Raw genomic sequence first — 70,753 nt, forward strand, 5'->3', positions numbered from 1 at the left:
TTTTTAGTTATGCTTTGTCTCAAGCATCAGTAACGAGATCCAGGACACGCAGGATGATTAAGGAGCGGCTAATTTGTCTCACACTGCTGGCAGAGGAAGAAGATTGGCTTAGCAAAGGAGTCTAATATCCCTCTATTCATGGAGGCCCAGCTTGTTAGGTGAGCAGTAAGGTTTCCATCCCGTAAATGCAGCTATTGAAGATCTGTGGCACGTGTTCAAGAATTAATGATGGCCGCAGCCAGAGAAAAATGGCCCCGTTTCCTGGCAGCCGACCAAAGATGCTGATACAATAGTGTTTTCCAGGCTGGTGATTACAGATCCTGGTTCAAACGACAATTACTATCAGGTTCTCTGGAGAGATTTTGCTCCACTAGTGCTTCGCCAGGTACCAAGGCTACAATTAGGCGGTATCTAACAGCAGGATCCGGGCAGGAAAAGAGCAGCTGATTTAATTAGAGCCGAGCAATCACGACAACCTGGGCTTTTAATTTCCAAGCATGTTCTCATGATAGGAACACATGTAGCACGCTGATATTCAAGATGGATGTAACAGACCGTTGCAGTACAGGTGCACTTTAACGGTTGGCGTCAGGATGTAGCTTGTGTCCCTCAGGTTTTGTTGGTTTTTGTTTTGTTGTTTTTGTTTTGTAGTTTATTTTTTCTCATCCAATTTATTCCTCGTACAAAAGACGGCCTTATTACATCTGAATCTGAATCCCCCCAGCTGTTTCTTTCTCACACACACACACACACACACACACACACACACACACACACTCTCATACAAACACTCACACACACACACACACCTATTTCAATTATCCTTTGATCCCCAATCTTCTGTTTGCTGTATCTATGCTAGCTTTTGCTGTCTGTTCATTTCATTATCACGCAGACAGAGAATTTATTCACACCTCCTGATTTTTCTCCTTCACACCCCCCCGCTGTCCCACTTGTTGCATGGTTTATAAAAAGAGGAAAGACGATGGGGGCTAATGCATGTGGTAATATAGGAAATGTGTTATCAAACAGCAAAATATACATTATAACAGCGTGTGCCACCAGTTAATCTGGCTCATTTCTGCTACTGGTTTACACTGGCAGAAATGCACAGGAACAAAAACTTTTAATCCATCGTCATGAAAATGGACTAAAGGGAGAATGATCTTGGATATAATTCGGGGGACTAACATCAAGCGTTTTCTTTCAAAAAAGACGGATTTAGCTCAAAAAGCAGCAGCCCGGTCGACCTTTTCACCAGTGTAAACCACAGCAGCGATAAGCCCGAAGCAAAATGCGACTGGTGCTAACTTTAAAGGGAGATTACTCTGTCCGGTCTGTCAGTAAATGTACAGTTACCCTTACATACATATTATGCAAACAGATTTTGTCAGCACTGTACAGTTTGTGTCCAAATCCATTGTGTACACATGGAAAAAGACTGATATTGAATAAAAGATTTATAGAAAGGAAAACACCACCGGCTGGTCTGACTGATTGATCCGAACTTTTATTATAATCGCACTCGTGAGTTCATTCATGCAGCGTCGGGTGAAGGGCAGGTCGGATTTGAGCGGCAGAGGAGGTGCAGTGGCTCAGGAGATTATTCAGGTGGATGTACAGTAACATTTAAACCCTATATGAAGTGCCTTTGTCATGGGCTGAATGGTGTCTTTGTTCGGTGTAAGCTGCCTTAAACTAGATGTGAACCGAACTGTTCGGTCCCAGACCAAATCTTTGCCTCTTTTTCTTTTCCCGCAGCTTTTTTCATTTTTGGTGGCTGATTTGCTGAACTACGTACGTCAGAACTTCAGCTTTAGGAGTCCTGGTTTTTCACGGCCGTGTGTGTTACACCCCTGCACACTGACGCGACGAGCGTGTCCAGTTACCGTTCATGCCTGCGCGATAATAGTTCCTTTGATTTCTTTGTCTTGTGTCGTGCAGGGAAAATATTCTTTCACTGTCGTATTAAAGCAATCCACCCAAAAAGAGTCTTATTTGCCTTTCAAGTACTCACAAATGACAAATGTTTTTCTTCTTTTAACTTCATTTGTTGGCGCCATCTATTACTTAGTCCTGTTGCACACCTACAACCGCCCACTCCTGCTGGATTTGCACAAGATTCCCTTTGCGGTCCTTTAGATTCGGGAAACGGGAAGTAACGATGACGTTAAGCAGATCTGCGTCACAGTCGAATGAGTTGTTCCTTGACATGTGCTATATTCCTACACCAAATTTGGTAAAATTCAGCCTTTTGATTTGAATGTAATCCTGCTAAAAGCATGGAAACCAGGGGGTGGCATGCTTTAGTAATCCCACCTAGGAGAGAGAGCAAAGTACAGGGATGAACACGGAAGATGATGGAGGCAGAAGTATATTCAGAGAGCAAGTCGACGCATTCAGACAGGCTGAAGGAAGCCCGTAAACCACAGACGAGCCAGCAAATACTGTAATTAGCTGGCTGTAATTAGCATTAGCATATGTAGATGTAATGTAAATGAAGCGTACTTTCAAGGGCAACATGGTGGTTAATTAGCGAGAAGGGGTTTCTAAGGAACTTTAATTACCCTCAGTGAAATGCGGAATGCTTCATCTCCCATTTTTCTATCACTTATTTTATCTTAAGATGAATTTCTCTTGTCGGTCCGTTACTTTAGTGGCACCGTTTGTTCTGCTGTCTTTTGTGTGTCATCTCTGATGGGTGAGATGCCTTCGGCGTGATTTACTTTGCCGTTGCCATGCCTTCGCGTGATTCATCACTGAGAATTCAATTAACATCATACGAGCGATGTTAGCCGCTCGTGTGTAGTTCTGCATGTAACCCCTGTTTTTCGGTGGTACGTGGCTTGATTATGGAGCCTGCAGGATATTTCTTTTGCACTTTGAAATCATCAATCATACACCAGTTCATACCCCGCAAACCATGCAATTGATCATGAATGAAAGAAACGGAGTGCAACCCCTGGGGGTGGTCAGCGTTAATTAAAACAAAGCCCTTGTGATGCGTCCTAACACATTTGGACGGCTTTGAAGGTAGAGAACTTGTCTGTTCCATCGTGTGTTTTAGTCTGTTTTCAATGTTCAAAAGTGTGATGTTCCCTGAGATTTTCAGACCACCTGTGTTCAGTGTTCCAGAGCTTTATCAAACACAGCAGTTGGAGTTGACCCGGTTGTCATAGCGATGGACCACCTGCTGGTCGCTTCATATTCAGAGTTAATTACAGGATCATTGAATTCAATTTTTGATGTCATCAATACAGGCAATAGCAAATAGACACCTTGAGGTCTATAAGATTTAAATGTCCGTATGATCACGGCGCGCATGAATCGGAAATCAGGAAACCAGAAAAAGCAAAGAAACGCCACGAGAAAACACAAGCCAGGACAGACAGGATGTGACGGAAAGAAACAGCAGGACTAAAACCGAACGGGACTAACGAGACCAAGAGCAACAGGAGACGGTAGAGACGAGGCTGTGTTGCCGGGGACTGGTCTAAAACACAGGCGAGGACTCGTAATGGCCCCCAACAAAACCGTCCACTGGACTGTGACAACTTGTCCCTTCCACCGAGGTGCCTGTGGATGCAGCACTCAGTGGGGTTTTGGCACTTCATTCCTCAGTTACATCTTTTTAATACTTCTGCATGGGTGAAAAGCCGTCAACTGGAATCATTATGTTTTCGAGTACCGCACGTCTCATTTTTCTGTTGAGTGCTGGAATCCTGAAAGGCATTTCTCCGCATCTGCTCCAAACGTCCGCTTGGAATCAAGGACGACCTGAAAAGAGTTCAGTGGTCAAAAGCAAAGGTCAACTCACGTCTCAGGAACAGGAACCTTAAATTCCACCGGGACTCCGGGATGCACCAAAAAAGATGTTGGTGGTCAAAGGTCAAGCTTGCTGCCACCTCACGTGATCGCTGTATCTCTTGAACGTCTTGAGGGAATTTTTCCGAATTTGAAACCGTCGTCCACTGGGAACTTAAGCTGATCAGAGAAGATTTTGATGGTCAAAAGTCAAGGTCACCTCATATGAGTGTGGTTTCTCTGGAGTGCCCCGAGGGGAAGTTGTTCAATCAAAGTCAAAATGACCACTGGGACTCCAGGGTGAACTGAAAAGCTGTCGGTGGTCAGAGGTCAAGGTCACTTGATAGGAACGTGATATCTCAGGAATAGTTTAGGAATGACCTGGTTGTCAAAGGTCAAGGTCATCGTGAAAGACACGTAGTGGAAGTATTCAACCGTGATGCTGTAGCTTTAACTTCAATTCTGATATTTTATAATTGATATCTCAAACCTGGCCAAAATTTCCTGTCCAAATCTGATGTGACAACTGTTGAAATGCTTCTGCCGAGTGGTTCATTTTTTTTTTCTTCTTCTAAATCCAGTGTCGCTCGCTACGACTCTCAACCTAATGTGATCTCGTTAGCCACCAGCTAAACTAAAACTCCATTATGCACAAAGCAGGGGAAAAAAATGACGGCGCGGTAATCTCTCTTATTTAAAAGCAGCCAATTATAACTGGAATGCAAAATGACATTTCGTTATCACATAACACAAAATGTTCCTTCGCTTTTTCTTTTTTTTTTTTTTAGGATTAATTTCATTAAAATGGTTTTCTGCTCTCTTATCTGCTACAAACGCACATGCTAACACAACACACACACACACACAAACACACACACACACACCCGTGCTGCAACAATGGGTTTCAGGTTACAGTGAGAGCTCACTTGAGAACTTGTGTCCGTCTGCTTCATTATCATCAAAGACAACAGGCACTGCACAGCGTGCGTGCTTAAATGCGCACACACACACACACACATCATGGCCACTTGATGAACTACAAGGGCAGCAGTGTGTGTGTGTGTGTGTGTGTGTGTGTGTTTTTGAACCGATATCTGCAGGTGTTTTTTTTAATGGCCTCTAGAAGCAGCATGGTAGGAGTTTCCTTCCCCTCAGAGGAGCGTGTGATCCCTGTACTGAAGTCAGAGCAGGAAGATCTCACACCGCAGCCATAGGATTATTTAAGGCCGTTTCATAAGCCTGGCAGCTGGTGAGCTGTCAATCAAAGCTTGAGATCTGCGTTTTGGTTTTTTTTCTTTGAATAATTCCAATGATAAAAAATGTAAATGCCTGCTACAATTTTTTTGTTGTTGTTCATCTAGATTACGATGCTCAGGATTTATTGATGTTTATTAGATAGAAATATCTCATCATCGATAATCTAAATCTCCTCTGGTTTGACAGTGTAGGGGGAAGGTCAAAGGTCACACATGTCACTGTTGCTGTCACTCATTCCTTTTTAATCTCACCGCCTCCCCTTTTCCTTCCCATTTCCTCGTTCTCTCTGGTCCCCTCCTCTGTCATCATCACCCTCCCCTCCATTCATCACCACCCCCCCCCCCCCCCCGTCTTTGCAACAACAGGAAGGGTTGATGAAGGAAGAGAAACACGGTGGCGAGAAAGGAATAATTTATCTCTCAGGTGATAAGTGACATTTGATGGACACACACACACACACATGCACGCACACACACGCATGCACGCACACACATGCATGCACGCACACAGACTAAGGCAGAGCAGCATCTAGCCCAGCAAACACGCAGTCTGAATACTGATTAACCAATCAGAGCTCGTTTCTGCCCGGCACCAGAGATACTCGTTGGGTGCCATGGCAACCTTAAAAGCATCAACCAAGTGCCTCATTGTGTGTCTGTGCGTGCCGGTGTTGGATTAAGAAGAAGAAAAAGTAATCTCTCCAGCTTTTAAAAAGAAAATAACAACTTGTTTCTGATTTTAGAAGACAGCTTTACATTTTGAAACATACCTGCAACTTAAAGCTGCACTAATTGTTTACATATACACGCACACACATATAGACACATATGTGTGTGTATATATGTGTATATATGTATGTGTATAGAGGATCAGACGGTTATGTGTAAAATGAAAATATAAACACTTTTTGACAAATGAGTTCATGCTCTTGATGCCATATTGTTTTGAATATAAGCCAGTATTTTGTTTCTTTGAAATACATTAAAAAAAAGGGGGGGGGGGGTTATATTCTTAACAATGGGGTACTTGATTCTCATAAGTGCGTCTCATTCTAGCCACGCGGTGATGAACTAAAAACGATAAGCATGCTTTAAAAGGGAAGTAGGACGTTTTCATGTGACGTGTTTTGGTGAGTGCGTTCGCTGTGAAACGTTACCTGGCGGACTGAAAGAGACATTTTATGAACACAGAGCTGCTTCATGGTTATATGTACCCATTCACATTTCTCACCCTGACCACACACACACACACACACACACACACACACACACACACACACACACACACACTGGCAAAAGCATGAGTCATGGTTTTCACAGTAATCGCGCCCACTTCAGACCTCTGCATCACTTTTCATCTCCGTGGAGCAGCTCTGTGTTTAGCTTGACCGATGCACAATTCCACGGCTTTTGTTCACGTTCAAAACATTTTTATTGTGAGTTTCATCTCATAAGGTGACCGGACTTGCCGGTTTGGCTCAGGACAGAAACCAGGTGAATACTGGATGAAAGCATTTCTACCAGTTGCACTTGCTGGTTTCAGGGGGAGGAAATTGATAATCCCTCAGGACATCCACATTTGTGGTCTAAGGCGGAGAGAAAGAGGAGAGAGAGGAGAAAGGAAGGTAATTACGAGATTTAGAAGGGCGCCTCAGCAGGTTTAATATTGGCGTTAGAAAGAAGCCTTAATATTAGAATTCATAAATATTGCATTTCGTATGAATATGATTTCCCCGGCTGGACCAATATCCTGTTTTAATTTGGGTTATTCGAACTTAATCGGCTCTTAACTTCAGCTCTCAAACTAAAAAGAAGCTTAAACTCGTCAGTCTGTTTAACACAGAACAAATAGGAGCCAGATTAAGTTTTGTCCTCCTCCTAACAGGGAGCTAAACCGGCCAAAAAAGAATAAGAAAAGCTGGGTGAAAGGAACATGCTATTTTTTGGTGGGCTTGCAGGTATCGATCCACTCTCAAAACAACCCCACTGGAGCAGTTTTTATCCCTCCATTTTTAAAAAGTGGTTTTGAAGATGCGGTCTGTGAGGAAGAGAGAAAACTTTTGGCGATTTCAAAGAAATAGACCGCTTAATTTCTCTCGATCCCCTTTTTTTTGTGGGAAAGGAAAAATGGACTTCAGCAGAGAGAGAGAGAGAGAGAGAGAGAGATATCAATGCCTGCCTGGAGGAAATTTTTTTTGGGGGGGGGGGGTGTTCTCCTTTGCTTTTAGGCAGCCATAGGAGTGCAGGTTTGGTGACCTTGGCAACTGGCAGTGGAGCGGAACATTTGATTGGCGTGCACGTGAGTGTGTATCACACACAGCGGAGGGTGGAGAATCCATACACCCCCCCCCCCCCCCCCTTTACAGGCGCACATTTAAAAAAAGCTGCTTTTGTTACTTGTTTAATTTTTTTTTTTTGAGCCGGTGAGTCAGACGCACCTTCAGCAAATTTTTTTTTTTTTTTTTTAACCCCTGGGTGCCGCCACCATTCAGCTGCCATTCAGCCAACTGGCAGGTACTGCAATAAGCCAAGTGTGCAGCGATTACAGCAATTACTCCAAATTGTTGTGCATAAAAAAGTTAACCTGCTCTGATTGACGTTTGGAACCTCAAGACCCCTCAGATAAGCGGCACGACGATTATCAGGTTTTACTTTATAAACTCCAGTTCCCAGCAGTCTTAGCGTATTGATTAGTGATTAGAGACAGTTAAGGCGCAACAATGCCGTCGCCTCACCAGGGAATACGATCTATCATTGATTCAATAATTTCTCCTCTTTTCGTGGTTACAAAACCTTTAACCTTCCCTGGATGGGACATTATTGACACCTTCCTCAGGACTATTTGCTCTGTTTTGCTGTTTTTCACCCAAATCATCTGCTCTTAGGGCTTTTACTTCTTCAACACTCCATGTTTTGTGGTAAGGTGCAGTGGTTGTAATCAAGGAAATTAAAGTAAATCTATGTAAAAACTTCAAAACAGGACCTAAGTAGCTGCCTGCGCGTGGAATTACAAACCAAATTAATACCCATCGCTAAAATCGACGGCACACGTACAAATTATTCAGAGTTGTCATTTAATCGACAGTCGACGCAGCCCTCCGCCAAATGGAGGAAAATGTAGTTGTTTTTGTCATGTTAAACACAAAATGTAATGGCTTCATTGTGCAACTCTACCTTGGGTAATCTCACTGAAAGACAACAGGTGACAACATTAGCCTCCCGAGGAGCGTAAACAAACAAAGCCGCCCCTCTCTGTCGACAGCGCTCTGTTTTCTCTGTCTGTCAATACAGAGGAAATGGTGGCATTTCCAGGCTGCAGACAGCTTCTCCCATCAGGCCTCCTGACTGACAGCAGAACTCTTGTGCATGTGTATGAATACAAGTGTGTTGATAAATTATTCTGTACCCGTTCCTTTAATGTGTCCATCAATCCATTTGGCCATCTAAGCGGAATAAATTCAGCGGCGACAGCTTGTAACGCACAAACACCACACTCAGATTCACCGGAAGGTGCCTTGACTACCAGTTTGGAGGATAATCTTATACGTGATGTCAGCCTCGCTCCGATATCAATCCATCCAGTTGTATCAGCGGTTGTATTTCATAATTCACAATTATCAGAATCCAGGTAAAGTGCTGTAGGTTTTAGCTGAGGTTAGTATTTAAGCCCGGCCTTATCTGTCCAAGAAGTCTCACATTAAAGCCAAACAGAAAAAAACAAACACAAGAATGGAAGCTTAGGCTGCACCATCAAGTTCAGACACTGCAGGGCTGTATCGCTTTAAAGAAGCGTAGATATTCATAAATAACACGGCATTTAGGTCTTTATGTTGATGTGCTGCACCTTCATGTTACTAAACCAGACTTGAGATCGTCTCCTAAATCCGTAGCTTAATGAGACGCCTCCACCTCGACTGTCCTGTCACGCAGGGTGTTGACGAGCAGCTCCGGACTCCCGCGGACTCTTTAGAGCTACAGCACCAGCCGTAACACTGCGGATCATTTGATCAGAGCCGTGGCAGCTCAGCTGGAACTGTCGACGTGTTGTCTGTCCCTGCCGCTGCGAACTCCTTCCACCTGCAGAGATGCCAGATCCTCTCTAAGGGCTGATTTCTCACAGAACACTTGAGAGGGCAGAGCATTAAAAATGAAGAAAGGGTATGAAAAAGAGGATTGTAGCGGTTAAAGTTTCAGATTTTGTACGACTGAGTGTCCAGTGTTTCTCTCTGGCAGTGACATGTAACTGCTACCGCACCAGTGAATCCTGTAGATGGTCCAAGGGCGAGACGAATCCAACTTTATTATTATTTTCTACTGAAACTGGCCTTGCATCCGCAGTTCCAGTAATTACTTGTGAACATCTGACCTGTGAAACCACTTGAAAGGTTTTTGAGGCTGGATGAGAGCAACATTTTTCACACCTTGTTCAGTATCTGGCCAGATGTAACCATCTTCTGGCCTAATGAGCCTCATTAAAATCCCACAAATGCAAATGTCCAATTAATGTGGCACATCTATCCTCAAGACTCTGCAAAATGTGAACAAAGGATGTGGAGGTCTCATGGAGAATGCAAGATTTTTTAGGGGGTTGAAATGTGTGTTATACTAAATACACAGGAACAGAGAGGATGGCAACATCCTTTTGATAAGATTCTCTAAATCAGAAATGCCATTAAATGTCAGCTGTCTGTTCCTGGTTTAATACACACACGCACACACATTCTTTTTTCACCGTCTCGCCTTAAAACACTGCTGAAAGGTCACAGCAGAGAAGATCAGGGGCTGGAGTTTGCAGGTTATTCTTCTATTGGCATTCTCAGAGCTCATGTGTTAGCAGCTAAGCTAATGCATGATGGGATGTCACGGTTGTTGCTTGCTCGAAAAACTGCATCTGCAAAAAAAAAACAAAAAAAACTGCAGGTGTAATCCATGTTGCCCCAAAAAAGAAAAAAAAAATCCCTCATTTTTCTCCAACTCTACGAGTCCTTACAGGAAGCTGTGACCCCGACGGGACATCACCAGGAGGCCTCGAGGCTGCTGGGAGTACAGATGTGGCCACGAGGAGGGCGCAGCTGGATCGGTTTTCTCAGGTAACAACGAAGGGTCACTGCACACTGCCGCTGACACTGAAACACAACATCATCAGGGGAGTCAGGGATTGAATCGACTTCAAGTAAGGAAATGAGAAGAATGGACATTGACTCTTAAAATAAAAAGATTATTTTTTATTACTTATCAAATCTCCTCCAGAATATGAAGAATCTAAATTGAAGGTTGGAGGTCCTGCATGTCAAGTAGGTGTGTAGCTTTAAAAGAGAAGCTGCTACTCCCTCTAGTGGTTCATTGGGGCTATTGCACGCTTAATTAGCTGAGGGGAAAAAATAATTTTTATTATAAATAATTGCAAGGCCAGTTGGTTCTATTCTGGAAACTGTTAGTTTCCGCTGTGCGTGGTTTGATGGAAAGACAGTTGTGATGCATTATGGGAAATGTAGGATCTATGCACCTTGTTTTGTTATTTTGACCTTTACAGTAGCAGGTTTGAAAGACAGAATATCCCAGCAACTTTATCAAAGAGTAATGCCCAAACTTTTCCTTTTTTTTTTTTACAACTCATGACACAAGTGATCGGTAGAACTGCACCTTTAAAAGCACACTTAGCCAGAAGGTGGCGATACATCCAAGCAAATTCAAATAGACCCCAAGATCAACAGCACACAAACAATACAAGGTCGTGTATCAATATAAAACATTTTATTCAAAGTAAAGAGGGACGGTTTGTCAATTATGTGCTATATGATAGGGAGGACAGAGAGATGGACAGTGCTGAGTTTCAGTGTTGCATCTGAACATTTCTATACACGTGTACGTGATGATACATCGTCAGGTATCAGGTCGCGGTGACCGTACGCAGCACCAGTTGCTTTCGTTAACAGTAGAAAGAGAAACCAAATCACTGCACGCACACAGTAGCCTGGAACAAAGATGAACCTGTGCCGTAGGTTTAAAAAAAAAAAAAAAAAAAAAAAGATCCAGCAAGTAAGACTTTGATGATTATCCATTTTTGAACTCAAGTAAATTTGTTCAGGTTTGGTTTGTGTCAAATCGTGGATGTCCGATAAACACATGAAGACAATCTCACTTAGTAACGCCACCAACAACTCTCTTTTTCTTTTTTTTCACAACATGGGAATAGATGTTTCCAAGAATAAAACTGTCCGTTTAACATTTCTAACCATTTAATTCTTTCACATATGTACAATATTTAAAAGGAACATCTGAAAATGTTTAGTTTTTGCAACGAGAGGAGGACGTGAGGTTATTGTGGTTGTTTTCTTTAACATGTTCCATCTCTCACACGGAGCACATACATTGTAAACAAAGCGGGGACGAAGAACACACTTAAGCACAAACGGGACCTTTAACGACATTCAAGTCGGGTCTTCTTCGCTTTCATTGTCTTAAATCTGATGATGCTGATGTACAGCAACGAGGGGAAAGACCGGTGTGAGTCCACATCCTGTGTGTGATTGTGATCAGACAGCAAAACTGACACGTTTAAAAAAACCCTGAAAGTTGAAGAGGAGCTTTGAGAACTAGGGTTAGACCGATACATTTCTATATGTACTGCCAATACTGACCGTAAATATTAATATCAGTTTCCAAACATCGGCTTGTCTCTTCTGAAACAATCAAATTTAACAATTTCTGCTACAAATGCAAATTTTTTTTTTTTTATAAAATGCCACACATATCGGTCGAACCCTCGAGCGGAGACACAAAGCCACAGATGCGTATCTACACATAATTACATTTTTGCACATTTCTATGTACATACATGGGACTAGATTTGGCAACCGCGCTGAGAAAAACAGCCTCTCTCATGAATAAGGCATGCCCTGTAATGAGGTGGCGACTCGGGAAGCAACTTGGGTTTATTTTTTCTTCTTCTTCTTCTTCTTCTATCCGCCTCATCGGCGTTCTGGGTGAAGAAAGTCATGAAAAGCGCTTTAAGATTGAATTTATCCTGCTCAGCTGACTTCGCCAGGAGCCGTCTGCCGTGATGTCATCACTCGGTGACCAGATTGTTCAGTGTGTGGCGCCTAGTCACTCCCCAAGGCATGACATCGTCTGGATATGAAGAGCTTTCGAGCCGTCCCCGTCTCTGTGATGTCATCATGCTCCAGTGACTGGCAGTCTCGTTTGTCCACACGGATGTTGATGTCAGATATTAGACAGGCGTCGCCCCCTGGTGGCGCTCAGCGAGGCTCTCAGCCTCGGCTCTCGAGCCCTGAAGGGATTCAGAAACAGTCCATTACACTTCAATGACATTGCGGATCGACCCTCTGAACGGCGTTCATATGTTCTTAATGCAGCATTATGTTGTTCTGCTAAAGCAGCAGCGCCCTCTGCTGCTACACGTGAGCAAACACAGGATGTCTTATGACTTGAACTGGTCGTGATAACTGGGGCAACTGGGAATGCTAACTGGTAGTCTTACACTGACTGAGGGAATAGCAGCAGTTCTCTTTTCTCCTCCATAAACTGCCTGTTCTGTTGTGGCTGAGAAACGAGAGAAGGCGATGACAAGTCAGTGCACCAACAAATGATGTTCATACTTTAAAGGGAGCTAACATGCTAACATCAGTCATTTTATGAATTTGGACAGGCCAAGTCATCAAAAACTTAGTCTGATTCAATCTGATGTCCTTCATCTGATCTGTAAACCACATGACAATTTTGGATTGTATATTTGGTTCAGGTTGGTTTATTTTTTAAAGGCCAGATGTGGATATTATGGGATGGAGTGCTATAGAAACTGACCGGTAGTGTTCGTTGAAGTCCAGTCTGAAGCTGAGGAAGCGAAGACTCTCGTCAGGACTGGTCATCAGTAACACCAGGAACTGCTGGACGATACTCTGGGGAGTGACATAAAAAAGCACATCAGCAACCGCTGGCTGCACTGCGGGTCTTTCCTTCTGTTTGTCTTCCTCCGTTATCTGTCTTTGTCTCTGCCCTGCTCTCCTGCTCTCTTTCCCCTCAACCGGTCAAAGCAGGAGGCCGTCTGGTTTTCGTGGCCGCTGTTGCAGGATGTGCTTGCTCATGGAGAATTGTTGGGTGTAGGTTCATTGAAGGAGTTTGGTACTAGACCTGCTCTACTTGTGAAGTGTCAGAAGATAACTTGTGATTTGGCGCCATACAACTAAAACTGACGACTTGCCTCCACTGAAGGATTTGTGTAGCACTGTTGTGAGTATCCGCTGGTACCTGGTAGAAATGTGTGACGATGCGAAGCTGCGAGCGCATTTTTGGTATCGTTTCCTGAAACTCTTCGATCCTCTTCTTCTCCTCCGCTTCCTGTTCAGCTGTTACTCCCCACTGACCCTGAATCGGAAGACCAACAAGTAATCACACCGGCAACTGAACAAATATAACAGATCCAAGGTTAAGCTCCCAGCATGCACCTCCTCCTCTCTCTGCTGCTTCCTCTCCTCAAACTGCAGTCGGAGGGCGAGTTCCTCGAGTGCGGAGCGGTAGAGCGAATCCTGAGCACTCTGGAACTCGATGATTTGGTCAAATATGGCCCTCAGCTGGTTCAGAAGAGCCTTGGAAAGTTACAAATAAAGAGTGAACATAAGGAGAGTTTTGTTTTGTTTGTTTGTTTTGCCCAGGGATTATTGTGCGTGCGTGTTTGTGTTACCCTGCTGTTATTGTCCAGCAGGCATCTTGAGATGATGGTATCCAGGAAGACTTCATGAGCTGCGATGATGTGGTCCAGGTCCTGAGCTTGCTGCACTTTCTTCCACAGCTCGTCCCAGGAACACTCAAGCACCTACACACACACACACACACACACACACAGTAAGAGTATTCAGACCAACATGCCTTGTGTAAGTTATGATGGTCTTGCGTGTCCTCAAGGGCACATTGAGTTGTTTTACTGAGGAAGTCAACAGCACCTGTTAACCTCTCTGATGCAACAAGCTCTGATGCTGCTGCTGACCCTGTAAATCAACCCCCCCCCCCACCCTTCCCCCACCCCCCCTCAACCCCTTACCCAGCTGTAATTACTACCTCTTACCGCCTATGATTGTAACTGCTTTGCTAATGGTCTGACCTCAAAGGTGATGTAGTACTGCATTTGGTGGATGAAGTGGACCATCTCGGACGCCAGGATGTGGCACTGATGCAGCACGCCCGCCAACTCTGGAGGGGTAAGCATCAATTTTTTTAAAAACTCAAATAATTAGTTACCCACAGACTTTCAAAATAAAAGAAAGTTTACTGTAAAGAAACAACATCAACATAAGGACAAACTAAAGAAGTTCCTTTAGATTCCCTAGAAAAATCATTAGTGGGCATTATGTACTTAGTGTATTATTGGGTTATTATTTGATTCATATAATGTGATAAATATGTCTTAAAATTGATTAGGTTAAGCTTTTTCTTTGCCAACAGCAAATTATTTGTTTTTTTCCTCATTCAAGATTTCAGCCTTTTTGGGGCTTTTTAAAAAAAAAAGTGTTTTAATTGCTTTTGGCTGATTGCTTGAACGTGTTTGGGTTTTTACTTTGTGAGTTTTCTTCACGTGGAGGATCGTGTGGGGTTAACTGTAACAGGTCCTGTACTAAATAAACTTATAGAACTTATCTAATATCATTGCAAACTCAAAAATCAGGTAAACAAGTGTGTGTTTGTACCAGGCATGGTTTTGAGCAGCTTGGCGTTACACATCTGTCCCTTCCAGATGTCAGTCAGTGTGTACTCCATCCTCTTGGCCCTCCACAGGAAATTGAACACTCGCAGGTAGTGGCCCATACACTCCCTTGTGAACACCTGAAGCACACACATATATACACACAAACTGATCCATTCATATACTATTCTAAATATTTAGAAAGTGTGACAGAGTGTGTGTGTTACCGTAGAAATGGGTCCATCAACATGATAGTCCAGACTGAAAACGTCCCAGCCAGTATCTCCAGGAGACACCTAGAGGCCACAAAGGTAATTACATGTTTCCTCTGAGCTTCAATTGAAAGACACGTGCACACACACACACACACACACACACACACACACACACACACACACACACACACACACACACACACACACACATTACCTCAAGCAGACGCACATCCAGCCTCTTGAGGATCTCGGCATTGTCGTACTGGGCATTGGTCGCTCGGACCGCCGTCTCCAGGATACCAGTCAGGTTGTGCTGGTATAAAGTGGTGGCAGGTCGCGCCAGCTCCGGTCTGGGGGATTACAGAAAAAAAACAACAACAAAAAAGACCCTCAAATATCACAAAAAAGGATCAACCTGTGTTATCATCTATAGTTATGTGTGTGAGAAGGTGCTAACTTGAGCAGGTCCATGAGATGCCTGATGAAGTCTCCCTGGCCCAGCAGCAGGTATCTCCTCATTGCCTGCAGATGCTCCAGCAGAAGGTAGTTGCGGTTGAGGACGTCCAGGAGGTATTTACTGGTGTCGAAGTAGGCGGCGTCGATCTTCTCCTGAAACGCCCTCTCCAGGTCGGACAGCAACTCTGCAGCTACAGCCAGGACAGATGGGAGGTCAATGACGTTTGACCTGGTTTTGTTTTCCCCCTGTATTAGCGGAGAGCAAGCTGACAAAACAGATGAGCGAAAAAGAGAAGCTGTCGGCACTAAATAAAATCCCCCAAGGTTCTAGAAGTGACGACCTTCACCAGAACCCGTAAAAGCTACAAATCAAAGCGGTCAGATGAAGCCCTGCAGAGCGGATCAATAGCTAAGTATAACTCCTCGTAGTCAAAAGAGAGGACAAGGCCGGCGAGAGGTAAAAGCATCGATAACTGCATCAATAGAACAATATGACGGAGGGGAGGAGCAAATATTGGTTGGTGATGTCAGGTGATGAGAGACTCCTACCATCTTTGGGTGTGTCTGCAGACTTGGATGCTGGCGTGATTTTGCCCGTCGGTGTTCTGTCATGACAAACCTGATGCAGGAAGTTGATAGATTTTCCGATCAGCAGCACCTGGAGGAGTAATAACCGTCAGTACTGCTCACGTAGGCGTGTTCTGCCCATAGATGACGGGATCCCCTTGAGTGTGCACTTACTTTGCGGGCCTGGTCCATGGTGATGAAGGAGGGGATCATAGACTTCCTGAGGGAGTACTTGTCGTGCCACAGGCGATCCGCCTTCACGTTGGGATCTGATGCTACAAAGAACTACACACACACACACACGGATACAATTAAGAAAAAACAAATTTTTAGTTTCCAAATTCTGTGTTGCAGGTAAAAGTATTTCAATACTGCGTCTCTTTCATAGTCATTCACTTGAGAACCCCCTCCACCACCGTTTTGAGTTAATCCCATAATTCCCCCAAAAAACAAACAAACAAAAAAACAATCTTTTTGTTTTTCTGAAATATTGAGACAACTCAATTGTTAATTCAGGCAAATAAAGCAGATTTTTTTTCTCCCAGTGAATGCAAAATTATGCAACAACAGTACATATGTACTGTTAGCAACCTGCCACAGTGTTTGTGTGTGGGGGGGATAATTGAAAAGTGATGCTGAACTCATAAATCGTGTGTATGCAGGGGAGGTAGGAGGAGACACATCCATCATGGTTTCCCTCCATTAAACTCCTCTCATCGGTTCTCATTTGAGGAGCTAGCGTACCTCTCTGTTCTCAAAGCGGGACCAGTTAGTGTCCCGACCTCTGGAAAGCCAGTATTGTGTGTATACCTCGTGGTATGTGTCTTCCAGCTCGCCGTCATAGATCCACCTGTAGAGGAAGTTGAGGATGGGGTGTGATGCCAAGCTGAGGATGTGCTGGACCAGCGCTCTCATCTGCGGGTCTCCTGTTTTCCCGTAGGCGTGGATCGCTGAGGCCAGCTCGCCTCCCTTACGACCTTAGGGTACAGAAGAGAACACACAATTAAAACTGTGCTTGGGAAACAGCCTCTCTCACACACACACACACACACACACACAGAACCTCAAGCTACCTTGGCAGAAGTCGACGAGGGCAGCCAACGTTTTCAGCCGGACTTTGGGGTCGTACATCCACACCTGAAGCCTTCTGAGAGTCAAGGAGCTCTCAGTGCACACATTCACACCCTGGTCGTCCTCCACCTGCAGCTACAACACACACACGTCACCGTGGTCTTCCTCTACTGCATCTATATCTGTCTGATCACTGTCACATCTTTGTACCTGTGAGTGGAGGACGGAGAGGAGTCTGTAGTACTCCTTCAGCTCCTGGTGCAGCGAGGCACAGAAGCTCTGCTCCAGATGAGACAGGAGAATTAGTGGAATGAAAATAAAACCCACTAGCAACATTTCACAGATGCAGCACACACCTGTCCCACCAGCCCGAAGGCCCGGTCCAGGCTCCTGGCATCGGTATACTTCCTGACTTTGTTGTGGAGCCAGCCGAGCTCGGCCAGCCTGCTACTGGTGTCTTTCAGGGACTTGCAGACCACCACCTGGAGAGGCAGCACACGTGTTACAGAACATACGTGCACCTGCCGTGTCACGACCCTTCAGAGAGGCTGAACTGGATGTGTGATGTGTTCAGTCGCTCCTCTCCAGAGCTTTAGAGCACAGAGAGGTTCAAAGGACTCCTAAATATCTTTGTCCTTGACTCATTTGTCTCTGTGGCTCCATCAGGACGGTGGCAGCAGATTGACCACAGGTCTATGTTTAGCACCACTGGGAGAATATGGGACAGGTTACATTTAAAGGACTCTTTACTGCTAATGTCAGGGTGGGGGAGGGGGTTGTCAATGTGGCTCCGAGCCAAAAAGCTTGATATTGATCTGTTAAATGTTTCCCATCAACGGGGATTATCTGGCTATCAAATCATCTTCTCTGGACTCAGGAATATAAAAACCTGATTGTTGACCTGTGGTGTGAGGAGGACGAGGCAATGAGTCGGACCTCCTGAACTTGTACCTTGCTGTCTATTTTGTAGCAGTTATCTTGGGCGCTCATCTTGATGAATTTGCCATCAATTCCCTGGAAGACGTAGACGATGTCCCGCACCAGCGCCGCCTCGCTCACCTCCCCTATGCCCCGGCAGAGGACGACCAAATAAAAACGACAAAAGACGAGAGGATTTACACTGGGGATGCAGTTAAGTCTGTCAGGTTGGAAAAGAAACACTAAAGTCAGGAGGGGAGTTTCGGCTGTAACACACAAGCGGAACACACACTCTGACACTCCATCTACTGCTGAAAGATGGGGCGGTAAAAAGGAAACACATATGCAGTGTAAATCCTTCACCAATAGCCTGTCACTCATGAACTCACCGGCTCCGTCGCCATCAAGGCGAGGACGCACCACTCTGGTGGAGGGAACCGGAGGTCCGAGAGGTGGCCGAGTGTTGGGCGGAGCCAGAGCAGAGGAAGGGGAGGAGCTGAGGGGAAGAGCCCAAGCGAGCCTAGAGCCCTGAGGCTGCCCGCTTACAGCAGCTGCGGATGGAGGAGGTTGTCTGCAACACACACACACACACACACACACACCACAAAAGTTTAAAATATAAAGCGCAGAGTTGATTTTAGCGAGAAATGCCGTCATCAGCACTTGAATTTTAGTTTATGTCCTTGTGAATTGTACAGAAAAATTATTTGTGTCAGATGTATTGAAAGATATGAACTTGATGACGAATTCAGCTCCATGTCTTATTAATACCATGAAACGATAAGGAAAGACCTGTCATGGCTCAGGTATTTTGGAGGAGTGTGTGATTCCTCCATAGACATCAATCCAGAGAGGTCAAGTATGTCACAACTCCTTGCAACTTAGTAGATTTCACACTCAAAACAGCAATTCACTCAGTCAAAAATCTGATTTTCCCAGCATATAAATAATACTTTTTTCTCTAAATGTAGATTTGCTCTTTCTACAAGGTGAGCCCAGGCAGCTCGGCGGTCATTTCTAACTGAGAGACCCCTGCATTATGAATGAAGATTAATGGAATTAAATGGTCTTCTGCTGCGTCATGAAAGCGATTTGTATGGAGGTCAGACTGAGGCGAGCTCGTTCCCTGCTACTAATTGATCCTTTCTTTATCGTAGTGTTTTTACTGGACTCTCCCTGGAGCGTTTCAGGCCAGTGCTTCCATTCTGATGCTGTTATATTGTGACATCTTATTTTAACCAGAAACGCAAAATGTTTCCGTTACATGAGCGTCCTCACCCTGCCAGCAGCGACTGTGGAGTTGGCGTGGGTCCGTTAAGCGTGTAAACTCCCAGACTGGAGATCCCGCTGGTCCCCACACTGGCTGAAAGACCCGCACTTCTCTCCCCGTAGCCCAGGGCCAGGCTCTGGGGTCGGGTGCAGTAGAACGGAGTGGAGTGAGCATCTCTGGGAAGAGCCTGAGCAAACAGTGCCCCATAATTTCCAACCTGGGAAGCACAGAGTGTTACTTTTGCTATTATAGTATTATTAAAATAAAGAGACTGCATGTGCTCCTCACCCTGCTGGAGGGTTTGCGGGGGTCGTCGGAGAGGCTGAGCAGCAGGTACAGAACAGACCAGCGATGCTTCAGAACACCCTTTCACACAGGAGGAGAAACATTAATAATATGTTGATGCCGAGCGAGGGGATGCTGCAGAGAGAACCCCACATACACACCTGCGTCTGAAGTTTTCTGTGCAGCTCGGAAAAGAGAGCAGCGTCTGTTTCTCTCCGCTGCTTCAGCACTGAAAGATTTGGGAAAAAAACTAACTTTTTTGTGTGTTTACATCAATTTACACATCTAAAACCTCATAAATACCTTCCCCCTGAAGATGTGGGATAAATGAGTGTTTTCTACAGTAAGTGCTTCCCGGTTTATTTTCAGTCCCAGACCTTGAATCGATCTTTTCCCACTAATGGTGCTACCTTGACGACTATCTACTTGCACCTGACAGCTTGGACAGACGGATCTGGTTTGGGAAAACACCTAGAAAATGAATGTTCTTTTTGTTGTTGTTGACCAATAGTTCTTACATTCTTTCTTGATCTTCTCCGACACCAGGAACTCATCCCGTTCAATCGTGGGGGCGTAGTTACTCCCAATGACTCGCACTGCATACTGGAACTGGTGGGCAACTTCAGCTGGAGGGATAAAGAACCAGTGAAGGTCATGTCAAGTGGATGTGGATATGAGGTGATGCTAATCTGAATTTTGCCAGTTACACACAAAAAAAAGTCGCAAAGGCACAGAATTTTGAATTTACAACAGAAAAGTTAGTGAATTAATGGGAAAATATCACAGGCTCTGTTGGGTTAGACAAATCTTGACACTTCTGATTTGCTATCTTTAATCATCCCGCTGAAAAGTAGATGATGAGGTTGTTATAATGCTGATCAAATGGCCAGCTCAGAACAGACGTGCCAATCTTTCTCTGGCATGCAGCAGTTGCAGTGGGGCCTGCAAGCTAGCAAATGCGTCCATTAACAAACAGCGCCGTGTTCGAGCCGGAGAGCTAACTAGCTCCCAAGCTAAAACACGACTGAAGCGAACTACTAACCGCTCGATTACGCCAAAACTGGCGGCGTAGCACAGTGCCAGCTTGAAGAGCCGTAAAACTCTGCAGCGCCTAGCTCAGCCCAGCGGCTGCCAGCTGCGCAGACCTACCGTTAGCCCGGCTAACTTGAGAGCCGCTGCCCCAAATGATGAAGCTCCCCATCGGGCTGACAACTATTGACGTGTTGGAGGACTCGAATATTTTGCTAATCCATGAGCACTTTCTGGAGCTCGGCATTAAGCCAAAAGTCCAAGCAGGACTCCATCCAGCATAACCAAGTTGACACCAGTGCAGGCGGTCTAAAAAGTTAAAATCTGTTTAGATCTCCACTTCCTGGTCCGGACACGATAACCCGAATTTTCCAGAACATGTCGGGGACACATTCGACCTCTTTCTATTACGTGTGAATGCGATAAATGGGTGACTCGGTGTTAAAGTGTCACATTTCTCAATGAGGTTCGTTTTGGTGTTCCATGAATGAACGTAGCGCACGCTAGCGCTGACGTTGAACGGTGTTCCGTTACCTTCGCTTTTCCCGGTGATTCGGCAGCAGAGGCTCTGGAGAAGCACGTTGGGGGATTTCTGATCCAGAGTTGCCATCCCGCCCGTCACTAAGGTTTTGTGGGCTAGAAAGCTGAGCAAATACCACGGTGTGATGTGAACTAACTCCGGTCTCCCACGGCAAGCGTCGCCATTTTGACAAGCAAAGTCAAGTTAGCGTGAGGCAGGAAGGAGACCGCCCAGAGCGCCTTTCATCCTTCAAAACAAAAGCATATCTGACCGTGGCGATTTTTTTTTTTCTGTTAGTGTTCTGTTAATAAGTCAAATTTTTTCCCCAATACTCTGTTTTAAGAGTTGACAATCCCTGTCCTGTTCTTTGACGTTCTCTGCACGTTTATTCAAAAAGTTTATTGGCCAAATTACAGCACTCCATGACAGGACTAAAAATGAATAAAGTAAATTAACAAAAACAAAGAGCATTAAAAAATAAAAAACCTCAACTGCTGATTAAAAATAAAAAAAAGTAAATCCATAAATATCTATGGTAACAATTATTTTTCCATGTCAGATAAAGTCTGTTTTAAAAGACAAAACATTTATAATTGAATGTCCTTTGCTTCATGCTGTAGTTTGTAATTCTTATGAATTCTTCTCCACAATTTTATCTATTTTAAATTCGTTTCATGAATGTTTTCTTGCTTTTTTTCCCCAAATAGCCAAGCAAACTCGCTGTTGAATATTATTCTGAAAGTAATAACCGGATGTAATTTAAGCTGTTGCATTTATCTTCATGATTGTTCTTCATCAGAACCCGCCGAAAAGCGTCTCCAGGAAACAGAGGACGGACAAATGAATGAAAACATTTCCCTCCGGAAACATAGACCCCTGATTCTGGTTCCGGCCTTTAGACCCTAACATGCGCAAAGGTGATCTTAGTGAAAGGCAGAACTAGAACCAGTAAAGATGTGGAGAAGTGCTTCCCTCTAGACGATGTGCTGCTAGAAATAATGAACTAAACCACAATTAGAAAAACAAGAAAGAGTGTTTTCCACTGAGATGAGCCCGGAATAGTGAAAGACAAACTATAAACTAAAACTCCATTTTCTTCTTCTTCTTCTTCTTGGATTTGTGTATATGTAAATATACATATACGTGTGTGTGTGTGTGTGTATATATATATATACACACACACACACACATATACATACATATGAAGTATAGTAGCTTCTCCTCTGCAGCACATTAGCATTGTTATCAGCATTGGCATGTTTCTGTTTTTTGTACCACTTTTTATTTTCTATTCCCTTACAATCTATTCATTATTATTATTATTGTTGTTGTTGTTGTTGTTGTCAGCAGTAGTAGTGCTTTATATAATAAACAATGTTTTTCACTTATTTAATTTCTCTATGCTCCCTCTGTTTTGCAAAGGTAGCATCGTTGTGATTGGGGGAATCAATGAAGCTTTTCTTTTCCTGTCTAATCAATATCGTCATTAACTAGAATCAATTAGGCCCCGACAACACCACCAGAGTGCGCATGCGCCCTCATCCAGGCAGCGCTAACACCTGGCGTCTCGTGACGTAGATGAAAGGAAAGCTCTTCTGGCCGCCGCGCGAGGCAAGGAGATTATAAGTACTCGCGGCGAAGAGGGGGAGGAGGAGGAGGAGGAGGAGGATATTAGTTTCTCAGGCTGGCTCTCGGAGGAGGAACCGACTTGTCTGTGCTTGTATGAAGTGTCCGAGAACTCGTCGGAGCCGCGCTCAGCCTGACAGCCTGTTGTTCCTCTCCTGGAGGTGAGCGGGGGTTTTCCCCCCCCTTTTCTTTTTCTTTTTCTTTTCTTTTTTTTTATTTTTCTTTAAATTTTAGAACCCCACGTCAAGGAGGAGCGCGAGGGGAGTCATGGCAGGAGAATTAAGAAGAAGCTCGCGCCTCCGCTGAAGTAACGTTTGTGGAAACCAGACAGAAATAAGAGGAAGAAGATGGGGATGGATTTCAGCACTCTTCGCACCCTCATCAGCAGATACGTAAGTTTTGTTTCTGTTTTTTTTTTTTTCCCCTTTGGTTTGTTTTGTTATCGCGGTAATAAATTTGTAATTTAAAGCCGCAGACGAAACTCTTGAAATGCACAGGAAACGTGCGAGATTTGATCACTTTGGGTTTTAAATTCGCTACGAGTGCGGATTAAGTTTCACTCAGTGGAGGGAGGAAGGAAGGAAGGAAGGAAGGAAGGAAGCTTGGCAATAATGGAGACTATTGATATCAAGTCATGCTTGTGAATATGTATTATTTCACGAACCCCATAAGTGATACAAACTTTATCTTTATTTTACAAAAACCAAAATTTGTTTACATTCACTATTGTGGGTTGTTAACCTCTTAAAAATTGTTTTTTATTGATTTTATTGAGAGAAAAAAAAGCTCTGCTCTGCTCTGCTCCTTCAATTTCAAGATTGGCCAATGGTAACTTAAATTCTACTTAAAAAAAAAAAACCACAAAAAATTCGATAGAAGCTGGCGTTATTATTTTTCCCTCACATCAGGATGAGTTCTAGAACACTCCCATGTACCACTGAATTCCATCAGCAGTCACCTGGTGTCAACAGATCAGATTATGGCCTTAGGAGTGAAAGGTGGAGTGACCTGTCACCTCATCATTCTGGACAGAAGGCCACATACCCTGACGTGGTGCGACTCGCTAAAAGATGCAGACAGACTGCGGGAATCGCCCACTTTATTGTCGTCAAGCCTCTGAATGAGTCGACTTTCACGGTTCCGAGATTTAAAGTTAAAGACATTTGAATAATCCCTTTCCATTTCAGGTAGAAATGAGTGGCGGGATCGTCGTCGTTGCCGTGCAAAAATGTTGAGCTCATTCATCTCCAATACTATTCAGTCTCATCTATTATTCTATGTCTCCCAGTTGAGCAGGACTACAAATGGAACAGCCAGTCACATGAATTATGTAATCCACTTGTTTTCCCTCCTGCTATTCGAATCGATGGGCAGCAGTGGAGCAGCCGGCCTGTATGGCTGTGGGTTGCATTAGGCTCCACGCTAATGTGTTTGACAATAATCCAGGCTGCAGCGCGAGCTCACATGAGAGGGAGAACCGGGGAGGTTCATACCCTGGCTCCACGCTCAGCTGAGGCTTAGATCCGGCCTCCCAACTGTTGCTAATGGTTGATAAAATACAATCCCTGCTGCGTGGAGGGTGAAATGGATCCGTAGCGTAGGAACCGTGCGGAGACGAGCCTTTGACAGATAGGATGTGGGATGCTGATGAGGTCTGCTGCTGTAATTGATCTGGATAACTGCTTAAGACAAATGGGCGGGGGCTAAATTGATTGTTTCGCCAGGGCAAGAACCTGGACGCAAAGAGTCTGCTGAATTCTTCAGATTAGAGTCGGGCACATTTATCTGTTTGTCAATACTGAGCTTTTATGAAATATCAGTCAATAGCAGGAGCCAGTAATACAACAGAGGCGGGTCAATGATTTACAGCACATACTTGAGTTTTTTCAGTATTTTGTCCACTATTATAAGACACTTGTCCTACAATTTTGGACCAGAACAAAACTAACCATTTTTGAAATCGAGAAATTGGTATCTATGTTAGCTTAAGTTGGCCTCTTATTTCAATACGTTTAAATGTTTTTTTTTGTTGTTATCTTGAGATAACGAAGCTTTTTATCCGGTGATATCGTGTAAATTTATCTGTGCGAGATCACGATAATAACCGCCCACAACGACTCAGTTAATTCAAATTTATCTCAAAATAAGAGGAAGCCTAACTCGTCATTGGGGCAATAATGTCCATTTTCGCTGTATCGTGATAACAAGCGCCATTATCTCAGGAATGATCCGGTGATAATGAAGCTCGCCTGCGGATAGTAACTCGTTGTGACAAGATAACAGCGTTTAAAACATTCCTCGGCCTCTGTAGAATTCAATTATTTGTCTGCAAACGTTGTATTCAATGCACACCAAAAAAAAACAGAGTTGCAACCTGGTCAAATAATCTGGAATTTGGTCTGCAACTTTTATACTTCTTGCTCTATTTCAACCACCAGCTGTGCTGGGTCACACCGTGCAGCTTCCCTAGCATTCGTCCCGTTGCAGGGATGCAGCCTCTCCACTCGCTGCCATCTCTGATGAGGTAAAAGGGCTGAGGATGTTATATAAGCCAGTATCTATCTTTTCAAGTGTAGAGTTGTAATCTTTGTGCTTGTCACTCGTGTCCGGGCCGAATGAGAACAAAATGTAATCACAGTGACACGCAGGAGCACTGAGACCTAGTGCCCTCACAGTCGGCTCTCTCTTTCATCGCTTCTCGGCTTCTGAGATTTACAAAAGTGCCATTTACTAAATTGCAGTGAAGACTTCATGGTGCAGTCTGGACGTCCAGTTTTCCCATTAGCCCTTCTGAAGAAGTACTTTGTTTTCTGTATTAATTCACAAGGTTGCCACTGAAGGTTTCCACTTTCATACGTGCATCAGTTGTTTCTTTTTTTCGGTCTGCTGAGATTCTAAATGCCACATGCGAAGTGTTTTAAGGTGGCAGAAAGGCCTCGCGGTCATGATTGAGGAAGCTTTTTGTTATTGTTGCCGTCATTATCGAGGATTTCACATGAGTGACTTTCACCTTTGCAAACTGCTCCTCTACCCACTGATGTAACAGATGATATTAAGTGATCTTCCTCGTGTTATCTGGTGAATTGGGAATCTATACAATCAGCACAACTGCAGTGTGTGTGTGTGAGAGAGTGTGTGTGTGTGTGTGTGTGTGAGAGAGAGTGTGTGTGTGTCGAAGCAGCCAGGCAGCATTCCTCTGCCGCTGACTAATATGGATTCCCGGGCAGGAAGTGTCTCTCCTCTCTCCCTGTCTGGCTTCCTGCCTTCACATAGAGGCTTTAAGGGTTACTGGTGTTCACTACCTTCACCTACTTAATCCAGTTTCTAAGCCAATCACTGATCCCCTGCTGCTTAAATTCCACTTGCTGAATATTGTAATTGGTTTAAGGCTTTCCTTTGCTCTCAATAGCAATAGCAGGCTGCTTACCGGCCGACGTATACAGCAAACGATGGTGATAGTGGTTGTTCAAGGAGGGGAGGTGGAATACGGTAGTAGCCGGGTGACGCAGAGGGCAGCAGATCATATAAACTCCTTGGCGCTGTCTGGGTTTCAATAATTCATAAGCAGACTAGCTGACAGTGTGGGATGACGTTTGAGTAGCTGATTATGGAGTCGTCCTCAGCTGCTGCAGGGTGTGGGAGGGCGTGCAGAAATCCCCGGGCGCTTTCATGAGAATCAGACGCGAAACTTTTACGACCTGAAGTTGTCCAATAGAAGTGCGGCGGTGTTTACGCTAGAGGATGCAGGTTTCCTCTTCAGCTAAGCATTTAACACCCACCCGTCCATACTGTCCACAATCCACAGAGTGCAGCAGGGTTAACCTCTTTACCTGATGGATTTACAGGCTCCCACTAAGCCGCGAGGTCTTGGGATTGTTTCACCGCTAGGCTGGCTTCACTTTTCTTGTCAAATCAAGCGCTCCCTTGCATTTGTTTACATTAAATCAATTTTGGAAAATTGGGAAATGAAGGTGGTGTTAAGTCCACACATGTAGCAAAAGATGAGCAACGGGATGTCTCGGTTGGTTAAATCACAACTTACAGAGCGATACAGACTCGACATGCTGCATCTCATTCCCAAGGGGAGGATAAAAACATTCTAAAATTTCTAGCCCAGTAACACCCCCTCAAAATGTTGCCTTCTTACTGACTATTTAACCTGATGGAAACATTATTTTAGTGGTAAACATCATTAAATCCTTACTAAAATGTTTCTGAATCTTTCAGGTCATGTTAGCCAGTGTTGAGGGAATGAGAATATCCATCTCTATCTGTTAATGGATGTTTAGGTGTTGTCAAAGCTCAACTGCTAGCGATGAACTATATATACAATCCTATAATTACAACGCCAAGTGTTACTAAATGGCTTGAGTGGCTATTAAGAAAACGAGGAGAAGACGTGATAAGGCTTCCTCTTTATTTTCTTACCCGCGGCTACAACATCAAATTAATGTATCGTCGCTTGTCGCAGCACCTGCTCCATTAAGGGCTTGTTGCGGTAACATTAACAGTCTATTACAGGCCGTCGGACAAGGAGACGGATGATGGATCGCCTCGGGTTAATGATGCGTACAGGCCTCTGTTCACAGAGGGAAGGAGAGATGTTTGAACTTGGGTCCTCCTCATAATAACATTGCTCCGGGTGGCCGGCGAAAGTGCTGAGGGGAGCAGGTACACCTTAATGTTCTCCCTGTCGGGGGGAATGATAGCTGGTCAACTCTGGATGCTGGAACACACCATTCCCACCGGTCCTCACGTCAGGTTGAGCGAACGAGAATAGCAAGAGTGTATACACACACACACGCACCCATCCTAAACGCTGACCGTGCATTCTCCAGGCTCTCTCGCTTCCATTTAGCCCTAAAATCTACTCCCTTGTTTTGTTTACTGGAGACATTGGCAGCAGATCATGAGAAAACTTTTGATTATTGACCAGAAGCTCTCACCTCCAACTATGGAGTCACACAGGAAGTTAAGCAGAATTGTGTCTGTGTCTTCCTGTTTGTCACGTTAATTAAAATAAATAAATAAACCGGAGCAGTAAACTAAATGCAAATAGAGCAGCTGCGAAAAGTGTAGATTTTTGCTGGCGTGAATCAAGCAAACTTGATTAACAATCAGAGTTGAAGAGTGCGCGTTCGCTCTCTGAAAATGAGTGTGACAGCGACACAAGCTTCTGGTACATCGCTTGATTCAGTGGGCACCTTCTCTCGCCATTTGTATATTTTACTTGCCTTAGAAGCACAAAAATTAATGCTTTTCGATTTGCAGACTTAACCAGAGCTGCAACAATACATCCTCTGTGTATCGGCATACCAGCCAATACTGGCCTTGTTGACTACAACCCGCAAAAAAGATTTGCAGGTGGCAGCAGCTCAAGTTTATGTGTAGATGTGAAAGTTTATAGTAAATTTTGTTTCAGGAATGGGCAGGGTTGGATTTGTCGATGTAGACTGAGTGATAAAGGGTTAAAAGACCGAGGAATAGTGCTTTTTATGAATTTTTTTTTTTTTTTTTTTTTTTTAGTGGGTTTGTACAAAAGAGAGAGGTAAGATCAGTTAAAACAAGTATATCAGTGTCAGCTGTCTGCCAGATTCTTATTTTGAACATCAGTATTGGCCCAGAATTTCACATGCTGTTCCCCGCTAGATTTTAGACCTGCTCTCAAACGCAGTAAAGGAAGTAAATCAGGGATCACGTTTGTTCATGGTGCCTCCATAGATTCCTGTCAGACCAGGTCCATGCGAATGAAAATGCTGCTTACTAGAGGTTTGTAGACAAAAGAACCTTTCGTGACAATTTTTCAAATCATAGTTTTGACTTTAGATTTTTAGATTTGTGTTGTAAGAGGGCACTTTGAGATCTCGAATCCGTCCCACAAGCACCTTCAGCAGCTGTTTTCTGAAGGTGCTTGTCAAGCGGTCGTCACTGCCAGGAAGTGGGGAAGATACACATGGCATTAGAAAGTTCGATATGCAGTTGAACCTACCGAGCGCTCAAGCGATTTCCACGGCTGGACAACTTGTGCACGTGAAACACCGTCGATTATTCTGTAACATTGTCAATGCACTTTGCAGCAGCCACCTTGTAGCGGATGACTGTGGTCCTCTCTGACCTGCCTCACTGGTTGCTGTGCCAGAGCCAAGTAGTGATATAATACTGAATACACACATCATTGCACATGCAAGCGCCTCCGTTTGAGTGGAGATGACATGTTGTCACATCAGAGCCAAAACAGGCTTCCTGGCTGTTCCTCTGCTCTTCTTCTCTTCTAGATGGAAAAGTTTGAGTCCAATTTTTTTCTTGAAAAATACCGTTCTGTTTCCTGATCAAACTCAATACTGAGGCTCCTGGACGATGTAAATAATGGAACTGAGTGCAGCATTACTGGGAACCAGAGTGACACTAAATCGTTTCAAGGTGCTACGTGTAGCATTTTAACATGAATAAATAATCATCACATTAATATTTGATTCTAATTGCCACAAACAAATAAGGCTAGTGCTAAATTTGCAACTCTTTTTTTTTTTTTTTTCTTTCCTTTCTTTTTTTAAAGCACGTGCCAATAATGGCACTAATCTGCTGAGACACAAACACATGCCAACAAACTCTGGGAACGCGGGCAGCGTTTTCCTTTAAAATAAAGAAACTAAAACTTACATAGAGGGAGCAAAATAATTGATAAAGAGACAAATGTAAGGTGATTCGGCTCTAGAGACTTTGGGAATTGCATTCTTCAAAATTTTGTGCTTGGATGAAAAACAGATCTCGTAGGTTTATGGTGGTTTTACATGATAGCCTGTTTTGGAATGCATTGTCAGCGTTGCAGCTCAAATCAGGGTGACACGGGGCTTGCAGAGGTGTTGCACGGTAACTGCTGGACCATACTAATGCTTCCCAGACCAGTGAGCGTTGCCCTTAAATAATTAACTTGTTGTTGCACCTTTTTTAAAGACATGTGAAAAGATATTCTTGATGCGTTTCTCAAATATGGAGATAAGTACCAAAATCCAAAATAAGATTGTTTTTTTTTTTGTATGCAGTGCAAGAACATTTGCATTCCTGTCTTTAATGCATTTGAATCAGAGAGTCCCCCTTTTCCAGTAGTGTGGGTTTCCTGTGTGGTGGTCTAGATCTACATTCAGTGAATACAGGTCAAACAGCATCTTAAAGCCTGTCGGGCTTGTGGGAGGGATGCAGCCGTCTTCCAGGAATTTGTGCATCAGATCAGCACGGTGTTCTGCCAACGCCTGGGGCAAAGAGCACTGGTGTACTTCTTAAAGACGTACCGTTCACTGAGTTGTTTCACTTTTCACTGTTTAATGGGCAGTTATTTTATTGCTCAGCTTTGTGGAATCCTCTGTTGCGGTAATTATCACTTTAAAAAAAAAAAAAAACTCAAAGAGTAACTGTGGTTGTGTGTGACAGCACTGTTGCAACATGTTTTGTTTTTTTTTCCTTCCTTTTAGTCGGAACTGCTGGAAAGTGTGAGGCTTTTACGTTGATCTCAACTTCCAGAAATTCATTTCCTTCCAGCTCCAGTCAGGTGACCGGTCTCAAGATGACCACATGATGCCATTAGGTTCCCCTCACCCTTTGCGTTAGACTTGAATCCAGTGCCTCCGCTATGCGGGAATTTCATGCAAAAAAAGTTACAGTCTGTGTGTTGTTCAGTTTATTATCCATAAATATCGTTCGGCTCTTGATCTGCCTCGTCCGTTTTGACAGGATGAACAATCACTGGTTGAATAATAAACCCAAGGATCGCTAGAAGACAATTCTGACAGTGAGATTACAGGGTGAGAGGGACATTGTCTTTTTGTAGTTGTCAAGGTGACCGTATATTAAATTTCTCTTAACTGTAGCAGCGTTTTGTGTGCGTTTGTTTTCTAATCTGGTGACATGGAACGGCAGCAGGACTCATAGGGAGATGCGAGGATGAAACACCGTGAGTAGGAGGAGAGTGGAATAAACGGAAAGAAAAATAAACCCAGTTTTTAAAAAAATTCAGATTTTAAGCATTAAAATCTAACTTCTGCTTCTTTACTCAAGCACTGTATTCATGTTTTAGTTCAAAGCAGGATTGAAGAGTCAGCTAAGGTCAAGCTGTTATTGTTGCAGACATTCCTTTAGTGGATCCCAGTAATAACACAGTCGTCTAAGAAGTCACGACAAACTGGAGGCTGAATGGAACATAAGAGAGAGGCTTTAGAGACTTGAATTAGGATTTGACTTTATCAGTTGATCATCATGTGATCAATTCAGAATCCCTGGAGCCAGGACCAGCTGGACCAACCGGGGGAAGCTGCCCGGCTACATTAGCCAGCCAGTACGAGTGGCACAAGCGACACAAAAGGAATGGAGATAAAGGGACAGAATCAGGTCTCATTGATGCTGTTTCTACTCCCAGCATTACCTTAGACTCCACCAGTCTGACAAGGCCAGTAAGAATGAGGACGCTGATCCAGGTAAAGCTCTAATTTCCCCAAATATTTCACTTCCTCATAACCTTCCTTATTTGTTTTCTTTGAACCATCACTTTGTTCTCATTCTATTTAACCTCCTTTTGTTCGTGTAATAGTTGTTTAGAACTAATATATGCTGTAAAAATACATTTTTTTTAAAGTACTACTACATCGTGGAGACCCAGCAGATATTTCCTAGTGTGTGTTTGCATCATGTGTGGGAGTGATTCCTGGCAGAGGAGTGTAATGAACACCATTACGCTGAACTGTCCCTGCAGGACAAACATTAGGGAAGACGGAGAAGTGCTCCCACTAATGTGTAGGACACTGAAAAAAACAAGACAAATGAAAGGAATGAACTAATTGGAGGAAGATGAAAAGTATTTAAAGCATTTCGGTACTTCTCTCTGAACTCCTTCGAGAGAAATAGAAGGCAGAAAGTGAGAATCCTGACAGTGACGTACAACACGTGTAGACGAACAGCTAATGGTGCTGCTAATATACACAGAGTGAAAACCCCTGGTGAACCAACCGTAATATCAGTATGAAACGATGGATATGTTATTTAACAGCAAAAATTATCACAGTTAGCGGAGCTGTACCTTTTTAAATATTTAATATCCTTTTAATTAACGGTCCAGGAGCGCGGCGCTGCCCCTGCCGAAGCTGTTACCCTTGTTCAAGAGCCCACCGCCGCTCAACGGTGGCGCTGGAGTTATTCAACGCCGGCTGAGTGTCCACAGATCAATGCAGGCACTTAGCATAACCTGGGTACTCACACACACTCCAGCACACACACCGACGTGTGTTTAATCGAAGGAGAACATTCACTGTTACAGATGCCGTGAAGTATTTCTCTACTGCTGTACCGGAACTTCCTGGATAGCCGTCTTTAGCTGTGTTTCCATCCAGATATCTACTGCAATTTCTATTGGAATTACTGCGTCTCTCCTCTGTCTTACAGAACTAGAAACACTGTCTCCTTTCTCTTTCTAAAGTCTATTCTAAAGCTGCTGTATTAATTAGAGGAGGTGAACTGTAGTAGTTAAAGTTACTGCTTTTATGCACGTCAGTCATTCAATTTTTAGCGTCTAGTTGCTCCCAGCTCAGAAGATGTCAGTCCTTTGCGTGGAAGTTTGTTTTATTTTATACCATGAGCTAAAAGAGTTTCCTTCTCCTAATAAGTACATTGTTTTTTTAAAAAAGGGGATGTGGGGGGGGGGGGACACCTCAAGTGAGCGTAAAAGCTTTTTTTTACCCCCCCCCCCCCCAAGAAGACGTTTATAAAAGTCTTTCAGTTGTCAACCTTTATTCCCACGTGTCAGGAATGCAACATTCGCCAACATGACTTTTCAATGGGAGGTGGGATCATGTGACTGTCAGCAGCCCCTCCCTCTGTCCTTAGGGTCAGGGAGCAGACACAATGAAGCGAGTATGAAGAACGTGTAAGTTTATTCCCTTGACATCTAGAGAGTGACGAGTGCTTATCCTCAGGAAATCTGCAACCATGCTCTTCTATTGAAACTCTGTTGTTGGCCTGTTAGCCGCCCGCCTGCTTTGCCTCTTTACTGCACACAAGCTGCGGTAGAGCATCCATTAGAATAACGGCATCGTCTTTCACTCTTGATGCCAAATGCATTTCTTGGGCTTTGTAATTTGGGTCATGAAACAATGAACTTTGAAGCTGGAGTCATGCGTTCAACCTCTTCTGAGAAATGGAAACCAGGCTAATGAATTTCTCTGTGGAGCTGACAGGAGGTCACACCATTCCTTTCCTTTTGTCCTATATTTCCTCCCCCTTGTCATTAGTTTAGCAAAGAGAGGAAACAGTGATTCAGCACAATCGGCTGGTTCTATGGAAGCGTGTTCATCGTTTACCACGCCAAAAAAAGAGCAGCTGAGATCCCGCTTGTTAACCATATATAAAATACCTTTTGTAAACCAAGCTAATATCCTCTTTAAAACCACAAAATGAATCTGCACACAGGCTCACCGCCTGCCAGTGGTGCACTGACCCACATTGGTAATGAAAGCAGGTGAACACTGCTTTTATTTCAGCTTATCTCCAGAGTTTTGGTAGCATAATAACTTGAAATGGCTATTTTGAGATGAGTAACCCACACCAGCAAGGCTTTAGGTGTCTTTTCAGCAGGAAGAATACACTTTTTGCATTTTCATTCATTTTTTGAGATCTTTTCTTTTCTTTTTCTGTCTTGTTTCTTCCCTTTCTACTGAATCTCAACTGTATACTTGTAAGGACGGGCAGGTGTGAACTCAAAACACACTGGTACTGTAGACACGCACAGCAGTACAAATGCTGAATCATGGTGCTTAATGGTGTGTGTGTGTGTGTGAGTCATTTAAACTCTTTTACCATGCTCTGACTGTTACATCTGCCAAAAAAGGATTGTTTCCTGTCAGCAGGATAACGCCAAAACCACCTGACTCCGGACATTTTCGCGATAAACACTTACTTATCTAAGTGGTGGTTCTTCCTGTAGAAAGGCAAGAATCATTCAGTGGAAACACGGTATTGAGTTGAAAGCCTCATTGACTGCGGGACACATCATGGCACATCCACTTTCTTCCCCTTGATGCTCAGCTGTCATGTCTAAGAGGTTCAGGAGGGATGCCTGGGTGGATGTATCATGATCTTGTTTGGCTGGCGACAAACGAGAAGGCCCGCTGGTGTTTAATCTGTGACTCAGGTTATAAACGCACCCAGACGACCACACACACACACTATCAGATTACCACACAGATGAACAATATAAACACATCATTTGCAGCCCTTTTGCCTGCGTGCATGTAAAAGACATGACAGCTTCACTTCTGTTTGGAGCAGCGATGAGTCTGTGTTGCCACTCTAGGTGGAAAGATTTCCTGTGTTATCCTTCTTCTTCATACCTCTGTAGCTCAATGGCAGGAGAAAGATAACACACACACATGTGGTGTGTGTTTGCACATGCAGCCCTGGTATAAGACATTCGGTTTGAAAGTGTGTTAAAGGCGTGTGTGTGTGTGTGTGTCACCCATATCGCAGAGAGCAGGTTGTCATCCGTGGCTTTTGTTCTGACTTATTCTCAGCTCTGCTTGTTGGAGCGGGAGATAAAACACTTCGGTCATCAGTCGAAACAAACGGCTCAGCCTTTAGAGCCACAGACAAACAATAGTAGCGTGTGTGTGTGTGTGTGTGTGTGTGTGTGTGTGTGTGTGTTGCAGTGATTCCTTGAATGTTATCTTTACATGCCAGGCGTCACTAACCACGGTATTACTGCAGAGACCGAATAGCATGTTTATAGCAGATTAGTTGTCATCCAGAGTCTCCAGCAAACTTTTAACTACTTGTTTGTGGCAACCAAAAAAAAAAGTGACCTTTTTTTTTTTGATTAAATATCTCATGACCTTGCTTACACTAAGCCAACACACATAACTTTGTTAGAAAACGGTGTCCAGAGTGGATAAATTTGATAAAACAAAGCATCTAGGAGCAAATTATGTGAATTTACTGCTGGGGTACAAACATAGACGGAAGACTAATCCAATAAAACCGGTAAATTTGAAAGATATCTTGAAACCTCTGAATCTGTTAGTCAGCATGTCTGTGGTGGTGATGGTGGGTTTTGGGGAGGTGGTGGTGGTGGAGGGACAGCTGGTTTAGGAAGTGTGCCTTCCTTGTGAGTGGGCGGGTCCACCTCTTCCTGTTTACAATATGTTCCTGATCACAGTGGGACCTCAGATGTGTTGGAATAACGTGTCCAATTTTTCCTGTCGACAATCACATTCAGATGATCTCATTAGTGAATACGGTATGGAAATAAATTAGTGAGTAAAAAAATCAAACTGGCGTGTTTAGTACACCACAGGTGTCCAGGCTGCAGCTAATAAGAAATGAAACTTTCATGAACTAATTGCAAATTAAAAAAAAAAAAGTAAAATATAAATATGTATTCATATAATCCTGTATTTCTAATCCATTTTTGACAAGTGATGCACTTTTTTTTTCATATCAATTTTCACACATTTTACTGGTAATTTGGACATTTTTGGGCCTGCACCTTCTGATCAGTGCTTCGACTCTCAGTTAAAAGGCAAAATGCACCCATGAATTTAGTTTCACTTCTTTAAAAAACAAAAATATGGACCAGAGCGTGCGGTCTAACACTTCCTTTTTAACACTCCCTTTGCAAAACTCTTAGATGTGCTCTATTACACAGGGCAACATCTCCAATATCCACAAATATTGCTTCTGTCAGAACGGTTGACATCCTGTGATTTGAGCTGGCATCTAACGAGGTGTGATTTTAATACGAATCATCAGGACAGATCAATGTTTGAATCATAAATAGTCCTGTAATCTGCATCTCTGTTGCAGGCGAGGAAAGTTTTGAGTCTTACTCTCTAATCCACTTGCCGCTGCATGTCTGCAACTTTCTTGAAAAACTACTTCTGAGTACTTGAAATGTATCACTTCAGCTATTGATCTTAGCATTATTCACTGATTATTGGAATTTGAAGAATTTCCCCAGCAATTTCCTGCACATACATTATGTCACCTCCAACACAAATGTGGCAAAGCCACAGGTGTGAATAGAGGAGATTTGATGTGGTTCAAGATGGCCGTGCCTATGGAATTCTCTTGGTATAGCATGAAATTAAAGTTTGCTTAAAATAAAGTCTAAAAGAATGACAATTTAAAAAAGAAGCCGCTCGGAATCGCTGTAGGAAAAAGAAACCCGCCTGTGGCCATCTGTGCTAGCATTAAGATTAAACCCTGCCGAGCTTCATCTTCTGATTTTATTTCAGAATTTCCTCGTCTTGTAGAAGGATGAAGGAAAGCACACACCCAAGTGAAATAAACAATCAAAGCGGTGCTTGTCTGCTCACCTAAATATATCCTTGTGTCATTGTGTTTGCGTGTGCCTGCTCTCATGCATGTTTGATGTCTCGTTTTCCCGTGTGTGTGTGTGCGTGTGTGTGCGTGCACTCTTCTCATGTAGCTTTAAGGAAAGTGGATGTGTATGCTGAGTGAGGCAGACAGAAACAAAGCCTGCATGCTCCCTCCATCCATCTCCCTGGACCACAAATGTTTCCCTTCCAACTATAAATAAACCCCCTGAAACCTGCCGCGTCCTGAAACATGAAACGCCGCTAAAAGTGATTATCAAGGTCCAGAATAGCCTTAAATCTCCAGTTACATCCAGAGGCTGAAGGCCCAAGCTCGCGCAGGGCATTTTTATTCTATAAGCCCAGATTTTATTTTGTAAAGATGGTATTTTATTTGATTAAACACAGACAGGCTTTCATGCAACAAGCTTGAATGCGGAGGATAAAAGCTAAGCATAATCGATAGAGAGATTGCCAGCTTAGAGGCCATCCCTTTTGCGGCCAGAGATGGAGAGGAAGGAGGTGAGAAAACCAATAAAGATGCATTACTAAATATACTGTATAGAGGCGAGGACAGTACCAGAGGGGCAGTGACTCTCAATCACAGCTATTCGATGCACTACATGGAGAGTCATCCACCAAATGTGCACATTTCCTTGCAGTGTTACAAACCCCTGTCATTGATGAGCCTCCAAACAAACTTGTTAATCCTCCCATGTGTGTGGCTCCGTTCCATACGTCGGAAACAAACAGGAGGCTTGTAAAGAAAACGTGTTAGGTGAAGCAGACGGAGCCGGCAGGTGGGCGAGGAGAGGAGAGGAGGAACAGTAACGCCGTGTGGGCGGCAGAGTTGGCAAGCTGTCCGTGTTATCTGGTTTTCATCTTCTCCATCGCTCCGAATCCAGTATGAGCCAGTTAGCGTGTGTCCTCGTGTAAATGGTGGATAGGATGAGTTTGGTGATGTAATTATGGGTGAGGACAGGTTGCAGAATGGTTGTTTTATTAGTAAAAGTTAAACTCCTTTCATAGCTGTCAAAACAGCAAGCCTCAGAAGGATGAGTCACCGCATGCATGGGCTGGAGTCACCAGTTTTCCGGGGCTACGACTAAAGGACAGATGATAAATGTAGATCTTGAACAAGTATATCCTAGCGCAGCGAGTTAACGTGTGTGTGTGTGTGTGTGTGTGTGTGTGTGTGTGTGTGTGTGAGAGAGAGTATGGAAACTGGGCCGTGCAACGTCTTCACACCCAATCTCAATCTGATCACTGCCACCTCTTGTTATCGTGCACGAATCTCTACACAAGACAAATTAATTAACACAGTTTTGTTGTGACTGATTTTCCGGATCTTTCAAGGAGTGTCGTCAAATTTACTGATCTGAACTGGCTAGTCTCAAGTTTTTTTTGTTTTGTTTTGTTTTTTTTGGATGTGTTCCTATGATTAGAGGGTTGCAATGGAGCTTTGCTGCCAAAACCCTGCTGGTCATAAATGAGTCGGGAGCAAGTCTAGTCCGGCCTGAAAAATACTTTGGAGCCCTAAAGGTGTGACTCTGCAGGAGCAGCAGATTGCCTAATAAAGAGTTCTTACTTGCATAATTATGCTACTTTTAAAGGATGTTTTTGGATTAAATGTTGTGATTTATGAAAAAAATTAAAAAGTAATGGATTTCAGTTGTGAAAGTTGACATTTTATATTTTTATGTTATTCTTGAAATAGATGCTGAATTAATGCATGTTGTTGAGCCCTTAGACATTATTCTTATCCTGATGAATAATTTATTTTCTACCATAAAAAGGAAACAAAGTCAAAAGAGAACACAGGGAAGCAGTTGCTCAGGTGTCTTATACTCTGTTTTTTATGTGTGGGAGTTTTGTGTGTGTGTGTGTGTGTGTGTGTGTGCGCGCGCATGTGTGTGTGTTCCCGCGCGCGCGCGCGTGTGTGTGTGTGTGTGTGTGTTCTGCATTCCAGTCTGAGTCACATGCATGTCAGTGTATCTGTGATAACAAAAGCTCTCATTCATGGAGGAGGAACTATTCAGTCCAAGTTCATAAAAGTCTGGGAATGTGTGTGTTCACAGTGAATGTACAGACTCATTTATTTATCTTTGATATGCAATTTTTAAAAAAAATGACATTTGATTTATGGGGGGAAAAAACAAAACAAAACTCCGACTTCTGAACCGTAAATTTGCCGTAAAGACATCTGACAAACACGTGTGTGTGCGTGTGTGTGTGTGTGTGTGTCTGAAGTGTGTTGGTGAGGAGAACTGGGTGGACAGCAGGACAATTTATATCGGACACAAGGAGCCGCCTTCAGGAACGGAGGCTTTTATACAACAGAGATTCCCCGACAACAGAATAGTTTCCTCCAAGGTCAGTGAGAACACACACACACACACACACACACTTGAATTAACTATTCTACATTTTCCTGTTGACCACACACTTCCAGTACAAAAATATTAAGCTTGTTCCATTTTTAGGCTATTTGATACTCTGTTCTTTTTTCAGTTTTACTGTGGTCTTCCTGATTGTCACCTTGACCCAGTTTTGAATTTCTTGTTCTGACTGAATTTGACTGAGTTATGTCGAAGCACCAGGAAGAGCAGATGTATTATGTTGGTGGCATTTGTTTTTGGGTGTGTGTGGGGATTCTGACAGGGTCAGTACCTGTTTAACCTCTTGGCATCTTAAATTTTCAGTACACGTTCTGGAACTTCATCCCGAAGAACATGTTTGAGCAGTTCAGGAGAGTCGCCAACTTCTATTTTCTCATCATATTTCTGGTTCAGGTGAGAGCTGCTGCTTCCCTGGAACCTGCTTGGATGTTTTCTGTCATTTTTCATATAATCTCCCTCCTTGAGTTCATATATTCCGTGTCGAACTCTCTCGTGTCGCATCAGTTGATCATAGACACTCCCACCAGTCCCATCACCAGCGGACTGCCGCTCTTCTTTGTCATCACTGTCACTGCGATTAAACAGGTGAGACCAGAACGTCCTCATCACTTCACTGTCCTGTCCTTTACTGCCATTGGCAAAAAAAAAAAAACACACTCTCTGTCTCTCTCTCTCTCTGTCTGTCTCTCTCTCTCTCAGGGTTACGAGGACTGGTTGAGACACAAAGCAGACAACGCCGTCAACGAGTGTCCCGTCCACGTGGTGCAACACGGGAAAGTGGTCCGCAAACAAAGTCGCAAGCTCAGGGTGTGTGTGTGTGTGTGTGTGTGTGTGTGTGTGTGTGTCCTGATAAATCACTCTCACCCCATGTAACATGAACAGAGCTTTGGAGCATTTGTTTTATTGGCTCACGCCGAGGGATTTGCCTGCTACTAAGCTAGGGGTGGGCACGCATTTGTGTGTGTGTGTGTGGTGACATACATCTGTTAGTACATGTTTGGAGTCGCTTCGCTTTTGAGGCAAGTCAGCATGAAGTGAATTATTCATTATTAGGCTAAAGAGTTTGCAGGTGTGAGGAAACGATTTAAGTGGGTGACTGAATGATCAACAGTCCTGCAAGAGAACTCATAGAAGCGACTTTTGCACAAGATTAGCTTGTTAGGCAAACTGCATTAGCTGTCCTACCTGATGGAGATCAGTGGTGCTCTGTCCTCAGAGATAGTACAGCTGAGATTTGACCGGTTGTTTGTTTGCATGAATCACAGTCAATGAACTTGGTGTATTTCTGGGTCTGGCTCAGGTTGGAGATGTGGTCTTTGTGAAAGAGGACGAGTCTTTCCCCTGCGATCTCATCCTTATCTCTACATCTCGTGATGATGGCACCTGCTACGTTACGACAGCCAGTCTGGATGGAGAGAGCAGCCACAAGGTGTGTTTGTGTGTGTGTGTGTGACCTCACTTTGAGCCTAAAATGCCTGGATGTCTCTTCTCTTTCCCTTAATCCTCAACTCATTCTTGTCCTTTACTCCCATTTCTTGTCCCTAGACGTACTATGCAGTTCAGGACACCAAAGCTTACAGCACAGAGAAGGAGGTGGACTCCATCCATGCTACAATTGAATGTGAACAACCACAGCCAGACCTGTACAAGTCAGTCTAACACAAACACGCGCACACACACACACACACACACACATATGCGGATGCTCAATACTTTTTCACCACGTACAAGCCTGAAACATGAATCCTCTCATCTACTTCCTGTTTCCTGTGTTTTACATAGATTTGTGGGCAGGATCAACATCTACATGGACAATGAGCCAGTTGCAAGGTAATGGAACTGGAATATCCTCACTTTTTCGCATTCTTAAATTTTGCAACAAACCAGTTAGATTCTACTAACATTTACCCTTTGTATTTAGATTAAGTTGTGGCTTTGATATGACTTTGTGCCTTGTTAAATAACTTACAGACAGGTTCAAGTTGTCTCGTTTTGTTTTCGGAAGAGTTTCCCATTGAGGTGAAGATGCGTTTCACCACTGCTTTCTATTCAATTGATGGTTGCTAATATTTTCCATTTTGATGCAAAAATAAGTGCAGTCTTTATTGAAATAAATGGGGAAACATGTTCATGTTCAAGCTTCCTTTTACAAGTTATAGATTTGAAGGAAGTGTGTGAATGTCACTTTGGGTGTCTTAATACAAAAATACATCAATAATTGGAGTATTTTTGCTAGTAGGGGGTAGATTTTACAGAAATGACTTCTTCACGGGTGGCACGGTGGTGCAGTAGTTAGCACTCTCACCTCACAGCAAGAAGGTTCCAGGTTTGAGTCCCGGCTCCAGCACAGGGTCTTTCTGTGTGGAGTCTCCATGTTCTCCCTGTTCCTGCGTGAGTTCTCTCTGGTACTCCAGCTTCCTCCCACAGTCCAAAGACATCAAGAGGGGACGAGGCTGATTGATACTCTGAACCAGGGGTGTCAAACTGATCCAGTAAAGGGCCGGTGTGGCTGCAGGTTTTCATAGAAACCGAGCAAAAGCAACACCTGATTCTATTTATATCAACGAAGCTGTGCCCACACAGCTCATTGGTTGGATCAGGTGTTGCTTTTGCTTGGTTGGAAAGAAAACCTGCAGCCACACCGGCCCTTTACTGGATCAGTTTGACACCCCTGCTCTAAATTGACCGTAGGTGTGTCTGTGAGTGTGAATGGTTGTCTGTCTGTATGTGTTGGCCCTGCGATGGACTGGCGACCTGTCCAGGGTGAACCCCGCCTCTCGCTCAATGTCAGCTGGGATAGGCTCCAGCCCCCCCGCAACCCTTAACAGGATAAGTGGAAGAAAATCGATGGATGGACTTCTTCATCGTAAGTAATGATCAGTAACGTGTGTGTTTGTGTGTGTGTGTACAGGCCATTAGGATCCGAGAACCTGCTGCTCCGAGGAGCCACACTCAAGAACACGGAGTTCATCTATGGTAATATATATATATATATATATATATATATATATAAAAATCATTTCAGATATTGAACAAGTATTAAATGTAATTCCTTTTACGGTTTTAACAGCATTAAAAAAGCTTAATATCTCTACCTGTCTGTAGCGGTCGCCATCTACACTGGTATGGAAACTAAGATGGCTCTCAACTATCAGTCCAAGAGTCAGAAACGGTCTGCAGTAGAAAAGTAAGTTCTCTCTCTCTCTCTCTCTCTCTCTTTGTCTCTGTCTCTCTTTTCTCTGTCTCTTTGTCTCTCTCCTTGATAAATGATCTCTGAAGAGCTTGTTAGCATTGATTGACAGTAGCAGAATAATTCTTCACGATTCGTGCCGATTTAGGTCGTCATCCCTCCATCTGTCTGTTTAAGTTTCATTTCCTCATTTACTCATTGATGGAGTGTCCTCCTGCTTCTCTGGATCGCTGTCTTCCCCTCTGATGCTCTATCCAGATGGCCTGTAGATGTGTCGGACTGTAGGCGGATTACATTTACATTCACACACACGACAGTTGTATTAGAGAGAATAAAGAAGAGACAAGGAACAGTGTGAAAACTGTGTGCTACTTCCTTCCCCTCCTGTCATTTCCTCTCTGCAGGTCCATGAATGCCTACCTGGTGGTCTACCTGTGCATCCTCATCAGCAAAGCCCTCATCAACACTGTGCTGAAATACGTGTGGCAGTCCGACCCAAACAGAGACGAGCCCTGGTACAACCACCGAACTGAAACTGAGAGACAGAGACACATTGTAAGTCAAATTGCTGAGGGTGAAGGATTCCCCGATCCCACCTGTGCACCGTCTCACAACCCTCTCCCCCTGTTTCCCCAGGTCATCCGAGCATTCACAGACTTCTTGGCCTTCATGGTGCTTTTCAACTACATCATTCCCGTCTCCATGTACGTGACTGTTGAGATGCAGAAGTTCCTGGGCTCCTATTTCATCATGTGGGACGATGAAATGTTTGACGAGGAGCTTGGAGAACGAGCTGTGGTCAACACCTCAGACCTGAACGAGGAGCTGGGACAGGTGGATCATCAAAATTACCTTCCCATTCTTAAATTTAGCACTTTACTCAGAACATGCCTGGATAAAAGCAGGCATAAATTTGTTGTTTTTGCTTCAAACAATGTCTATGTACTCTGATTATCTTTGCAGGTGGAGTACGTGTTCACGGATAAGACAGGGACCCTCACAGAGAACAACATGGAGTTCATCGAGTGCTGTGTGGACGGACATGTTTACGTGCCTCATGCCATCTGCAACGGACAGGTAGTGATGGTTCTTGATCATTTACTCACATTGTTTTATCTCTAATTACAGATTTTATATTATTTCATCATTTGTTTCAAGGTGATGCCCGGTGCAGCCAGTATGGACATGATAGACACATCACCAGGTCCTGGAGCAAGGGTGAGCTACACAGTGTGTGTGTGTGTGTGTGTGTGTGTGTGTGTGTGTGTGTGTGTTAATAGTGTTTCCGGTTGGTCACAGGAGCGGGAGGAGCTGTTTTTCCGGGCACTGTGTTTATGCCACACAGTCCAGGTGAAAGAGGAAGAGACGGTAGACGGCATCAAGCAAGGCATCCACCAGGGCAAGTCCACGTCCTTCTACATCTCCTCGTCTCCAGATGAGGTCGCGCTGGTGGAGGGCATGAAGAGGTGCAGTGCACGCGTTCACTCACACACACAAACATACACAAAATACTATTGCTAGATTCAGATCACATGACTTTCAGCTTCTTTGTGTCTCAGGCTCGGCTTCACCTACCTGAGACTCAAGGACAGTCACATGGAGATCTTGAATCGGGAAGATGAGATCGAGAGGTGAGTGTTATAATTATTTCTGCATGCTTTTTATATCTCATGTATTGTTATTCAGCTACCAGCTATAAATATGTTTGAAAAGGAAGTCATGCTTTCAATGTTAACGTGATGTTTTATTCCGTTTATTTTAGGTTTGAGCTGCTGGAAGTTTTGACCTTTGACTCGGTCAGGCGGAGAATGAGTGTCATAGTCAGATCCAGTTCTGGTAAAATATTCAGCTGATTAGATATTCTATGTACAGTTCTATTTATACGCATGATTTCTCTTATTTACTGTGTGTGTGCGTGTGTGTGTGTGTGTGTGTGTGTGTGTGTGTGTGTGTGTGTGTGAGAACAGGTGAGCTCTATCTGTTTTGTAAAGGTGCAGACTCCTCCATCTTCCCTAGAGTTATATCAGGCAAGGTGGATCAGGTCAGAGCCCGGGTGGAGCATAATGCTGTGGTGAGAACACACACACACACACACACACACACACACACACACGCGCGTTCTCATTCCCTCGTACTATTGAGCCATTTGATCAAAATTATAAGATATTTCAGTCCTGGAGGAGTTTTGATTCATCTTGTGGGTGTTGTTAAAGGTTGTGTGCCTTCAGTGGTTTCCACAGTTACATGACCACAGGTTTCCATGGTTACCACAGGAAGCTGATCAGTGGAGCATGGCCCACTTCTGCAAAACAGTTTACTGTAGAGGTTTCTAATAGCGGTTTATTTGGATACCACAATGCAACAAACGTATAGAGTTTAACAATAATTATTTGTGACTAATTCCCCCCTTTTTTTTTGTCCTGGATGTATCTGTGTGACCCTGTATGAATCTCTGTCTTAGGAGGGTCTTCGAACACTTTGTGTGGCCTATCGACCTCTGAGTCCTGAGCAGTATCAGGAAGTTTGTCACCGATTAAGCGATGCCAGGTTAGCGCTACAGGACCGGGACAAACGCCTGGCCGAGGCCTACGACCTCATAGAGACAGATCTGATACTGCTGGGAGCCACTGCAGTGGAAGACAGGTAGAGGATCAGGCTTTGCTTTCCTTCCAACCACTTTGTGCCATTCTTGACTCTGAGAGAAAACATCCTTAAGCAGCTCTGTAGCCTAATAGTTACAAAAGGAGGTTGCTGATGAAATATCAAGGAAACTTCCCTGAATTTATTGATGCCCTTGTTGGTCTAAATGCCTGCATGTCTGCACCCCAAACAGGCCAAAGCATGAACTCTTGATCCTGTGCGTGCTGCTGCCAATGCAAGTGCTGCCCTAGTTCACTGAGAGCCTAACTGAACAAGGGAAAATACACACACTCACTGTTAAACCAAGGCTGCACGGTGGTGCAGTGGTCAGCACTGTGGCCTCACAGCAAGAAGGTTCCGGGTTCGAGTCCTGGCACGGGCGTGGGATCTTTCTGTGTGGAGTCTCCATGTTCTCCCCGTGCCTACGTGGGTTCTCTCTGGTACTCCGGCTTCCTCCCACCGTCCAAAGATGTGCAATTTGAGGACGAGGCTGATTGATACTCTAAATTGACCCTAGGAATGAATGTGAGTGTGAATGGTTGTTCGTCTCTGTATGTTGGCCCTGCGATGGACTGGCGACCTGTCCAGGGTGAACCCCGCCTCTCGCCCGTAGATGCTGGGATAGGCTCCAGCCCCCCCGCGACCCTTACTAGTAAGGAATAAGCGGAAGATGACGATGGATGGACTGTTAAACCAAGTGTGGTTCAGCTTTAAAAGGGATGAGCACTAGTGTGAGTAATAGGGAAATATTTTGTGCACACTTTCTTTGTTTTCAGACTCCAAGAAAAAGCAGCAGACACCATCGAGTCTCTGCACAAAGCTGGTATGAAGGTGTGGGTGCTGACCGGAGACAAGATGGAGACGGCAGCGGCTACCTGCTACGCTAGCAAGCTGTTCCGCCGTAACACACAGATCCTGGAGCTCACCACCAAACGCACTGAGGAGCAGAGCCTTCATGATGTCCTGTTTGACCTGAGCAGAACCGTCCTGAGGCAGCACGGAGGCATGACCAGGGACAACTTCTCTGGGTGTGTTTGGAACAGCAGTTTTACTGCCAGCCTGGATATCTCACATACCCAGTTGTGTTTTATCCTTTTCGCAACATTTCCTCACAATAGAAGTGCTGTAACAAATATTGAGCAGGTCTTTTGATTGTGCAGGTTATCGAATGACTACAATGACTTTGGTCTGATCATCGATGGAGCCACCCTGTCAGCAGTGATGAAGCCAGGCCAGGAGGACTCAAACTCAGGGAACTATAAAGAGATCTTCCTAGAAATCTGCCGCAACTGCAGCGCTGTGCTGTGCTGTCGAATGGCACCTCTCCAAAAAGCACAAGTACGATAACGCCACAGAAATGGCTCCTGTTTTTTTATGCCCCCTCTAAAGTTGAGTGGTTCATGTTTTATGGAAGAGCATTAACAGGCATCAAACAGAAATGATCAAGCAGTTGTTGGTGGTTTTCCTTGCTATCGTTAAGATTCAATATGCTGCTCAATTTAAATCCAAGCTACTTGAAAGAGTCACTTTTGCTTCATTGCCTTTCTAGATAGTGAAGCTGATCAAAGCCTCCAAGGAGCACCCCATCACGCTTGCTATCGGAGATGGAGCCAACGACGTCAGCATGATCCTGGAGGCACATGTCGGCATTGGTTAGTACGCCTGCATGTTTGTAAACTATGCTACTATGCTGACTCCACATTATATGCACAGTGGATTAATTAGGAACCATGCATGGGAGCCATCCTAACTTATTAACTTTTTTTGCAGGAGTTTTGCAGTTTGCAAATCAGAAAGTGAAATACATGTTCACGGTCAATAAAGACACTTTACGTCGAGGTGCACTCATTTGTAGCTCGCGGCGGTTTTGCAAGATCGCCTCACAAAGTCACCCCGAGAAAACACCGTGTCAAACTTCAAGTTGTGTATTTGTGTATCAAGATGGAACTTTTTAAAGGTTATTTTAGTGACTGTCTGGCCCGCATCTCCAGGTATCATGGGTAAGGAGGGTCGTCAGGCTGTGAGGAACAGTGACTACGCCATCCCCAAATTCAAACACCTCAAGAAGATGCTGCTCGTCCATGGACACTATTACTACATACGCATCTCTGAACTTGTGCAATACTTCTTTTACAAGGTACTGCAGTTGTTAGGTGCAGTATTTGTTTAAACTCGTGAAAATGAATATTTGCTTTTATACTTATCCAGCTCAGGTGGCCATAATTCAAGTTAAATAAATATACTGAATATTTCTTTTTCATTCAGTGTTTCTAAGTCTTGGTAGTGCTGACAGAAAACCATACAGAATTTCTTTTTCTTCTTTTTTTTTTTGCAGAATGTCTGTTTCATATTTCCCCAGTTCCTCTACCAGTTCTTCTGTGGCTTCTCACAACAGGTACTGAAAACACACCAAAGTACATAATGTAAAAACCAACAACTAAAAAGTTTGAAAATGTACCAATTCCCTCTCTGTGGTCGTCCTCAGCCACTGTATGATACCGCCTACTTGACCCTGTACAACATCAGCTTCACCTCCCTGCCCATCCTCCTCTACAGTCTCATAGAGCAACACATTAACATGGACATCCTGAAGAAGGACCCCACCCTCTATAGGTTAGTGCTTGTCACTCTTCGGTGACTAAAACATCTGAGGGAGAGCTGACCCGGCTCGTCAATTCCAGGGAAAGAAAGAGAAACAATCAGGTTTCGGTGGAATGGATTCTTCTTCCAGAGAGGCACTCTAGCGTGCACAGCTGCATGAACAAAAGAAATGCATGAATATTCTGGGTTGTTGTTGTTTTTGTTTTTGTTTTTTTAACACACCATCTAACTCATAATACACTCTCACGTGTCTGTAAAGCAAAAACCTGTATTGGATTGAATAAAAATGAAAGAAAACTGTGGCAAAAAGGCTCCACGTTTGCTGAACCAAAATTAAATACATAATCGGTCATATTAATGCTGTTTATCCTGACAGAGACATTGCTAAGAACTCCTTGCTGCGCTGGCCCACCTTCATCTACTGGACCGTCCTGGGTGTATATGACGCCATTGTCATGTTCTTCGGTGCTTACTTCCTGTTTGATAACACCACCTTCACCAGCAACGGACAGGTAACACCCACCAGGCAGCGGATACTCAACCAGAGAGAGAGGATTTGGGCTTTTTATTTTAAGTTCAAAAAAGAAGGAAGGTCTTTTAATTGAAACTCAAAAATGTCAGGTATTTATATTCATGTAACTACGGGCTGCGTCCTTGAGTTCTGTCATGCTCCCTGTAGTTTCATGGATATAAAAGCTGACATACAAGACATGACAGCACGGCAGGTTTTCTACCTTTCTGTCCTTTCATTCTCAACATTATTCTCCCAGAATCCTTTTGGATCACTTTGAGTTGCTTGATTTTTTTTTTGTTTTGTTTTGTTTTGTGCTTTATTTGGATTATTCTCTAGTTTTGTTATGATTTTCTCTGGCCTTCTCCTCTTCTTCTCCTCTTACCTTTGTGTTGCTTTTTCTTTTTGCTTCTCTTTTTCCTCCTCCCAGCTAATGACAACCAACACACAGATGGTAAGCCTGTCCCTGTCTCGCTGTCATCGCTCCCCCTAGTTTCAAATTTCCTGTTTTGTCCCATCACTGACCCACCGTTCATCTCGTCTCCAGCTCTTGAGTGCTCGCTGTGCACACATTTATAGCTCTGTAGGCTTTTATGTGGCCACTTTTTTCTGAATCCATCACATTTTGTGTGCGTTGTGTATATGTGTGGGTGTGTGTGTGGGGGTGTGTGTGAGTCGGCAATGTGTTACATTGGGTAAATGGTGGAGACCCAAGTAGGGTGAAAAGATGGTAATAATGTTTTCTCCCAACGGAAATCTTACAACAAGTAAATTACATGCCAAAGTCCAGCACAAAACAAGAACCACTTTGTGGTCGGTGCCCTGTAATTTTAACAAACGTTCCTATAATTTTTATTTATCATTGTGTCAGCCTTTCAAACATCCACCAGGTGAACGCTTAACTTTTATATCATCATGTTTTGTTTTCTTTTTAATCTGGTTTTGCTTTATTAATTCATGTCCTATTTCTACACACTTCTAAACATTTGGACTCAAACGATGTACCTCCTGTGGCCAGTAGGTGGCACTTTGACTCAAACTCATCCTGTTGATACATTTAGTCCAGGTCTCTGGTTAAATTTGAGATTTGTAAAAGCCCAGGTGATGCAGAGTGACATTTTAATGGCAACCTTCACTAATGTAATGTGTAATGCTGTCAAACTATAATATTTTAATAATAGATCAGATTTTCTAGAGCGTCGTTCAGCTCTTACAGATTCATATTTGAGGTGGACGGGGTTTCATGCCACCACAATGTTTACAGATACTTCGTCTCCCTGTCTCCCATCCATCCAGTTACCCGAGCAACCTGCCATCTGTTTGATTCCTGATTGATCATGTGCACTTATACAGTTTGTCTGAGAACCGTCCTCTTTGAGGTGCTAATGTTATTCTAGACTGACTAATGAATCGATTACAGTCACTTCATAATGCATGCGTTATTTCAGTTAGCAATATTTCCTTTAGTAAATATTCAAATTAATCGATGAGGTGTTGGAGTTTCTATCTGGGTGTGTGACCTTTTACAGCACAATCACAGGGCTCTGCATTACTTTAAAGACAATCTGATGTTAACCATTTGATATTAACATCTTCTTTTGTCACTTTACCCCTGCAGATGTTTGGAAACTGGACATTTGGGACGCTGGTCTTCACTGTCTTAGTCTTCACTGTTACCTTCAAGGTACTCACACACATAGAAACACTCGTCATAGACAGGTTCTGCACTCAAAGACTGGGGTGTTTGTAACCGGTCTGTTCTTTCGCAGCTGGCTCTAGATACACATTACTGGACTTGGATCAACCATTTTGTCATATGGGGATCGCTGATATTCTTTGTGGTCTTCTCTCTGCTTTGGGGGGGGATCATCTGGTAGGACTCTAAAATAAATGGACATGGATTTTGTGGGTCTCAAATCTCGTCATCTAAAAACCTGTATTGACTCTTTCCTCCAGGCCCTTCCTCAACTACCAGAGGATGTACTACGTGTTTATGCAGATGTTGTCCAGCGGCCCGGCCTGGCTCTCCATAATCCTGCTGATCACGGCCAGTCTGCTGCCCGATGTGGTGAAGAAGGTCCTCTGGAGGGCGCTGTGGCCCACCACCACTGAACGCATACAGGTGCGTAAATGTAGTCTTGACACAAGCAGTAAATTACCAAAAATGATCATAAAAAGATCACCTATTTCTGCGGTGTGTTCAGCAGGTTTATCATGACATTTCAAAATATTTTATTGTGCATTTTTTATTGAATAGCTGATAATACTGTGTAATCATTGAAATGCTGCAATAACCGGCGTGTCAGCAGATGTATGCTGGCTTCACCCTCGTTCCTGCTCTGTTGTATGTAAGTCTGTAAGCCCCTCTGGCTGGACGAGTGCTGCCAGTTAGAACTACTTAGTATGTTTGCAGTGAGGTGTGAATTTATTGATTAATATATTTCCTCCCCCTTCCCGTCACTGCTTGTCTTTGGAAGTGTAACTTAATCGTAAAGCTGTATTTTCAAAGACTTGATTGATCTTTAACTTTCCTGCTCTTCTGTTTGCGCCACCCGCTGACCTCCTGGTTCCTCCTCCTCCTCCTCACCTTCTTCTCCTCTCCTCTGAACGATTCCCCTCCCTGGCAGACTAAACGTCGGTGCCTTGCCTCTGAGCCCTCCACCATCTTTATGCTGTCTCAGAACTCCAGCAGAATCAGTTTCTAACCCTCCAGCCCTCCTTTGAGGTGACCCTCTGGCCTCCCTTTTCCCTTTAGCATGCTCCTCTTCATCTCTCACTTTTCCTTTTCTATGTGTTTGTGTTTTCCAAAGGTTTTGCATGCAGTCAACGATTAAATCGTTTGCTAGTGCATTGAAGTTGAGAAAAATGTGCAACAAATGTCTGTCTTTCAAATGTCGCATATGTGAAGTGTGCATTTTTCCTCATTGCATTAAGTTTAGCCTTTTTTGTATTTGTGTTTGTGTGTGTGGTGGTACACTGTAAATGTGCCGGTGTGTGTCCACAGCGTGTGAGGGATAAAAGAGGTTTTGAGAGGGCCGTGACCTACCGGAGTTCCGACTCCTTAATAGATGGAGTAGCTGTCACAGAAGCCTAGAGGGCTTCAGCACGGTAAAACACACATCTCGACCCGTGTGTGTAAAGGACGGGGGATGTAACATCCTGCAGTGATGGGGTTTGACCTTGCTGTGGTGTGTGGTTTCACAGTCTTGACTAACGTGTGTGTGTGAGTGAGAAGGACTTAAAAAAAGTTTAATTTTTGATGTCTTCAGGTGTAAAAGGTGCTTACAGCTTGACGGTGGTCTTTTTCTTGGAGCTCTGGTGCCCTCTAGTGATATTACAGCCTTAGTACAGAAAAGGACTGAATGTTCATGCATGTTTGTCAAACCATTTGCATGATTTGCTTTGGTTGATATATTTTACCCGTGTTTTATGCGCTTGGGTGGCCTGTGTCTGATCAGAGTGGACGGAACATTAATCATCACATCTGGCCGACTAAATTGAAAGATTATTGATACGTTAATGGCTTGATTTGGCTGGAAAGGCAGAATCTCTTTTTGGTTTTGTCCCTGTTTGTGATGTACACCATTTTAATTCTGGCCAGCTGAGATGAAACCGTCTCCTCACCTCCACCACCGCAATTCTCTCGCCTCGTCCAAATCTCTCTTGTGTTCTTCTCTATTCATCCAGAATGCTGACAAGCTCTACAAGGGTCAACTCTCTGAGTTCAGCCCCTTGACGTCCCTCCACGCTCTGCCCAAGGCTGGCAACAACCGTGGAGGCGCTGGAAACCAACGGAACGCTCCAAACCCGCGAAGGTCTGAACCTTTATCCAAGAAAATCATGTTCACACGCTGGCAAAGACTGCCAGACTACAGCACCTTCACCCCACTCCTCCGAATCCCCTCCAGGCAGGGACATGCCTACAACGAGGCGGGGCCAGAGACCTCAGTCTAACTTATTATGATTCTGATATCAAACACAATGAGCTGAACCGAACAAACGGACTCATTCTGATCAGAGCTTGCAGAACTAATTTATTCATGAGCTGGAGACGAACAACAGACTATGTTGCTAATAGCAGGTATGTGTAATCTATCAGTACGGGATTACCATGAAAGTGACCTTTACAGCTGTTCTCAAGTCAGCGGTGGACTCCATTTACAGGTTCGCCTCCACAAGGTGCAAAGGGCTCAGTGTATTGATGTCACAACAAATCAGAACCCTTTTCTGAAGATATATGCACTGGCCCTTTAAGAAGCTGAAGTGCACTTTACTGTAACTGTTAGGATTTATATGCTTTTTAGAAAAAAAATGACCAAAAAGGAAAAAAAAAACCCCAGTTATGTATCATGAGTGGAAATGTGCAGACGACGACGACGATAATCACGGCAGCCAGAATGGACTCATGTTCTTTATTCCTTCCATCTTTCATTCTCTCTCTCTCTGTCTGTTCTGTTTCTCTGTAGGAATAACTGGTGTTGCCTGTGTGCAAACATATTATCCCGAAATACTCCGTAGGACACACAACCTAGTAAGGACAGGTGCCCAGTGTTGGAAACCTTTTTAATCAGCTTAACCAACACTTGAGCTTTGATGTGCAGGTAGTCTAGCGTGTTTGGTGTCCCATATAGAGAGCATCTTGCATTTATGTGTGTTATTCCTGCTGATATCTAGAGGTCAGTGTGTGTGTGTGTGTGTGTGTGAGACGTCTTTAGCATCCACCTTCCGCCTTTCTTCTTGTCTTTTAAAGCACTTTTGATAGAGTTCAGTAGAAACGGCTACGCGACTGCTTCCTAGCTATTGCCTTAACGTAATCTTGTAAATACTGCATTATTATCGTCCATTTACCAAAGAATATGACATCCTCCAGGCTTCAGCTGTCAGATCTACCGTCCCCACGCAGGTCTTGCACCTTTTCCTCTAAGCAACCTTTAAAAAAAATGAGCATAGAATTATCGTGTTAATTTGAGCACAACAAATGTTTTCCTGTCAAGTGCCCCGAACTACTGATTGCCTTAAAATCAATGCACACATTTTGTCATGGAGCCTGGATGTCTTGTGAGAGTTCAGATTTCTTATAAAATTGTTGGCATCTTTCAAGTGTAAATGTCCATTAGCTGGAGTTCCTCCCGACTGTTATTCGTTCAAGGCCTTGACAGTGTTTTTCTTCCTCTCCCATCCTCTCTTGTCTTCGTTCTCGCTCTGGTGAAGTGACGCTGACTCGGAGGTTATCCTACGTGTGTGACATCGGCCTGCCGCCTGTACGATCGTCATCTTCCTCTCAGCCATTCCTCCGTCCACCCATCTATCCGCCTGTAGAACAGACAGATAGTGATTTTGAACCAAAGCCTCGTTGCTGCTGGAGGTACTTTTAGCTGCTTTATATTATTAGGTGCCTTGTGGTAGTTTATGGAATTGTGCGTCAGTGTCGTCGCTCGCTTCCTGGTCAAGTTGCGCTCCTCGTTATGGTAGTGCTGAAGCACAGATGACGGATGTGTGGATGAACGGGGTGGAAAGGTCGAATGTAAATCCCCTGTCGTGACTTGCTCCCAGCAGCACTGGATTATCAAAACGAAAAACAAAAATTGCACCCCTCCCCTCAAAAAAAAAAAGGAAAAAAAAAGTGAATGACCTAAGTTTGATATCTATTTTTTATTGTTTTTATTCCGAATTGTTTTATATACTGTACGTTCAAGAAGACTGCAATGTTATTTTTTTATAGTTTTTGTTGATGTGTAATACAACTGAACAGACAACACTGGAAAGATCATCACGGTGACTTAAATATTTCAACAGCTTCTACGTCATCACTGTTACTCTTCTTTTTTTCTTTTTTTTTTAAATCTGTACATCAACATGTGTTTGTTTCTTTTTATGTGAGCGTCTTGAAACTGGACATGGCATGTGAAATTAGGAAAAGCGAAGGGGATCTTAACTTAATTCCGAAAGACTAAAGATAATCTCACTTTCTCACAGTTGTGCTTGTCTACTAAACTGACGTGCGGCGATTTCAATACGCTGTTTTATTGGAGTGACAAAAGAAAGCACCAAATGTCCCTTTGCAGTTTGATGAAACTGTTTTTAACGTGCGGTCAGGTGAGTTTGGGACACGTTCAAGCTTTGTGCTATTGTAAGTAAACCATGACAGCAACATGTTGCCTCTTGAGCTTCAGCCGTGACTCTAGCATCACCTTTTTAAACGTTTAAATCCAAGCCTACAGTCACACGTCATCACAATCAGTTATTTGTGGTAGATGGAACCAAGCTTAAGAGTTTTAGGGCTGATTGTGGACACTTGGACATCAGGAGTTACTTGAAAATCACCCGCATATAAACTTAAAATTTATTCCTGTCGTGTTTTTGTGTTCACGGTGTGTTAGCGATCATGATACACTTTATTATACCTTTTTTAACACTTCCTGAGACAGTATTTGACGAGTGTCTTGTTCACGTAAATGAGATACTTTACGTGTGTGTGTTTGTGTACAGAGCTTTAAGAGGATGATGCCCCCCCCCAACACACACACAAACCATTGCACTGAACCCTCTGGTATGATGATTGACACTCTGCTGTAGAAACTTCCAAAGCCATTAAGGTGGATTTAAGGTCTTAAGTCGACTAATCGCTCTCGTCTAATCCGTCTCGCAAGACCACCCAAACTGACAGCCTTCAAAAAGAATGTTATATTTTATCGTTGTATCGTCTCCTCATAACCTAAACCTATAAATCGCCGTACACTCAGATACAGTATATATGAATACAAGTATATAGATTTAGTTATGTTAATTGATGTACAGTTTTGGGGTCTTTTTTGTATACAGTTTTTAACACGGTCACATTTACTTGTGGATTTTTGCCAATTTTTCTGTAGCTACCAACAGAAAAGAACTGCTTGAAAATAAAAACCAGAAGTGGAAATATAAAAATGTCGCATGAGTTCTATTTTATTTATTTTATTTTATCTTTTTTGTTTTGTTTTTGTTGGTTTTTTTTTAATCGCTGCGCTTCATTTGGCCGCCACAGGGACGCAGCAGAGTATCGCTGATGAGTCCACAAATCAAACACACCTGAAGAGAACGCTTCAAAATGATGACATGTTATTAAAAGGGTGTTTCATGAGTCGATCAACCGGTGTTCCCATGTGCTGCCATGTTTAAAACTCTGCTGAAAATGGCACTTTTTTTTTTAGGCTGTGTTCTCTAAAGTTGCTTGAGGGCCGCTGCGCCGTCTGAAGACGTCAACAAGATTAGGATGGAGGGGTTGTTTGGGGTTTTATTTTTTCTTCCCTCTTTTTTTTTTTTTCTTTTTTTTTGGGGATCGATTGGATTCCCTTCATCCTTTTCACTTCTCATCTTCGCTGATCTTCTCGTCTTCTCCTCCACAGCTGGCAGCCAACGAGACCTGCTGACAAGGACTGAGAAATAAGTAGGGCAAGACTGTCGGAGGTGATATCTGTGGGGAAAATGTAGGAGAAGTAGATGTTAAAATTGCCTTTTTATTATATAGTCTACCTTCCTCAAAATTGCAGAGGTGAAATTGCAGAGGTGACTCATTCAGGCGCTTTCTACCACCAATTTCATCAACTTTAACACCACTCAGCCCTTGATTCTAATTATATACGATGTGATTTACCTCCAATTTCATTTTACGGTGTGTTTCTTAGTATGGATTCTAAAATACAAAGAGGAGGTGGGAGATGAAATTTTAGGTGTAACCGAAGGCTGCCTTCATCTTGCTCCGGGTTGGATTGCTTGAAGCACATTTGTGGGAGACAATAACACACTTAAGTCAAGATTGATTTATGCCCTATTAATTTTAAAATAGTCCGTACGTCAAATAGATCCGTATAATTAGACGGCTACGGGACTTGCAGAAAAAAAGTCTGGATGTCGCTTAGAGGCTAAATATCAGCCCAGTCGCCAAAATAGGATGTTGCATGGTTTGTGCTAAACGTGGATATATTTAGTCTCCACGTCTGTGAGGCGGAATATTACATGTCTGATGTGAGCAAATGAGGTCAACTTCTCTTCACGAAGCATTGCATTGTTATTGGTTAGGTGGTTTGCAAAAATGTACATTAGCAGTGTTTATTTTGTGTTTGGGGGATCACCAGGGCCCATTCTGGACCCCCTCTTTTTTTTTTAGGGCCTGAGCCTGAAGGTACTAAAGGCGAAGACCCTATTATGTTTGCTCGGCAGAGCAACGCATTAGTTTTTTGTTTTGTTTTTTAAGACATAGATCCTCAGTGACCATCCGAAGTTTGAACCTTATTGTACATGCAGTTGTTGAATACACTTAAAAAAACAAACAAACATTAAAGTTGTCCTTTTAGGCGTGTAAAGTGAAAATATATCCATAAAAAAGGTAGCCGGCTAAGTTGGCAAGCTAAAGGGCTTCAAGGGATTTTTGATTTGACTTCGCCATCCATTGACAATCACACTTTAAAGAGTGTGTGTGTGTGCAGCTCTGTGGCCAGCAGTCAGTCGTACACTGGCATTAAATTATTAAACTGAGACCTCAGAACACACACACACACACACATAAAGTCTTGTCTCATGGTTGTAATGTCAGCATGTCTCTATTCAAAGCATTAAATGGAGGGAGGTGATGGAGGCATCCACACGTGAAATCTACGAATTAGCTGTGAAATTGCTGTTATTTTCTACTGATTGTTTATGACTCAGTACACATTGTTTTTTGTGTGTGTGTGTGTTTTTTGTTGTTGTTGCCTCTTTTGTCCGTTGAAAGGGCTCTCTCAGCTTTTAGAGTGAGATGTTTAAGGATGAATGCACAAACACACACCATCATGCAAGCTTACAAACAGCATGAGCGTTTATTCCTGTAAACGTACCTTTTAAAACAATATTTTAATTCCCTTTCCTGTTTTTTATTCCACAGAGGAACAAGAAAATGCATCTTATTCCTCTTCGCACTTTTATTTTGCAGCATCTTAACCCTTTGGATTCTCCTCTAAAGCGGGACATTTTTCAGAAAGGTTTCTTCGTCTGTCATGGTTTTGTCGTCCGTCAGCGTTGTGACACACTTACAATCAGATACAAGACAATGTGAGTCTTACAGATGTCTCGTTAGCTGAGAGATGAGGGGGCACATGAACAATATACTGTGTGCGCACTGTTTTCCTCCAAGGCCAATGCTGAATTGATGATATGATTCCATACACGAACACCTTATGAGAACATATAAAGTACAGGAAAACGCTAAAAAAAAAACGTTTAAGAAATTCTGGTACCATTGTACATTTGATACATTCAATTCAGTTAGTTGTTTCATCGTCAAATTCACGTCCTATTTTGATATGTATAGCTACGGATAGATAATGCTTGGAATAAATGTTGCCTTAAATAACAGTTGTATTGACAGCTTTTGTGTATTTCATTGCATTGCAATAAAACTGATTTCATTGTGTGTCATGTTTGATATTGATTGTTTGCTACCAGGACTTTGGATTTTTTTTTTTTCCTTCTCTGGTTTGAATCAAGCATCTGAGGATATGTTCTGATGTATTAATAAAATTGATCAATGCAACATTCATTGATTGGACAGTTCTGGACCCGTTTTACATCGACTGTATTGATGTGTTTTGCCTGTGTGAAAGAATAGGAGGAATTTTGATTTTTTTTTTTTAAGAATTCATATAAGAACGTATTTAAAAAAATAAGATGCACCTTTATTTTATTTTATTGACTCTCAGCTATAGAAATTTCATTTTATTTTATTTTTTTCACCGGCCATTGCTTCCTCGGTTTTTTTTTTTTGTTTTTTTTTAATTGAATGTCTTCAAAACAGGGAAACAGCGCCCCTCTGGGTTGTTATAGTCAGACAATGTAAGTCGCCCCATGTGGTCAGAAGCGGTACTGCACCCTCGCGGAAGTCCCTGGGGACGCGGCCTGGTGAAAATTAGCCTCTGATTAACAGGTAGAAAACTCAAACAAGCGAATGCGGATACGGTTTGGTTTTGTTGTCTTGTTGAAACAGTTTTTTTTTGTGTGTAAAGAAGAACATGAAAATTGAAGCGTCACACTCAAGGAAGAAAAAAACTCATTTGAAATTTAATTGAAAAAAGGGAGAGAGGAAAAAAAAAAAACCGTTGAGGAAAAACTAGCTTGTTTCAGCGTTTCCAAAGGCGCGAGCTGGTTCGTCAACAAACAAATGGACTGACAAAGCAACAAGAGGACTGGGACGTGGTGACACGGACACTTGGAGGCTGAAAGAAGAAGGAAAAACCTTCAGAAACGTGAGTCAGTTACACTTTCCCTCTTTTTTTTTACTCTTTTTCCTGTATCGCTTGCTATGCTGTTGTTTGCTACTATCAACTTTGTTTTGTTGTTTGTATTTTGCTGGTGTGGCTGGTTGTGACGTCACACCAAACTTTACTGTATCTAGATAGGTGTGTGTGTGTGTGTGTGTGTGAGGGTTCTCTTCAGACCCAAACAGAGGCCGACTGTATTCCATATTTCCTGTATTTCGAAGTGACTCACATTTGCAGCTCCAGTGGGTTCATTGCATCTTGAATATCTGCTGCCTGTTGTGTTGGATGAATATTATATCTCTTATTATAAACGCACAATATTGGATTTTATTTTATTTTTTTTCCTAATATCCCATATGACTGCTACAGCCGATATTTACTGAAGGGGTTATTACCTGCAAGATTATGTGATATTTACATCCTGATGGACACGTGTAAACATTGTGAATTGTTAAAAGTGTATTTTCTTCATTTCTCAAACACTTCAAGGAGTCTGGATAATTACGGGGTTGTTTCCTCTTTTTAAACAGCAGATGGTCAGACTTCAGGAAAACTCAGATCTTGACATGTATGTGGTTAAAAAAAAAAAAAAAGACTAACAGCTGCCGATACTGAGGATTTGCTGATATTAACAAGCATCCCCACGGCTGACGTTCGGCAGCTTGAGGGTTAAATCAGTTGCTCGCTCACCTGACATTGACTTGACTTGATCAGGTTTTGTAAAATGAGAAAGTATAACATTTTCATATTAGTAACATTAAATCAGAATGCATTGCGGTTAAATAAAAAGGTGCAACATCTGTGATTTGTTCATTTCTTTTCAGTGGCCTTAAAGGCCCCTGCTGACCCCAGACTGACCTTTGTGGTAGAAACAGGCCAGAGCTGCCTGAAGTGAACGTCTGATGCATGCTGGTGTAGGCTAAATAAAGGACAAGAGATTGAATCACGCTGCCGACGCTCTCCTCTTACAAGTGGAGCGACAAACTAATCTGATTAGCATGCATCCCCCTTTTTTTTTATCACGGAGTCCAAGTGCCAGTGGCGGAAAGCTGACGTTCTGCTGCCGTTCTTTCTGAGCCGTGCTGCTGCTCCCTCTCAACTTTCTCTCGCCAGGCACTGCATTACAATTAGTGATTCAGACGCCGGCCTACATTTAAGGAGAGGAACACAGTGTGTTCTTCTCCTATGCTCTCCCTCCTTTTGCTTTTCACGTCTAGCTGTCATTTTCGGCGCTATGACATCCTCTTGTCCACCAATCAGGTTGATATAGATTTCAGTGGCTCTTCTTATTGAGCGGAGCAGCTGTTGTCAATAAAGGCACACACGCGTGTGTGCGGACACGCAGCATTCACTTCAGTTGATGTCCATTACATCCGTTCGATCCTACTTTTCTGCCGTCATTAATTCTGACTTTTGTTATCCGATCAAGCATCAGCGAGCAGTGGTGAGGTGAGATGATTAGATCGAGTGCATATCTGTCAATCAGGAGAGGAACTTCTCCAGCACTGGAGGAAAATCAAATGATTCTGTTTGATTAATGTATTTACTCATTTCTTCCAGTGATGGTTTTTAATTTGTACTCAGGGTGTAGCTCTACTATTGTCCGCTGCAGTTCCTCAGTGACGTGCATTGTCCTAACACGACAGACATGGCCGGGGTTTTTCTGGATGCAGATTTAGAAGCCAGGGTCTGTCTAGTCAGAGATGAGGGAAAGTGCAAATGAAATATTCGTTTTACCATCCGACTAAAATCCTGTTGGGTTTATATGGTCTGTTAAGGTACATCAGTTACATACTTGTTCTTCAAACTCGGCGCGTACTTTGGTCGAGGATCTTCCAGAGGAAGAGGCTTGTTACTCCGCAGCAAGTTACATGGACTATACTCATGACTCAGCTGGCAGTCGCACTGATATACTGATACTGCAGATGTGTATTACTGATATTCTGTGTGTAGTGAAACTGTTTGTGTGCTTTGTGTTGATGCAGTACGTCACACAGCTGGTGTCTGTGATTAGTGGGGAACCTACCAAACCTGATAAACATCTGATGATATGAAATGACAAGCAGTGCCTTTATGCAAGCTTAGTTCAGGTATCAGTGAGTCTAGAGCTTGTGTGTGTGTGTGTGTGTGTGCGCGCGCACGCACAATAGTATTTCCTCCACACCAGTATAACTCGGACAGAGGTCCTCTTGAATTCACTAAATTACCTTCTTGCTTTCCTCTTTCTCTGGTTGACCTGGTCTAATTATCCATGTAATGATATAACCCAGGAGGGGAAAGGGGATCTCCCTCTGTCCCTCCCACACACACACACACATACACGTACACACTAGGCCACCATATTCCCACAGAGAACCAGACAGAAATCCTCCGTTTGAAAGAGGCGATGGCGGGGAACGAATTTCTCCGGCTAATTAGACTCAACCCTGCCCTGCATTCACAGCCTGCAAACAAACTGGCCATGGCAATAACATTGAACAGGAAAACCTACAAATCAGAGCATTCACTCCTTTCAAATAACCATTTCCAAAGTATCTCAGTGCTGCAAAATCAAAGAACTTGTCATTGCAGCAACGTGAGAGCTCAGGCTGATATCATGGATAAGTGTTCCATTGCCGTTGTCTGCATTCACAGACCTTCAAAACTTTGGCTCCTTTGAGACTTTTCTTTCTAGCAAGTGAATGAGACTTTTTTCTCTACTGCCTGCTACCTGAAAAATATCGATCGCTGGCTCTTAAAATCATCGAGGTTCTTATTTTCGAATATTTGTAAATGTGAGACAGTGAATACTTGAGTCGATGGATTATATTTAAGTCTGTTTATGACTGTATTGTGCTACTTAGATCTATACATTGTGCTTTATTGCTGTATATCTGGTATTGGCGTACCTTGGACTCCTAGGCATGTAAACAACGTATTGAATTTCATTCAGTTCAATAGCACAAATATGTTGGATAGAAATACTCACAGAAGTACATCCATCTGCGGGATTTTGAACACTGAGACAGTTTAAAGCAATTGTATGGGATTGATTGCAGCTGGGCTGCATCGCATGTGTCTCGCTCTCGTGATTTGGTGTATTTTGAATCATTTTCTCTGGCAGATGTGTGAAGAAGACACAGTCCTGACCTGCATTATGAAGCGTGAGTTTCCTTCCTTGCTGACTTTAGTCAGAAGACGTACAGAATATCAGAGAAATGGAGCATAAATGTCACGTTTCCATATTTTTAAAGGGAAACATTTTTAAACATTCCGAATTGAAAGAAGTGGATTTTCTTTATTCATCATGTGTGTGTTTGTCAGTCTGTTAAACTCCATCCACACACACTGAGCACGCATCACTTTTCTAAATCTGCGTAGGATCCTGAAAATGTACATGTGCAGCAAACTGAAGAGACCATGTGCCCCCCCCCCCCAAAAAAAAAGTTTATATAATAACACTCATGGACCAACCTGATATCCAGCCTACTACACCCCCACGATTACCTATGAATGGTTCGTGCAAAGCCCTTCATGAATATTGATGTTCCTGGAGAAGAAGGCGGCAGTATGAAAACCAGAGGAAAGTTAGAGAGGCTGACAGCTGCCTTAATTCAGTCACATCAGAGCGAAAGGGTCCAGCACGGGGACTGTGGCTGGTTCAGGTCACACCCTGAGCTACGGTTCACATGTTATTGTGCAAAGACTGAATGAAGGGAATTTTTGCTGATTTTTTTTTTCTTTACATCTGTATCTGCGTCGAAGATCGGTATCAATATTGGCCCCCTGGATGCAGGATCAGTGTGTCCCTAGTCCTCCTAGCTGGAGGATGGCATGTCCCCATAGTGTCACGACAACCTCAGAGTCCTGCGTCGTTTTAAACGTCTCTCTGCTATCCTCCTCTTGTCCTCAATCATTCAGTCATTGATTATTTCCAAACAAAGTAACTGCAGATACCACTTCATCTCTCTCTCACTCTCTTTTTCTTTTCCGTAAGCAGAAGTGTTTTTTTTTCTCTCTTCTTTTGTGCATCTTATCTGCAAGGATGACTAAACACCCTTAAAAGTAGAAAACTGCCATTTCCTCCTCCTCTCCTCCTTCCTCCCCTCTCGGCAGTCATCTGATAGGAGATGAAAGTTGCCGCTTTGATTTGGCATTCAGTTGAGCTCTTTGGCAAACGCACGCACACGCACACACATGCACACAGTCAACCTGGTGGATAGGGCAGTATTACAGGGGACAATAACAGTGAATAATTACAGCTTTACACTCCTGACATTAATACGGCTCCACACCCTAGCCTGTACACAAAGGTTGTAAGATGAGGTCAAGAGCCGTCCTTGAACTCTCCAGCTTGAAAAAATAAGTTTTCTTTGTGCTTTGCATTTTTTAAGCGTATTTATACATGCAATATTTTCCTCATGACCCATGAATGTAAACGGCTTCCTTGTCTTGTGTGTTGTACGTGGTGGTTTCTCTTGATGGTAATTAAAGGATTAGTGGTGTCCATGTGTTCCAGTGGTCTGTGTCAGTGCCTGTAAAATACACACACACACGGAGTTTTATCAGCCCATCGACTTCTAGTCAACCTGAGCTGCTTGAAGTCAGAGCTTAGTGGCGTTGTTGGTTGACTCCACACAGACACACCCTCACCACACACACACACAAACACACACATACAGATCCCCAAGAGAGTGAACTCGATCCCCAGCTCTACCGGCCTGTCAATCGCCCGTGGGATTGCCTTACAGATAATTGACAGTTGTTGGAGCAGGTCCCAGTGGCAGGTAAAAAGCTGGACAGGTGAGCGCTCCACTGGGTGTGTTTGTTGTGGACAAGTGAGGCCTGCATAACGTACAGAGCAGCTTTACCTGATGGTAATCAAGCCACAGAGGTTAAGGGCTTTTTTCCAGAGTGCTTTTTAATAAACGGTGCGGTAATGGTGTCGTAAAAGCATCTGCAAGTGCTCGCAAAGAGCTCTGTCTTTGGGAGCAGAAACAACCCGCAGGTGTAAATGAGTAGTTTCGATATGAGGAAATTATTAGCCTTCTTTTCAAGAACTGAGAGAGGACACTTTCATGTCTAATGCGTGCTAAACATGAAGCCACGGCCAGGAGTATTATCCTGCCAGTCGTGAATTCAAGGAGTCACCTGGATGCCCACATACTTGGCCAAATGTTATGTCATGTGCATGACTAAACAAAATGTTGGGCTTTATTTTTTTTCTTCTGGTTTATCAGAACGAGTGAATGACCTTTAGACTGGATACTGTACCTTGATGCATCCAGAGGTCTGTGTGCAGCAACACTTTACCTGCAAACAACAGTCGTCTGACAACAGCAGGACTGGCAGAAAATGAGTGTATAACTTTAAATGATTGGCCCTTTTCTTTAAGCGCGACTTCCTTTTAAAATACCAAATGTTCACTGGCATGATAAACATGCTTGATACAGCTGAATCTGAGGATTCGTTGCTTTTCTGTGGTTGATAGTATTGATGGAACATTTTGCTTCACCTTGTGCTCTAGTAAACAAAACATTTTTACCAAATTGTTTGTTTCTTTGGTCAGACGATATCGGCCATGTACTGATATGTTTGCCCGCCACTGTTTGTGGCTGTGAGGAATTTTCAAAAATGCTTTCAAGGTCATTTCAAGGCGATATCCCCTTTCAAGGCAAAAGACAGGTTAAAGTGATGATGTGAAGTCTACATTCTTGAGCAGCTCTTACTTGTAGAATCTTTTACACCTTTGGAGGTCGGTGGAAATGTTATTGGCCGCTTCCATTTCCTCCTTCCTCCTGTCTCACCTGCAGTGGATGGAAACAGTTAAAGGTTTATATCAGACATAAGCTGCTGCAAGGCTGATTAGTATTGGACTCAAAGGTTTAGTCTTCTGATTTTGGTTCAATCCACGTGTGAAAAAGTGGATGAAAAGGAAATTTTTGCTCAGAAAAGTTGGATAAATGTTGGTGATTTACTTTTACCAGTCCTGACCCCTGACCCAACACAGTCTGATTTTTATGGGTCACAGTTTAATCTACCAAGCAACATGAACCTTGAAACCTTTGTCAAACGTGCTGAAATCAAGCAACCCAAACATGGCCTCGTGTCTGATATCGGAGATCAATTTATTATAGGAAACAATTTGAATGTTTGAGGTCATCTGCGTTGAATCAGAGAAGCTACAGCTAAACATGTCAGTCCGTATTGATCGCTTGAAAGCTCAGCGAGACTCCCACCCATTTCTCTTTCTTGTCCCCTGTCCTCCCTCCTCCCTTGTGCTCGTTGCTATCTTCAAAGCAGCAGCATACATTAGTGTCAGTGTGTAAATGCTGCCAGCAGTGTCTGGAGGAAACACTTGTGTGTGTGTGTGTGTGTGTGTGTGTGTGTGCGCGCTCGTGTGCGTGCGTGTGTGCATGCCTGAGATGCAGCACGGAGATATATTTTGAGTGTCCATGATCTCATCCAGACACAGAACTGGAAACACCTCGCCGCCGTGAGATGTTTTGTTGTTGCCTTTCCTTCTGGGAACATTTAGATTTGTCAGTGCAGGGATGAGAATCGTCTTAGGTTCAGGATATTTTGCAGTGCAAGGATGGTGTTCATTGCACTATGGACAAGCCTGAAATCCTTGAAATGTGATTATAGTAAGCAATACTTGCTGTCATACCTAACACACTGGCCCCCGGCCCACGTCACGGCTACTGGCCACGCTGCAGTGTGCTTGTATTCAATATAACGAACAATATAAAGAGCAGTGGTTCTTAAACTAAGATGTAACATGGTGGCGAGACAGATTTGACTGACTCACCACAAGCCAGGTGAAGGAAGGAAGGGAGGCGCCATCAGAGATCTCATCTGTTGGTTGATGCGACTGGAGAGCAGCTTGCATCAAAATGACAGGAGCATAGCACCAGAAGAAAAGATCCCCATATCTACTGAATAAAAGAGTGCCATCAAGGAAATGTAACAAGGTTTGGCTTTGAGTCCAGTTAATTAAATCAGGTCCTTTGTAATTATTATTAAATATGGGTAAATTCTAATACACAACAAATAGGAATTGATTCAAACCCCACGCAAAAAAAATGAGTTGATATAGAAAACAGAAACATCTGAATTAGAGATATTAATTATAGAATTTAATTCCAAATCCCAATGAGATGTTTAATCACATAAATTCTTGTTGTGAGATTTTATCAACACAATGACATTAAAAAAAATATTCCTGATTTCCTTTTGAAATCACAAACTTTTGTGTAAATGAAAAAAAACTTGAATGAACAATATAAAAAGAAAAATCTTTATGAAAACATAAAATGAACAGAGTGCAGATCAAGAAACTGAGCAAGTTTATGAAGCCTCTGATTTGCTGCAAAGCTTTTTAAAATTTGTGTGTGTATACACCTGTATTTATTTATTTATTTATATATATATTTCTTTTTTAACTTTATTAAATTATAGCAACACGACTCACTACATCTTCAACAAAGAGTTATACGAAGATATACACTTAAATGTTGAAACCAATCTTCAACATTTGAACCCTGTTTGAGTAACTTGAAAAGCGCTTTTAAAGTTGATGCTGATTTTTGTTCAAGGTGTCTTAAAAGTTGCCATGCTTTTTTTTTTTTTTCTAAAAATGGTAGATTTCTACAGCTTGTAACATAGTTTAAATCATTACTGTGTTATTGAATCTGACTTTTTATCCCAGATAAATGCATGATTGACTCAACTGTTCTTTGGGTGCCCCAGTATAGAGGACTCCTCTTAGCAGGAGTCAGTGAGTGTACAAGCCTGTAGACATATTTTCTGTCCCTCAATGGAACCTGTACTGCTCATCTTTGTCCTGAGGGTTGCCCTCCTCTCTTCTATCCATCCACCCATTTTCTGTACTGCTTATCCGTTAAGGGTCACGGGGGGGTGGAGCCTATCCCAGCTGACATTGGGCGAGAGGCGGCGTTCACCCTGGACGGGTCGCCGTCCGTCGCGGGGCCATCAGGAGCAATTGGTAGTATCTTGCTCAAGGACACTTCGACTTGGTCACTGGGGGAAGTGAGGATTGAATCAGCGACTCATCGGTTGCCAGACGGCCACTCTACCTCTGAGCCATGCCACCCCCCACCCCCCCATTCATTTCCCTCTAATCTTCCGTCTGTCCCTCTAGTTGTCCATCTCCCTCTCTGTCACCCACATCTCCACGCCTCCTCCTCCTCCTTTAGTGACAGTAAACAGCCCTCCTGCTGAGCGTCTCCTATTACAGCCTCCATCCTGATTCCTCGCTTTCTTCTCCCCTTCCTTCCTTTTATGTCCTTTTCTCTCCAACCATCAGTCACTCAGCCTAAAAGCTAAAGGCGCTCTCTCTCCAGACACCCACTAAAAAGATACAAGAGGTCCAGAACAATCAGCGGCCCAGAGCAGCGATGTAACCGCGAGGTCAGGATGATTAACGGCGCGACAACAGCGGCGATGAGGATGATGAGGAGGACAGAGAAGGTGGTGGTGATCATGGCACTGGCAGCAGTGATAGGGCCAGACCAAAGACCTCTAATCATCACTCTACTTTGCCCAATACTGCAGTACTTGCAGATCTGTTTTGTCTTGTAGCAAACTGATGTGGAACTTAAATGTACTTCATTGGGGGGGTTTACTCTCAGTCTGACAGGAACTTTCTTTTTTCTTTTTCTTATGTTTTATTTGGTCCTATCCTCCATTTATCTCCCCAGTTATACTTTGCAGATATATTTCCAAGCTGTCCCAGTTGTTGCTCCACCCCCTCCCGCTGAACTGGTCTGCAGTCTACTGCATGCCTCCTCCGCTGCTGCTGCTGCGTCTCCTCACTTCACAGTATGCAAACCAGTTCCACCTCACGCTCGAATGAGGAACACCTAACCAAGCTGGAGGCAACACTGGGATTCAAACCGGCAGTGTCTGTGTTTTATAAGCTACGTAATAGATCTGGATGCTTTTCTGACTAATATAAAAGCCGATTCCCTGCTAGTCTGCCGTGTTTGGTTGAAAATGCCAACCTCACCTGCTGTAACATTTAGATTAGGTGGCTGTAAATCCAGATATTTATGACGGCAAAGCCAGTTGTGAGTCTGGGCGTTATTCTTCTTGACACATGAATTGGTGCTCTTCATAACTCGCTGGGATTATGGCGCCACCATATCCACATCAAATGTCTTGTTTCAGCGAAATGACAGTTAGCAGCATTCATTTGATCCCAACTGGAATTTTGGCAAAGAAGAAAAGAGCTGCTCTCTCATGCAGCATCCTCACTGCTCATCACGTGAATGACAGCTCAGGGTCAAAGTTCGCATACAACCGTGAGGTGAAAAAGTTTAGTGAAAGAAGAAAATGACAGCGCTTCTATTATGAGAATCAATCATCAAAATATTTTTAGAATGCACGTAAAAAGTTCCCTCTGGTGCAGTATTTGGTCTTTAGTACTCACTTAGTTGATTAGTCACTAATTCAGCTGTTCAGTTCAATGCCAACTACTGAGTGAACGCAGCCTGAACAGTAGGAAACAGTAATGAGCATCATTACACTGCAGAACAATCACAAATCTGTACTTCTCTGCTCCCTAACTGAAGGTGCTCCACCTCCAGAAGACTGACCAGTATGGTGCTGATTAGCCATTGATTGTGTTGTGGGTGCGTATATTTGATTTTCAAAATAAAATCTGCAAAGTGCTGCTGTTGGTAGCAATATTACGTGTGCATGTATTTAGTTTATCTATATGTACGTGTATGTATGCATGTGTTTATATTTGTACATGTATGTGCATGTATGCGTGTGTATACACACTTACACACGTACATTTTTAAACACCTCCAGACTATCATGTTTCCTAGTTGGGTTTGGTAGTTTTGCAGTGGCTTTGTTTGATTCATCTAGATGTGTGTGTGTTTGTGTGTGTCCATGTCAAATGATAAGTAGATCGGTAGAAATGTAAAATGTGTGCTCTGGTTGGGAGGGGGGATTGGGGGTTGGTAGGGTTAGGACCCAGGAAAAAAATGACTCTTAATTCTCCTCATCTCACTCTCTGTGGGTCTGGGAGACATCCTGCAGGGGACACGCACGCACGCACGCACACACACACACACACACACACACACGTCACGACCAGGTCAAAGACCCAAAGCTTCTGTGGCAACTTGAAGAAGCAGAATAATGACTTTCATAATGTCTTCCTACGGCGAAGGAGAGAGTGGGGGAGAGTCGGTGAGGAGAAGGTGAGAGAGAGGGAACGGGAGCACTTTCCTTCCCCTGGCTGTAGGAGTCCTATTGTCGCTCACCCTGCAAGAGCTTTTAGTCCTCGCCTCCAACTTATCGGCTGTCCAGCCATGTGGGGTGGGTGGCTGAGAGGGTGCAGAAGCGGGGGGCGATTGATACAGTAAAATGCCCTGGGTGTGGAGGGCTCTGAGGCTTTTCTGAGAGGAGGGGGGCTTTGTGTGTGCTGAGAGGTCAAAGCTACAGTCGATTGGCCTTCCTTTTCTTTTCATATTTTTTCCCCCCTCTCTCTCATCGGCATGATTGATCTATTTTTCAGCTCTCATGCTGTCAGGTATTTACTGTAGTTCAGTATGTGATTTTTTTTAATATCAGCTGAGCATCATGGTGAAGAGACACAAACACACTTGAGATGGTTAGGAATGAGATGTGTGAATCATTAGCTCCTCTTTGTGTTTCAGTATAATGAGAATGGGTTCTGTAAAGGCACGACAGATGAATAGATGGAATACGTCTTTATTAGTGGATGTGTATGTTGGTGGCATCCAGGCACAAATCTTAAAAAAAAAAAATCGTCTCAAAAGATCTAAAATCCATCAACCTTTACTTGAGATTTTTCATTGGTGTGTAAATATTGGAATGCTAAAAAAAATAATTAAAAATTGCTAGGGCGGCACAATTAATGGCAGTTATTGAATTATTATTGAATGTGCAAATCACAGGAAGGTCTTCAGATAATATTCTCCAGATGTGTGAAGGGTTGCTTTGCCACCTGTCTGCTGCTAGCGTCTCTGTGGCTAACCAATTAGCTTTTATAAGCTAACCAAAAACACGCCGACAGAGGGTATCCACATACAAGACAACCAAAACAAAACAAGAATATCCTGAGTAGTGATTGTCGTTAAGAAGTCTCCAACAAGTTACTGACTTGGTAAAGTGACAAAAAAAACGAGTGAGTGTGTGTGTTCATTACCTGAACTACAGTCTCTGTTTCACCAACTCATCTTGTCTAGAAATAATCATCTAATCAGTCGTACACACACACACACACACACACACACACCATGCCAGATTGCATTACCTGTCCCTTTTCATAGCCGTATAATGAGATCATGGAAACCCTAAACGGATGGATGGATGGATGGATGGAGGAAGAATGACAGAACACCATAGAGCTTCAGAAAGAGAGAGAGAGAGTGAATTAAAAACACTGATATATCTGAATGCAACATTAAAAAGAGATGCATCATTTTTCAGAGTTAAATAAAATATTTAATTTCTCCTTAATAAAAAAAAAGATCTTTACATTAACATTCTTTTATTGAACTGCAGAGAGGAAGTGAGTGATGGACAAACAGGAAGAGTGAAGAGAGAAGGGAAATCTGGCTGCCTGTCAGCTCGGTTCACTGTGTCAATTTGTCCAAACAGAGGAGGCTCAGGTTGCAGTGGAGGGCCAGGTAACAGGAGATGATAGAGACCACACCTTTGCAACAGGTATTAGCCTAATCCCCCAGCTTCAAGTGCACACACCTGCAAACATTACAAATTCACACACAAGGCTGTTTTTTCTGGCTAAGTGGCAATGGAAATGTACTTTCCTCATGAATAACGACCTCAAGCTTGATTCTGGTTTGTTGGACTGCAGGTGAAAAGCGACTGTGGACTTAAAGAATGTTGCCTGAGAAGAATGCCCCTCTACAGTAAAGGTTTTGGACTTGGGTTCCTCAGATACTGATAGTTGCCAGATCATTAGTTGTTATGTTACAGGGGTTGCTAAGTGGTGCAGCAGCAAATATGGCTGTCATGTCAAGTGACCTTTGGTGGGGCCATTAAAGATGTATCTCAATAGGTCAGAGAGAGGCTCCTTCCTCGCCTGGCCAGTTGAGCCCTAGAGTTCAAAAGTAAGTCAAACTTTTTAATCAGAGACCTATTGCCGTAAACAGCTTGTTGCTTGCAGAATTACTAGTTTTGCCCTTAGCTAATATGTTTGGTTGCACAATAAAGAGCAAGGTAATTCCTAATCATAAAATTTAAAGTGCCACCTTATCCAAAACATGTAATTTGCCTTTTAAAGTACTGATGTAAAGACATGCATGACTCCAGAAGTCAGAAAACAGCCTCAAATGTAGCTTGAAACGAGTCAGCTGATACAGCACTGAGCGGCTGGATTAGGAGGATGTTGATTTTACAGGACGATGCATTTGAGTTGCTGTTGTTAGTTTCCATTAGCATCACCCAGAAGTAAGGGCAGGGAGGAAGAACATCTTCAGGATACGGAGTACATTAGAATCACACTTTATGAGTGAAGTAAGACATAATTGAGAGATGATGTGGTCCAGAAATGGATCTCGAAGATGAGCCGTCTCATCTCGGAATCACGAGCGCTGCCAAAGCTGCCAGACTGCTCTGATGGATTTTCATCACAGCAGAGGAGACAAGGTGGCTTCCTGGACACGTTTCTGCTGCTGCCTCCACGCTTCATCATGCAGCTTATTCTCATCACATTGCCCTCGGTTAACGGGCTGATGCAACAGTCGGCAAGCTCACTCTTCTGCTCTCCTCCTCTTCCTTCCCACTCTTCTTCTCCTCCTCCTCCTCTTCCTCCCCATCTTTATCACCCCTTCCCCTATCTCTTGTCTCATTCCTACACTGCTAATCATTCCTTCCTCTTGTACTTTGACCCTTACTTCCTTCCCTTATGCCCACCTTTCTTTTCTGTCTTGCTTCCTCCCTTCATTCCTCTCTGTTTTTCAGCTCTTTCCATCCTTTCTTCTTTTATGTATTTCTGCCTATCTCTCTCTTTCTCTCCATACTTTTTTCTGTTATGGAATGTGTGATGAGCCTCCAGCTAATCCCATCC

General features: G+C 43.3%; 3 protein-coding genes across 11 annotated transcripts in view; 2 read left to right on the forward strand and 1 right to left on the reverse strand.

The window, feature by feature from the left end:
• The window catches only part of LOC147272543 (fibroblast growth factor 14-like), a 40,098-nt gene extending 38,502 nt beyond the window's left edge, over positions 1 to 1,596 (forward strand). The window contains exon 5 of one of the 2 annotated variants that reach the window (XM_086184202.1): positions 1 to 1,596. This exon is cut by the window's left edge and continues 3,612 nt beyond it. The gene's annotated coding sequence lies outside the window, so the exon portion shown is untranslated. The other variant, XM_086184288.1, reaches the window with a different exon arrangement.
• A 9,473-nt stretch (positions 1,597 to 11,069) lies between these two features.
• On the reverse strand, positions 11,070 to 21,277 carry tubgcp3 (tubulin gamma complex component 3). Of its 3 annotated transcripts, none has more exons than XM_086184501.1 (24): positions 21,103 to 21,277; positions 20,058 to 20,165; positions 19,701 to 19,768; positions 19,543 to 19,620; positions 19,263 to 19,471; positions 18,374 to 18,555; positions 18,018 to 18,130; positions 17,423 to 17,548; positions 17,277 to 17,345; positions 17,069 to 17,195; positions 16,806 to 16,972; positions 16,170 to 16,280; positions 15,978 to 16,086; positions 15,430 to 15,619; positions 15,187 to 15,322; positions 14,985 to 15,053; positions 14,762 to 14,897; positions 14,179 to 14,267; positions 13,762 to 13,893; positions 13,526 to 13,666; positions 13,329 to 13,445; positions 12,885 to 12,979; positions 12,562 to 12,623; positions 11,070 to 12,351 (listed from the first exon to the last, which is right to left on the reverse strand). In XM_086184501.1, the coding sequence occupies exons 1-24, from the start codon at positions 21,176 to 21,178 to the stop codon at positions 12,332 to 12,334; spliced, it is 2,730 nt and encodes a 909-aa protein (XP_086040627.1). In that variant the 5' UTR covers positions 21,179 to 21,277; the 3' UTR covers positions 11,070 to 12,331. The 3 variants fall into 3 exon arrangements, with proteins under 3 accessions (XP_086040627.1, XP_086040542.1, XP_086040709.1); XM_086184416.1 differs by having other exon boundaries at positions 17,069 to 17,201; XM_086184583.1 differs by lacking the exon at positions 12,562 to 12,623 and having other exon boundaries at positions 17,069 to 17,201.
• Positions 21,278 to 22,735: 1,458 nt separating this feature from the next.
• atp11a (ATPase phospholipid transporting 11A) lies at positions 22,736 to 56,875 on the forward strand. Of its 6 annotated transcripts, none has more exons than XM_086184971.1 (34): positions 22,736 to 22,875; positions 22,949 to 23,106; positions 38,317 to 38,439; positions 38,769 to 38,858; positions 38,970 to 39,050; positions 39,165 to 39,272; positions 39,766 to 39,894; positions 40,011 to 40,114; positions 40,248 to 40,295; positions 41,377 to 41,441; positions 41,571 to 41,652; positions 42,060 to 42,210; positions 42,292 to 42,489; positions 42,619 to 42,732; positions 42,814 to 42,873; positions 42,955 to 43,121; positions 43,215 to 43,286; positions 43,418 to 43,491; positions 43,623 to 43,726; positions 44,117 to 44,298; positions 45,072 to 45,323; positions 45,456 to 45,633; positions 45,845 to 45,947; positions 46,287 to 46,432; positions 46,631 to 46,690; positions 46,781 to 46,908; positions 47,273 to 47,408; positions 47,838 to 47,861; positions 49,026 to 49,091; positions 49,177 to 49,280; positions 49,364 to 49,529; positions 51,095 to 51,222; positions 51,874 to 51,938; positions 54,793 to 56,875. In XM_086184971.1, the coding sequence occupies exons 2-33, from the start codon at positions 23,062 to 23,064 to the stop codon at positions 51,923 to 51,925; spliced, it is 3,540 nt and encodes a 1,179-aa protein (XP_086041097.1). In that variant the 5' UTR covers positions 22,736 to 22,875; positions 22,949 to 23,061; the 3' UTR covers positions 51,926 to 51,938; positions 54,793 to 56,875. The 6 variants fall into 6 exon arrangements, 5 of the variants coding, with proteins under 5 accessions (XP_086041097.1, XP_086041038.1, XP_086041173.1 ...); XM_086184912.1 differs by lacking the exon at positions 54,793 to 56,875 and adding an exon at positions 52,619 to 53,367; XR_015110003.1 differs by lacking the exon at positions 54,793 to 56,875 and adding an exon at positions 52,619 to 53,367 and having other exon boundaries at positions 51,095 to 51,938.
• The last annotated feature ends 13,878 nt before the right edge of the window (positions 56,876 to 70,753 follow it).

Source organism: Aulostomus chinensis, chromosome 1 (genome assembly GCF_037954235.1).
Source record: "Aulostomus chinensis isolate RoL2024-O1b breed Wild chromosome 1, RoL_Achi_v1.0, whole genome shotgun sequence".
Classification (NCBI taxonomy): domain Eukaryota; kingdom Metazoa; phylum Chordata; class Actinopteri; order Syngnathiformes; family Aulostomidae; genus Aulostomus; species Aulostomus chinensis.

Bases quoted from the DNA above. Each gene is read 5' to 3' on its own strand.
- tubgcp3 (XM_086184416.1), bottom strand. From the start codon at position 21,178: ATGGCAACTCTGGATCAGAAATCCCCCAACGTGCTTCTCCAGAGCCTC. The intron at 20,166-21,102 runs GTAACGGAACAC...TTATCCCTCCAG, and splicing joins AATCACCGGGAAAAGCGAAG to CTGAAGTTGCCCACCAGTTC. The intron at 19,621-19,700 runs GTGTGTATGTGG...CCTGTGTGAAAG, and splicing joins ACAGAAAACTTCAGACGCAG to GGTGTTCTGAAGCATCGCTG.
- atp11a (XM_086184708.1), top strand. From the start codon at position 23,062: ATGGGGATGGATTTCAGCACTCTTCGCACCCTCATCAGCAGATAC. The intron at 43,492-43,622 runs GTAAAATATTCA...GTGTGAGAACAG, and splicing joins CATAGTCAGATCCAGTTCTG to GTGAGCTCTATCTGTTTTGT. The intron at 47,862-49,025 runs GTAAGCCTGTCC...TTACCCCTGCAG, and splicing joins TGACAACCAACACACAGATG to ATGTTTGGAAACTGGACATT.